This window comes from Haliaeetus leucocephalus, unplaced genomic scaffold, assembly GCF_000737465.1.
Source record: "Haliaeetus leucocephalus isolate CR32 unplaced genomic scaffold, Haliaeetus_leucocephalus-4.0 Scaffold495, whole genome shotgun sequence".
Taxonomy (NCBI): domain Eukaryota; kingdom Metazoa; phylum Chordata; class Aves; order Accipitriformes; family Accipitridae; genus Haliaeetus; species Haliaeetus leucocephalus.
Window position 1 is genome coordinate 5,014,669 of NW_010972931.1, and position 60,948 is coordinate 5,075,616.

Here is a 60,948-nt window from a genome sequence, read left to right on the forward strand (position 1 = left end):
GGAGCAGGATGGCTGAGATCCTCTTTCTTGGGCAGCTACATGTGTCCCTGGTCCATGGAGGCTCTGTGGTAAAACATGACTTACCTGGGGAGCACAAGGAGAAACCCCCAAGTGTCCTGCACTCCAGTCACACCTGCACGACAGGTTGTACTTCTGCCATGTCACTACTCATCTATGAAAAAATAACTGAGAGGATGTTTTGGGGGACAGCTAATGTTACAGTACTTTTCTGAAAGGCAATCTACCCACGGCAACATTGCATAGTTGAACACCAGGCTCCCATAAATAATTAGCAATGCAAATCTTCGCCTCGCCTTTTATCTTTGTCACTGTGACTGGAATGCACCCCACTACCATCTGTGATTATATTTCATGCGTCACTAAAACCACAAGGTATGCTTTTTACATGCCTGATGTCCACCCCTCCACCAGCACTGTCCATAAATCTCCTTTTTTTCCTAAGATGCTAGGACCCACTGGCAAAATCTGAAGACTTGCCAAGTATTTGCTTGAAATATTAATATATTGTTAAAAACAGGAGCTCTTCACGGAAGACATATCTGACATTTCCAAGGAGTGTCTGGTGAGCTAGAGTATCTGGAAAGTATCTGTTGTGAGCGTGATGGAAGAAGTGGTTCAGAATAATCTTTTGCAGCAGGAAGCAGTTTCAGCAAGGACCTTGCTTCACTAAAAAGAGAGATGCTGACAGAAGCTAACCTAAACCAGCTACAATATTTGTTATCGTTGTTAGCAGTTTTGATAATAATAGCCATAGCAACAACAACAATAATGACAGCAATAATTAATCAATGCAGGATGGGCTGCTCGCAGAAGGCTCATTGCCCCAGAGCCTTACCTGCTTGTTTACTGTGCTGTACAGTGCAGGATCCCTAAAAGTGACTTCATATTAAAGAAAAAAAAAACCCAGGTCTGCTTATTTTTAAGAACCACTGCAAAGTCTGTGTAGGCTATGAAAACATGTGCAGTCTAAGTAGTGAAATAAGAATTGAAAAAAATAAAACCCCTCAGATAATCCAAACCAAGAGCCTTTCCTTGAGTATACAGCAGTGATCCTAAACAAAGTCAGGGACACTGCTTAGGGCAAAGGCTTTTTGTGCCACGGCACTATGGAGAAACAGACCATTCCCTAAGGGATCATACACCTTTTCCACAGGTATCTCACTTGTCTGGGTACACCTACAGGCTGACAAAATGCTTTTATCCTGAAGATTGTTTAGGCACCCAAAAATTATTTGACATTAAGAAATATTTATCTCAGTGTGGTCCTATGCTGCCAGCTTGTTGGGAAATCATAGTACCCCAGCGAGTAGGTTGCAAAATCTTTGCTTAGGAAATTATTTTGTTTTTCACCTCTGCCACAATGATGCAGGTGTAGTTTACCCACCCACAAAGAAATCACAATTACTTTGTCTGAAATGGCCAGCATTAACACTGTAGTGAGGAAAAGACAATGAATCTTCTGCCGTATGATGCAGAGGTCACAACAGCCCAGACTCTGATAGCAGCGGAGAGAAGATGTAAGGTGACTGAGGACGAGTTCTAGATCAGACTCTCACGTTCTTGTGTGCTGTGGTGTGCGTGTATGAGCAGTTTTCATAATAACTGGTACGAAGAAGAGGAATTTTGACAGCATTCATGGGAAAAAAAAAATCCCTTCTTGCTTATCTTTGCATTTCTCCACCTGTGGTGCCACCACTGATCACCCTCTCTGAGCACCTACGGCACAGCTGGCCAGATGTGCTTCACTCCTTTGGCCTTTACCATGCCATAGGGGTTGGGAGAAGATCCTTAGAAGAGTTTTATTCCAAATCAGTCAGGTATGCTATGGAAATGCATGTAACAGGGTGTTCGCATTGCCTAACCTAACCCACCCAGGACACGTGCGCCCATACCTGAGCCACCAGACTTCAGGAGTTTTTATTGATGGATTGAGCTGAAGGCTTGCGCCAGGCATGAGAAAAAAAGGCTGAAACACTTCAGGAGGGCTGCTGAACATCACACAGGTGCTATAGGTGTTTAAGAACGAGCTAACATTTTGTCAAGACATCTGTCAGAAATGGTATGTCTGTGGCGGATCTTGCCCAGGGGCCGAGGATTCAGCCCTGCTTTTCTGTGGCTTTGTGGTATTCAGTGAGTCCCATGGTCAGGAGGAGGAAAGCTGGAGGAAGCCACAGAGACCCCAGATTTCTCAGGAAGTTGTAACAGCTTAGAAAAGAAAGTTCATGAAAAAAACAGCTTTGGGGAAACATGAAGAGTATCAGAAATTTAAATTTTGAAACTTGCCTGAGGCATCACTTCTGGAAAAATCAAGCTACTACAACAAGTAGTGGCTTGATGTGGGATTTTCCTTACAACTATGTGATGTTCATTTTCACTAGGAAATGGTGCTAAGTGAGGAGGGGAGTGTGTGTTTTTTGCTACAAACTTCAATGTCTTTGTGAAAGAACCTGATAAGAGGCTTTGGCAAACCTTGTCCTGAGCTGTGCCTGGCACAAACTGTACCGAAGAGAGCTTATGTAGCCACTGGTAAATCACCTCCACCTCAGCTATTTGCAAAGTAAGGTCTGGGAAGCAGAGCCGGTCGAACTCATAGTAGTTTAATGAATCAGAGGGTTTAAAACAGTTGTCGTCATCTGAGCCTCTACCGCTCTGTCTGTCTGCATGTGGGACAATTTTATGGCCAAATCCTCATCTGGCCTCTTTAATAGCCTTGGTACAAGGGCTTGCATCAGTAATCACTCAAGTCTGTAGAAGTTTATCTGCCTGCGGCACCAGCCAATGTCTCGTCTGTTAGGCTGGCAATAAAAATTTGCTACCTAAGATTGTTTCCATATCAGAGAATAAAATTTAAAGGCTGACAGTTTAAAACACAGATGGCCTGGGCCAAATGGATGGTTTGGTGACTCTTTACAGAAATCACATAGAGTTTTTCAGCCTGACCCGAAGCAGATGGTGCGTTATCCAGAGACCTATGGTGTTACCAGGTACAGTGTCATACAGTTGCAGAGTCACCTCCACAGGGCTCCATGTGAAATTATGCAGCCAAGGACCAGAAGGACCACTCCTGTGATGTGCAACCCCATTGCTAATGGAAACTTCATTGCTAGAAGGGAGCCAGGCCCGTCCTCCTTTCTGAGAAAAGGTTCAACTACCCTATCACCAGAGAGACCTGTTTGTGTGCTGGAGAAACAGGGAAAGGGAGAGGACTACTTACAGAGCACTAACATGCGACTCTTGTAGGACATGTCTGTTTTCACCCTGAGGGTAAGGCAGGACACTCACACTTTTTACCACCCTGGGTTTGGGGCTTGATCCAGAGACCTTGAAAACTTTCCATTAACTTCAGTGGAGTTTGGATCATGCCTGAAAGCTACCCAACAGCCTGGAAGGGGGAAAAGATAAACTGACTTTTTCCCCTGGAAAGATCCAGGAGAATAGTTCAGGCAGAGAGAAGTAGGATATTGTGGCATTTTGGGTTTTGTTGGGGGTTTTTTTGTTGTTGTTTGGTTGGGTTTTTCTTCCCCGCAGCAGCTCATACTCTAATGCCTGGATTATTTTTAATGTTACATTCTTCTTCTTGTTGTGATTTCTAAGGAGAACAGCCCGCAGGGCCTTTGGCCATGGGGGCCGGCAGGCAGCTGAAACAGAGCAGCAGGAATTCCTGCAGAGAAACGCGGTCCAGAGCTGACAAACCCATCGCGATCCTTGTGACTATCTCAGGGGCTCGTCAGCAAGCTCCGGGAAAGATAGGGGTTTGATGTGAGCCGTGTTCTTGTTTAGTCTGGGCCTGGTCCAAAGTCAGTCTTAATGCTCTGGTTTATGTTCTGGCTGAACTAAGCTTTGCATTTCCATTTTTGAGAGATCCCAGAGAGCAGACTCCTGGTGTGAAAGCCCTATCAGCCAGGCTGCTGATCTGAAACAAAAATCTCACATTTGTTTCCTTTCACATCATTTTGGTTTAGGAGCACAGACACATTTAACAGGAACACTCACCCTAAAAATAACGTCTTCAGAACAGTTGGAGAATCAAGATTTTTACTTTTTAATGATTACATTAAGCAGCCCTGCTTTACGATCTGGCCTTGGAACCGATATTGCACAACCAATCAGCCTTACAGACAAAAACAGTTTTCACACCTTGCTACTTTTAAGATCAAATGCCTTTTAATGGCTTTTCTACTAATTAGCTGCCATAACTTCCCAATCTCTTGGCAGAGGCTCTTTTTAATGTATGTCAATAAAACCACCAAGCATCACGGACTTTTATTCAAAGTATGTCGAGAAGGGATAAGCAAGCATAATGGCACTGCTTTCTCCCCACTAATGGCCACCTACAGCTGCATCCCTCCGAAAATCAAACCTGCCCAGGCAGGAGTTGCCAGGAGGGGCTGGGAATGGGGAGACCCCTCAGTAGGGCTGAAGTGGCCAGGAGGACGGAGCAGAAGGCTATTGCTACAGCCCTGTCACAGGTTTCTCTGCTGCTAAAGCAAAGTCCAAAGCCCAGAGGCATAGCCCTCCATCTGGGATACAGGGGATTGATAAACCCGGTGGCTGTTTCAGAGACGGAGAGAATTGTGCAGCTGCCATGATGGTCCCTTACAGTTCCCCTCTTTTCCCACGGGACAGCTCTTCAGTCTGAGCGATGTGCCAATAAACATAATGTCAGCAAAGAAAAAAGCCATCTGAGTATAAATAAAAGGGGCCAAAGCCTCCTTAGCTGTGGTCGGTCTCTAAGCATCTCCGTGATCTAGATGTTGCCAACAGTAAGTCCAGCTCTTGCGCCCTCCCTCTCACAAATGGCTTTGCTCAAGCAGTATCAAGGGCTGGCTGGGCTAATATTAATAGTTGATATTAAGGGAATACACACAATCACACTAGGGAGTAATAAGAGATCCGGAACATGCCCTTGGATGCCCATTTTAAAATAAACATTTACGTTCTCAGTTCTTCAGCAGTCCACAGTAGGACCAGCTTAATGCTATAATCTCAGGATTTGTCAGCTTGGATCGCACTGAACATTGGCCTTTCTAGTCTTACACTGCAAGCTGTCTCATTATTCCCAGCTAATGCAATTATTTGTGCTCATATTTTCCACACAGTCTCAATACAACACTCAGACATTTCAAACCCATAGTTTAATTAAATTATAGCAACCAGGGTTATTTCAGTTCCAGGAGTATCTGTGGCAGAGATGGTGAGGATAAATGTGGCACTTGTGCTTTCAGGGAAGGGGATAGACTCTGTTCTGTGTGAAGCTGAAGCTTTCAGAGGACTGACTTTCATTAGCATCTGAATCCTCTAGAAATTGAGCTCCTTTCGCCCATTTCAAGTTGGACGCTCCAAGATGGAAACCATCAAGATCACTTGCAGAAACTTTCTTACGCATGCAAGGAGAGCTGGAGATCCAGCTATTCCTCTGTGCTAAAGAAGCATTTTTACGTGGTTTAGACATCCTCTGTGCAGCCAGGCATGCCAAGACAGCATGGCTCCCTATGTGAAGCTCTGCTTGGCCTTTACTTTTACTAGCCACCCAAAGAGCAACGTTAAGTTTCTATGTGTTAAGTTATGTGACTAAAGGGCAAGCAGTTAAGACCAGCAAGGATCAATGACGGATGGAGGCAGCCTAGTGACCTGAGCAGTGAAAACCCACTGAACCAGCAACTCCCTACAACCATCAAAGGAGAAGGATTAGACCATTACTGGTGTGAAAGACCCCATGATGAGACAGCCACATGGGTCAGACAGCCATGCATGAGAAAGGGAGATACTGCCTACCAGGATGCAGGACTTGGCATGGTAGACATAGGATTGTATGAAATTTCTTACGGGACATTTTCAGGAGACTGTGGGAATGTGTGGGTCTGAGTAAGGGATGCTTATGGGAAGGACCAGAGGTGGAAAAATGGAGGCATCCAGATGAATTGGGGGGTAACAAACATGAGGAAATAGAGGGGAAAATGGGATAAAAGGGCCCAGTTGGGTATAGACTTGCTTGACTGAGTCCTGTGCTTCATCCCCACCATCTATCCTGTATTCTCACTATATCTTATTTCTAACTGGCTTCTGTGAGGGTGCACTCTCTGTCCTGAGTCATTTTGTGTGAGTGCTACCAGACTTCAGACCAGACTAGTAGGATTAGAGAGTACCAGCACCCAGAGGGGGATCACAGACCTCCGGGGCTCATAGGTCCAAGCGCCAGCAGCTGGAAGAGACCGGGAGCTAGGTGCCAACTAGAAGACACGGTGTCTATGACCAGCTCCTGAAGTGACCATACATTTGTGTGTATATCCCAGTAGTGGACTTCAATCCTGATCCCCCAGAAAGGGGGAACAGGATGGGGCTGTCTGTGCTGCTCACGTTTGTGTGAGCGCTGGTTGTGCCGATAAAGGCACCGATTCCTCTTTGTGCTGATCCGTGTGAACAGTGATGTGCATATTGTGTGTGTTTGCCTATCGGGAATACATGCTCAGCCTCGCTACAGGCTGGACCCCTGAACCTGGAGCATCCTCACCTTCATCCCGAAGCTCACCAGATTCAGCCACCCCTCACACCACCAACTTGCTGGAGACTCCATGTTGAGGCACTTTCCTAGATTTCCAGAGACAGACTCTGTCCCAAGAAGACTTCCTTTCCAAGCCTCATTATCAACTTTCAAAATGTCCCATGCAACTTGGGGAGAAACATCTGGCTGCCTCTGGCTTTGTATCTTTTCTCGGAGAATGGTCCAACACCCCCTTCACGTGAATCATCGCTTCTCTGGGAATGGAATGACGGTGGTTTGCCAGTTATCCTTAAATCACTCCTACCACCAGACAGGCTTGAAGATAAAGTAAGGAATGAATTTATTCAGGAATCCAAAGATCAGCACTACGATCTCCTTATTTAGAGGCAGCTGTGCAGAAATAAAAGAAAACTTACAGCTGCAGATAGATTATTCTAACTGTTCTCTGTTTTATCCAGTTAAAACGCTCTCAGCATGCTTATATACCTTTCAGCTGGAAACTTGTCTTTAAGCAAGACCTGGTCCACAGCATGTATTTCATCGAAGGGATGTTGATTCAGGGATATGTATGTCCTTGCACACCTCTTTTCTCCCCTGGGATGTTTCAGGTCCCCCTCACACCTCTGCCATTCATGCCATCACCTGGCCTGAGAAGTGTTGGTGCGTGCTGGATAGGTGGGATCTTCTGCCCAGACAGGGAAAAAATCTCACCATCCTGGTGCTTACCTTAATGCATGCTGACTGGGAAGGAAAGCTTCTCCTCAAAGGCAGAGCAGGATTCAAGCCTCCTTGCGTTAATTCTTTATACGCTCAAAACACCAGCTCATATATATGCATAAGCTAACAATCATAGTAGATATAAACATATAAACAGTGATAATGCATGTAGTTAATTGGATCTTGGCTGCATCGAGACAAGAATTAATGGTAACCAAATTATTTCAGGCTGACAATGACATGAACATGCTTGGTATGAACAATGTCCCTGCAATACCCCGTGAGGGTGTTTTCTTCCTTTGAAGGTATGGATGTACTGGACGAGAGAATTTTGGAAAATATTAAAACCAAAAGTCATTTATCATACTGCATATTCTATTAACACAGTTTTATTTTCCATCTGTTCTCCCAAATCCAGGATCCATGTTAGCCAATGCTTTGCACCAAGCAGTCCCTGTGTTTAGATCTCATATGTGACACTAGTACCCATCCTCGCTTACAAAGTTTCACAACTGGCCGCTGATGGCAAAAGTCTTTACTTCTTTTGTAAGGGCTGTAGACATACCTGTCCCTGTCACATTAACATCAGGAGGAATGATCTTGGGTTGTCTGACATTAACCTGATCTCACCCCTGTGAAGAATGATTTTGACCTACAGGTTATTTTGCTTTGCACAAGCACTGCTGGCCGGCCGGTGTTATGCAGGAGGGTTGTCCTTGATAAGATGCTGGCATTCAAATCTACCAAGCCACCAAGAAAAAGCCAAGCAATTTGAGCTGCTAGCACGATACCGTGTTTGAAAAGGAGCAGAAATGCTCTGTTACTGACAGTCACATTGAGAGATGACGCAAACCATTTTCCATCATAGCAGCATAGGTCACACATTTGAAAGGCTCCTCTGTTAAGTCCTTTAATGCAACTGCGTCAGAAAGGGGATTTGGGGAGATGTGTTCCTGGGATCCCCTGGGCCTCCTCTACCACACCTTCCTCCTCCTCCTGCCCCAAGCCAGCATGTGTAATGGAGGTGGTGAAACCCTCTTTTATAGACAGGGAAGCAAGTTTACATCACGTTTGGTGGAACTATGACTGCGGAGGGGCTCCTCCTGGGCTGGCAGCCTTGGAAAGAAGCTGCAGCAGGGGTTGGGGAGTGAGGGGTTTCTCCCCTGGGGGTAACGAGAGGTCTCATGGGAAGGGCCCATCACAGAGCTCAGCTTTGAGTCCTTAATCATTTCAGGTCAGGTCTGGATGCCATAAACCAGGGGAAAGAATAGAGCAGCTGAGCTCGTTAAGTGCCCAGGTGAGCTCCTACCAATGCTCTTCCATGGCGCTGCACAAGATGTCCTGGAAACATCTTGCAGCTTTGCAGACAAGCAGACACCTCTGTGCTGGTTTGGTACCTAGCTGTAGAGTAAATGGAGATTCACACCTCTTCTGCAGCACTCAGATTTTTCTTTTTTTTAAGGTATAACCTCCCCCAACCTATTAGATTCTATTAATGAAATGATTGTGTTTCTATACAGTTCAATATTTGTTTTTCTAAAAATTTGATCTCTAGAAGTCCAAGTTGTCTCTGGAGCCCTTCCTGTACACAAAGATAGATCAGGACCAAAGCAGGATCAGAGCCAGAGAGCCCACAGGTCCGGGTTCTGGTGTTGTTTTAGGATTTGTTGTGATGATGCACAGAATTGAATGCCCTAAAAGCATTTCAGCATGCAAGGCAGAGATAACAACTTCTCTTTCTTTCTACTTGTTGCTTTCCCTTTGTTCTAGACTCTTCAATGCCAGGAGGCATTTTTTTTTTATACTTTTTTAGCTTTGGCAACTATTGAACCTCTTCAGGTCCATGCTCAATTGCAAACCATGGGCGATGCCTGCGGCTCAGGCAGGGATGCAGGAAAATGCCTTCTTCTCTACAGGCTCTTGCAAAAGAGCTCATTCTTCCTAAAAGATAGAAAGAAGCACTGCTGCCTGCTGAGAGGGAGCCAAGCTTATTGCAATCACAGATCAAAGCGAGGTGTGAACCTCTCATCTCCATCTTGGCAGGGTGCCCTCCAGAACATTTAACGTTTGTGCCCAGAAATTCAATGGCAGATTTGTTTACAGAAGTGTTTTCCAAGAGATGCTTGGGCTTCGCTCAGCAGCTGCCCTTATCGCTGGTGCCGGGCATAACCTTTGCGTGTCTGGGTGATTTATCGATTTGAACTGCTTTCCACAAGACTCCAGTTTGCGAGGCAGGGCCGTAAAACAACAACTCGTCTCGGTTTGGCGTGCCCTGCCAAAACGGTGCCAGACGCGCACCCTCGTGCGGGGCTTGACAGGTGAGGAATAGCGCGAGAACATTTGTCAGCTGCAAGCGAAGAGGAATAACGCGCCGTAGGGAGATAAAGTTAAGCGGGGAGATGTGTGGGGGGGGATGCGGCGAAGGGGGAAAAGTGCAGATGTTTTGAGGAAACACCTGCTAAACCTTGAGGGGAAAGAAGTGGTGGCAAGGATGTTAAGGAGGCAGAGATTGAGAGGATTAGCTTGCGGGTTTTGTGGCTGGAGTGGAGAGGGGAGGTTGGCAGAACACGCTGCTGAGACCGCAGGTGCCCAGGGCAGAAAAGAAACAGGGGGGAGATGTGGTGTGCCAGCCGTAAAAGATGAGAGGAGAAGAGATGGTGCAAGATGGAAAGAAACGCAAAGAAAATTATGGTAATGCTAAGGTGGTCTAGTATTACATTGGATGATGGTTTTTCCAAGGCGTACAGGTGGCAATTAGGAAAAGATCAGCAAATTCTTTAGTCAGGACATGTGCAAAAACAGAATGCAGATTTCGCATGACGAAGACTCTAATCTCACTATCCTTCAGTTATATTGTATGTAAGCGTATCTTTTTAAAGCGTGAAAAAGGCACTGTGTATTTTTTCCCAACAATCTGAAAATCAGAGAGCTCTTTGTGTATTTTGATCAGTGTGTAACTAACAATTTAGCTAGTCTCAGCTGACAAGACACACATAGCAAAGACATGTTGCTTCCTTCTTCAGCATGCCTTGGTTTTGGTTTCAGCGCTCTGACAACTTAATGGCTAAACATGTCTGTCAAGACTTTCAAATTAATGCATGGCCATAGAATTGATTATTTGTTTTTTAACCGTTTCTGAAAAAATCTGAGCAGCTCTGATAACGACAGAAGTAGCACTGTCATTTAACTGAGGTACCATAAAGAGCTGTCCTCCTGGTAAATGTCATGTTCTCTGTCAAACTTGGCCATAAAATTAGGGTGCCCGTTTTAATACACATAGCTTTTTTCAGCCACCAGTAAAATCCCTGTGAGCTCTCACAAAAAGTCATCACTGAAACAGATAAAGTATTAATACAATCAGGTGAAGGCTTTTTATGTTATGGATGAGAAAAGAGGCAAATCAGTGACTCATCGAAGAGAGAAGACAAGCGTTTGAGGCTCATCATAGTCACGTACAGGATCTGGGTGAGGGGAACAAGTAGGTGTCAGGTTTGACATTAATTTTGGCACTTGCGTCCAGGCTAATCTAGGCTCTACGGTGAAATTTTTCACATTGTGCTAAATGGCCTAAAAGGTCCATGGTAGCCCCGGGCTGCACTTCTATCAGCAAGGCAACAAACCGCTAGCAAAGATTGAGTTACCAGTTACGCAGCTGATTATGTCTCCGGGGGAAGGATATACACCGTAACACCAACAGCTGCTCTTTATAAACATAACTTTTTAATATTGCTGGGCTTGCTTCAAGTTGCACACGATGGCCTTCAGCAGGCTAACCTGAGCCATCAGGCTTACACCCAGGCAATGCCAAAAAGGGGGGGCCACTGTCCTATTCCGCAGTGTGCAGAGATGATACCAGGCTTAAACATTTTATGCAAGATTTTAGATTTATCACCACTGCCAGCTGCATTATCCTAGTTTCTATTCCTGTGCTGTTTTGGGAAATGCCTTTGAAGGTAGTATAATATCATACTTGTTTTACAACTGAAGTCCTACTTAATATGTCCTAAGAACAGCCTATTGACTGTGATGTAGTGTGTGCAGACAGGACAATTTTGGGGTGCACCTCTTCTTGAGACCATGTGCCCCCCACCCAGCATGAACCCTGAGGCAGAAGATGTAGGGAAAGGGCTATCACAGCCACTCTTGGGGATTTTTGCTGGGAAATGTGCTCCTGCCAGCAGGATCCTTCTAATGGCTGTGGAGGTCTGGGAAATTCTTAGTCTGCTAAGGGTTGGGGTTTTTTTATGATCTCGGTGTATTTTTCAGATCTTGTTCTCAGCAATGATCTCTCTCATAGTTTCCCCTATAAGTGGGAAACCTGAGCCCCAGGGAGCTTAATTTGATTTTTTTAAAGTGCTTGGCACTTGCAGCTCCTCTGTCCTTCAGTGGGACTTGCATGCACTTGCCAGGTTTGATAATGTGGATGTCAGTGTCATGTCCAAGGTCACACAATGAATTAATGTCAGAGCTGGGATTATTATTGCTTATGGGTGGGCTGGTGATTACACCTATGCCTAAGGCAATCTACAGCTTCTGTTACAAAGGTCTGCTTTAGTCTCTTATGCATGCCAAAATAAAACTGCTTAGGCTGAAATTCCTTATCTATACAAGCACTTTTGTACCTGGGGGCAGGCGAAGCAGACTGGGCTCTTGCTTGCTTAATTTTGCTAGTGGCAATTCCCAACTCTTGCTGCTGAGGTCGCAGCACTGTACTTCTCTCAGATAACAGTTATCTCATGAGAAAATACCTCTTTTCTAAAAGGAGTCCTGAAAGTTTCTTTTGCACATGTACTCATACTCACTGGTGGGCTTAGGTACAGTGGGGTAAAGATATTAATTCAAACAGGCAGGTGAGTGTGCAAATGGGGCACCAAAATTCAGTGTTACTGGGACTGCTTCTCTCATCTGCTTTGAATTCAGGCAATCACTTGGATACCTTTGTCACTGCAACCCACAAATAGGTATATCTCAGCTTGTTGTTAAGTGAAGCCCGCTTAGCTTTATCAGGACTTAGTTTGGTGGATTACGAGGGTAGAATTAGTTTTGGACTGAAGAAGTCTTAGCATGATCCAAAAACAGCAGCTACAGCGAACTGAACGAGTATTTCAGCCAAAATGGGAAAGGGCAGAGGTGGGGCCACGAAACAGCTGCTAAGAGCAGTGGCCTTTTGTGAGCTGTAGCATTTGCTGGGCAGATAAATGAAGTGAAGAAGAAATGATTCCTGCTTTTCCAACTTTATTTGCACTCTGATAATATATCCAGAGGTCCCTCTGGTTAAGAGGCACCATCCAGTCCTCTCATTACTCAGGGCGTTTGTCAGGGCTGTGTCACTAGATTGGCAAGGTGAACCCTCAGATATAGGGCCATTAAGTATGGGCAGAAAGGCAGCAGTGCAGCCTGGGGACGGGATTCATCTCCCCCTGTGTGAGCGGGATGGAGAGGGGGAGAAAGGGGAAAGCTCCCTAGGTTTTCCATGCAAAGTTTGGGTTCAGAGGTTTTGGAGAGTTGGGTATCTGAATTTTTAGACTAAGGCTCATCTGCATCATTTACCCCAACGTGGTATTGTTTGTGCTGGAAAGAATGCTCCTGCCTGTGCTCTGAGCCTCTGCCAGCCCCCAGGCTTGGGGGGTGCAAGCTGCAGAGACTGGGGATGGGAGGGACCAAACACCCTGAGCATTTGGGTTCAGAAACAGCTGGAGAAATTCATGGAAAGAAAAGGAAAAGAAAACAAAAAAAAATCCATCAAGGTCATTAAATATAGTTTGCTTCTGTCTCAGAGAGTCCCCAAACCAAAACCTCTGCGAATTCAGGAAACTGTTCTGGGGAATATATATTCCCAAGCATGAACCACTGGCCATTGCTGGAGGCAAGAAAATGGGCTAGGCTAACCTACATCTGGCCCAACACAGGCATTTTTGTGGCACACTACACACAGCAAGGGCATCTCACGCTGAGTGAGGCGCATTTCTCATACCTTCAGTCACCAGAATTTGGCTGTCTGGTGTGAGTCATCTCCTCTCCTCCTCAGCAGCAGGAGATAGGCACCTCCACCCACCAAAGAAATCACGCAGATAACCGGCTTACACCAGATGCCAGCTTTGGATGGCAAAAAGTAGGTGAGGTGAACTGCTGATGACAGCGCCCATGGAAAACACAGAGGTCACAGGGCTGCGAGCGTTTCAGCCTGCTCCCAAGCCTGCGCGTATCTTTGCGGCGATGACATCTTCTCGGAACCTCGGCTCAAAACACAGGGCAGGAGGGGAAGGCGGGCAGAGATGAAGCCCTTGGAAATCACACGTGCTTTGCTGCTTCGTGTGAAGGCACCTCCACCTCGCTTGTGCTCCAGAGCCTGGTGGCAGAGAGGACAACCACCCGCTGAGAGGGACCTGGGGTTGGGATCCTCCGGGTTCTCCTCCATCCTCAGGAGCCTGGAGGTCACTGGCATCCCTGAGGCTGCTGGTGCCGGAGCCCAAAAGCTGCCTGCCACGAGGATTTTCACAGGCATGGGAAGGCCTGAAGGTGTGCAACACTCCTGACACCCCTTGTGCCTCCTGGCAAAAGGCTGCGTGCCCACAGGTTTGCATGGGAGTCAGTGTTTGTACATGCTTTTCCTCCAGGTGCGGGGTGGCTGGGTTTGGGGTTTTATGTGCAAATGTCTTATCTGGAGGGTACTGGTGTGACCTGTGGCTGCGAAGGGCTGGAAGAAGGAGACAGGCTGATGGGTTGCTAGCACAGCCAAATCCCCAGTTCATAACGGCAAAAGCTAATCCCGTCTTCCTCACTGCCAGGGCCTGAGTGTAAAGTGTTTGCAAAATATTGACTACCAGCAAAGTCTCCACAGGCTCCCTCTTCCCCTTTGGCTCTGCTGCTAAGTCTCTGGCAGTCAATATCACATGTACAGAACCTACCTCTAAATCCTCCAAATTAGATTAAAGGCTCAACAACATCATAACATGGTTTTAGTCCCTGTGCTACCTACCAGGAACACAAATGTCAGGACAGCAAGGTCAGATTCCCATGACTATCTGTCAGTAGAGCTCTTCCTTTAGAAAAGGTAGTACCAGTGCAAGCTGGAGAGATTTTTGTTTGTTAAAGCTATCCTGAAGATTTACATCCTTCTTGGATGCCCACAGTCTGGCATCTTCCGTGACTTGCAGAGAATGACGGGGTGGATCCTGATCAGTGATAAAACTCCTAACCTTAGTGTAACGAAGAGGTAACAGGACCTTGGTCTCATTTCCACAGGGTGCTGTGCTTAAAACTTGCAGCATTTCCTTTGCCGTTCCGAAAGCACAGAAAGCAGCCCTTCTAGCACATGCACCTCCCGTTGCCTTGGAGCAGAGAATTGGCTGAAATTCTTGCTTTGCCTCCTCCCTGTGCCTTAGCCATGGGAGCAGCGGGGCTGGCTCCGGTGCCGCAGACCCATGGCAAAAGGGCCTGCCATGCCCCCGCTGCTTTGGGCCAGAGCACTTCAGCCCCTCTTTTTAAAGGGCTAAATTCCAATGCTGCTATAAAGCTGAGAAGCCCGGAGATGTCTCTACTCCCAGAAAACACCCACAGGAATACTTCTCCTCCATCGTTAGCAGCTTGACTTGTCACTGATGCTTTAGCCTTCTGATGGCATCCTTTTTCAAGGAGCCCTCCTTTCCCCGGTGAGCATCATCAAAGAGTAAAGCAATATCCCAAATGAAACTGGGACAGTTTAGAGGGGCAGCGGGGGGGCAACCAGCTTTACAGGACGTTTGCTTTTTTTCAGTGAGAAAAGCAGTAATGTTTGCCTTAAGAGATCTGTAATCCACCTTCTCAAGTAGTTAAGTGTGCTGGGAGGCCACCTTTACCCCAAGCTGGTCCCCAGTTGCTCGATGTTTACACCAGATCCAAATGTGCTCTGTAATCGGGCTGACACCTGGGGATTAAACATGTCGTTCGTGCCCAGAACATCCTGGGCTGGGGCTGGGGACAACCATCTTTTATCCAGGTTGTTTCTACAACATCACCGGACCTTTGAATCATGCAAACAAAAAAAATGGCTAACATGAAAAGGCTGAGGCTTTCCAGAGCTGTCCAAACATAAGTCTTAACTACCACATTTTTGCTGCTTATATGGCTTTTCATAACTGTTTATTGTTCTGGGAAGTGAGAAAGAGCAGTTTACATGGTAGCTAAAGGAACATGTGGCAAAAGACCGCTAGCTCTAGGATGAACAATATTTTAATCAGAAATCTGTGGGATATTTCTCTTATCTCCCTAACTTAAGTCTCTAGGCCACGCTCCTCATCCACGGTGCTTGGAAGCTGGGCATTTCTGCGTGGACGAAAGGAGATGCGTGCAAGTCATTTGTTCCAAGAGACTTGACTCAGGCTGTCAAATCATGTTGCTTGGCAGGGGCCGAGGACGTGCTGTTATGAGCTTTTTTATGTTAGGATGAACCCTTCAGATGCCAACTTCTCATTGGCTTGGAGTTAAAACCGTAAAACCTGACTGGGCTCCATGTCAAACCATAAATCAGTTTGTCATGTCAGAAAACCTGGCACATGGTTTGTGTTAGTATCCAGTCTCCAGGGCTTGACCCATGTTTGTATCCAAACGAGCTGAGACAAGCTGGGAGGTGACGCTATCTCCTAAAGACTATTGCTCGACCGGCACTCTGAAGAGAAGAGAGAGATTAAGGGAATGGGGGGCTCTTCAGGACTGTGGAATTAATAAATAAACCCAGCAAAGAAATCAAATCCCTCAGCAAATATTCCTGCTTCGGTCAGGAGGAGGAACAACTGGCAATCTCAGTTCAACAGCACAGTACTTCTTCAGAGAAGTATGCCGCTGTGTAAGAGTCATTTGCCTGCACATGGAGGCTGCCCAATGCTATTTCTTCACCTCCCTGTCGTAAAGAGAGATTTTCCTTTTCCTCCCCTTAAAAAAAACCACCTTAAAATAGCTGAACTTCGTATCAAGGGCTGTGTCTCTGCCGCAGCTTTCTCTGCAGAAGCACATTGAAATGCAGAGCAGGACCCAGCACCGGCAAGGAGGTGGGCAGGTTGTAACCCCCCGCTCTGTGCCGAGCCTTGCTCGGGCACGTTTTCCTCCAGACCCAGCAAGATGCTGCCCACGGGAGCTGCTGGAAAAGCTTTTTTCCACCTCTAATCTTTTGCTCCTTCCGTGTACGAGCATCCTCTTCACCCGGCGTCACACCGGGTGGCGAGCAAGCTCCTGCCCACGCAGATTTATTTCGTGACCTCAGGCTAGTCTCTAAAGTCACTGGGGTTTTTGCTGTGGAATGGGAGGACGGGCACTACCGTTCCCCACATGAGGAGGTGCAGGGGTAAAACGAGGCAGGACCCGAGGCACGGGCTCCCCTGCAACAAGGCTGCCCACCTGGGATGGACAGACAGGCAGGCGAAGGGCAGCTGGAGTTCGTTTAGATCTGCAAAGCAGTCGGCATTTCCTAGGGCGTTTCTGTCAATCCCAGAGCCCCGACAGCTAATCTGGTTGAGAAATTAGAGTTGCTCCTAGCTCAGCCAAAATATCTAGCCCTGAAATATCGCCCGGCTCCTTGGGGTCCCTCGCAGGACCTCCCTACAGCAGGTGAGTGTATTTTAAGACCAGGCACTCCCAAACGGAGCAGAGCGAAGGGCCGGGGCCGCTCAGGAGCTCGGCAGCCCTTTCTTCATACCGCTTCAGCTACGAAACCTTAAAAGGCTGGTAGTCACGGAGGTGCTGCGGTCCTTATCTCCTGCGGATGGCTGGTACTTTGGAGAGACTATATTTATAGCTCATCCGAAGCACAAACGCCTAACTGCCTAATTACTAAACACATAGTTTGGGCAATTCGATAAAGCAGCGAGTCCCCGTCCTCTCTCGTTCGCAGGCTCACAAGCAGAGGCAGCACCGAGCTGCAGCAAGGTAAGGCAGTACCTTGGTTTGGTTTTCAGCGTCCTTTGGGCCTTTTTCTCCTTTTCGCTTTCCCTTTGCAATGATTTCTCAGGGCTCTGGGTAGATATCCTGAGGGGAGCGCTGCTTTCTTAGGGGAAGAGTGGATTTTGAGATGTTTGTTCCTTTCTTGCTGCCAGGGCACATACAGAGCGTGTCTCTTTGTATTTCCAGTCTGCTGTTGGGAACCAGGTGCTAACCAACAGCTGCTCTTTAGTTTCTGCACTAATAATACGCTGTCATGTTTTCATGTTCTCAAGGAACACAACCATGTCTAACTATAGACACTTTCCTGTTTGAATAGCAAACTGAATGACTTCAGCCAGAAAGCTTTTGATTAGTTTTTTTTTTCCCCTCTATCAGCATTTTCTTCTTTATGATGAATATTTGGGAAATGAATAGATAGTGGAAAAAAAAGAGGACAGAAGGAACATTTTACTTTTTTCCCCTCTTTCAGACCATTTCCTAATGGCCATGAAAGAAAGAAAGGCAAATTACAGGCGATGCTTACTGATTTCGTGTTTAAACAATCACTTGTTATGGATTACAGCAGCTGTGTGAAAAGGGAAAAGAAAGCAAAGCACCGAAACATAACTGGGTGTCAAAGCAGGAATTCGTCAGAACTAGCCTGTAAAATAGCATTAGCAATAACTGCCAAATGCCAATTATCAGGCTATTGTTACATTAAATTACTTTTAACCTCATCTCATGAGAGCATTAATTTTCAAATGAAGCCAATAAAAGAAGACCTCTTTGGAAAAATAAGATTGTTTGTGCATGTGTGTACGTTTGTTTGGATGCATTTACACAGGCATTTTTAATATAAACATTCTTGTAATGAAAGGCTTTTTAATGCAAGGATCACAAAGTATGACACAAAGGTAAGAAATATTAATTTACTTTTAGCCCGAGAACTAAAGCTATTACCTTTTTCACCAGAGTTTGTTTACTATTCCATTATTTAGGAAATTAAATGAAAAAAGGCTTTTTTTTTTTTTTTTTTTTTCAAAATGCTGAGCGACCCTTGCTCCACGGACTTTGACAGGATCACAAATCCTTGGCACCCCTGGGAAGCAGGACTCCTTAGACCTAACCCAAAGCCAAGGCTTGTAGGAAAGCTCAACTCACTTCAAAGTGGTTGGGATTGGGCTCAGTCCCTAAGTGAGGATTTCAAAGGCAAAAGGGTAGGTCTTTAGTTGGTCCAAAGCTGCTGGAGATCCACCGATTTTAGGTGAGAGGTGGGTGTTTACACCAGGTGCTGATCAGGCTGGTGGCCGTGGAGAAGTTGGGTCCGGTCCCCGGTCCATCTCTTGGGCTCTCTTCCACCTTACCTGTGAAGAACAGCACGTAACTTCAGCGGAAGAAAAAAAGGCACGTAAAATGCCAAATTGTCTGCACACACGCCTATCTTCTCTCAAGGCTTACTGTCCCTGCATGGATGCCTTGGAAGACTTAATGTCTCCAGACACCGCAGCTGGCATCTCAGCATGTCTCCCTGCCCTCCAGCAGTAACAGTCCCACCACCTGACCGTGGTCTGGTCTCTTCAGATCTGCACAGAGCTCCCATCTTCTGCTCCCCAGCACTGGGGAGATGAGTTTTGTAAGTTGGCTGGAGCCCAAAGGTAGCTCGTCCCACCAGAGAGGACAGCATTGACTCTTAGCAGGCCACCAGCGGGAGCTGGCTGCTGCCTTAGCCAGACCCACTGCTCCTTTTGGTCTGTTTTTTCCAAAATCTTGCTGTTAAGCTAAACTGATGCGCCTCCGCAGTAAATTGTGCAATAAAGGAATCATGTACAAAACAAATATTTTTTTATAGAATAGTCTCACTTCTCCCTTACTAGAAATTTTCTCATGTCCTCAAATTCTTTGTCTATCATCCAAGCCTCAGGCTAAAACAATAAAAATAACAAAATCGTTCTGGCTGGGCACTTAGTGTTAAAGTATTGCCACTGATGTATTGACAGTATCCCCCCTTAAAAACAAGAAGCAGAAGTAGCATTCCAATCATGCGCAGCAAAACATTAGGGTTTTTTTAAAAAAATATGTTGGCCAAAGATCTTTGGCTTAAAAAAATGCAGGAACATACATACTAATGCAGGGATTTTTCACTGGATTTGAATTTAAAAGTGAAATAAAACAAAAAGACCCAAAGCCTCTTCCCAAAATGAACCCATTCTAAAGGCAGTCTTTCCAACAATAATACTTTGTTCTTACCTAGCATTTGAAAATATGATTAATGGATGAATAACTTTACTTTCTCCCTTCCAAACAGCAAGCCATCAGAACAAGGCAGACCTTTGATTGCAGCTGGCAAGAGGCTGGGAGGGGGCAGACTCATTCAAACACTTCTTTAATACAGAAAATGAAAAAGGCCATTTTAAAAGGAAGAAAACCAGAGAAGGAAGGGAATGTGAATACTGACTTGGGGGTGAAATCCTGGCCCCACTGAAATCAATGGGATTTTCTTAGAAACATCCACTGATAATTAGCAAAGCTCAGATCTCCTCCTTTTCCTCCTAATTCTAATAGTGCCAAACTTGTGTAGTTTTGCACCACCGAAGCGCATTTTCACATTTTCCCTTACCAGTTTTCCCTTTTTTGTAGCTGTGTATTGTCTAACCAGAGCACAGGCACCCTGACACAGTTGTTTTTCAGCAAGATGAATTATTACTGGCTGCAGTATTTTATCTTTGGCTTTATATCACAGTGAGTACAGTTTCATGCTGATAAGTCTCAGGCTGTTTCAACAATGTTCATCATCTAACGTTGATTAGCTTTGAGAAGCATAGGTCATATTACACAGAGTCCTAGTTTTTCTGAAAGCAGTTGGAGCAATTCTGCCTGGTTTTGCTCAGCTCACTCTGACACAAACATGGAAGGAGCACTACCATACACCTTTTAAAGGAATCTATCAACTTCATAAAACTCAAAAAGTTTCTGCTGCAGGTTGATTTACTGGCTACCATTAACACATGCCACCAAGTAGTAAAACTGAAAGAGCTAGAAGAAAAAATATTTTCTCCCAATTTCACTTTATCTTTTCAGTAACATTTTGTGTGAAGCCAGTTGTGCAGGTTTTCTTTTATAATATTTTTTTTCCCTGCTATCTCTGTGAAACTTCCATATCGCAACAAACGAGAGGAAAACTCTCCTTTAAAAAAGGAAAATAAGCACACTATCGAACCACATTGTCGCGGGAGTAGAATGGGCACAGACATGGGGACAGAAATTGTTTCACACACTTCATAAACAAAGCCTGTCAAGCTTAACGGATTTTTACCAAAGTCTCACTAGAAATTTGCATGCTTTCTGTTGGAGGGTAGTAGGTAACATTGACTAGTGCTCCTTTTTGGTAGTCTGCAGCTAGGGAAGCAAAGCCTGCAAAGCCTAGAGATTACCATACGAAAACAGGAATACCTACAATCTGCAGATACTGCCACACAGAAGCCCATTATTCTGTCATTTATCCCATTTTTTCAAATGCTGAGTATCCTAATTTCCTATGCATGAAGTCCATTGACTGCAACGGTGCAGAAGGCAGCAGGACACTCAAGGGCTTAGGACACCGATTATAATACAAAGAGAAAGACGTGCCAACACTGTATAGCATGAGACTCCTGGTACAGAACAATAAAAGAGAGGAAGCTATCAGAATAAACTCTATTTGTTGTAGTTTTCAGCTTGTGGGTGTAAGCCCCAGCTCAGGAATTCACATGAGCACAGGTTAAACACATTGTGTGTTACATACTCTTATGGCCCGCATTTCACATCATCAAGTATTTCTTCTCTCGACATCCTTTTAGGGGAGAAAAGTAGCACTTTTTCCTAATTCAGAAAGAAGTAAGGGCCAGATCTGAGGGCAGACTCAAGTGCTGAAGTGCAGCAAGGATCAGCAGGCTGTAGGGCTCCAAGAAATAAGTCTTGGAGACAGACTCTCCCCTCTTTTCCTTTCATCTGCCTTAAAAATCCTCTAGCCAACATGTGGGATGTTATGTCCAGCTCTGCTCAATTAAGCAAGGGGGGACCATTCTCTGGAGATTCATGAGTTGAACCAAGGCTATCCTGGTGCTGTAGGAACTCTTGAAAGTCTCCTTCCAGGTGCAAAGTGGGACCCAGAGCACAGAAGGAGCATGTCAGATGAATGGAAAGTGCTGCTGGTGGAAACAAGAACCTGTGTAGAAAGTGGAAATATTTTGTTAGGAATTTTTCCTCGCTTGGTGAGACTGTAACAGAGAGCAATAGTCTGCAGAAATGACTTTGCCTCTCAAAACAAAAGGGTGTGAAAGAGTTTATTCAGGAGTGAAGGGTTATGAAAAAGCATAGAAACTTAGGAGGAGGGACGGAACGATGATGGTTTTCTAGACCATCCATTCTCATCTGCAGGGAGAAAATGACACAAACCTATTTGAAAATTTGTAATGGCTATAGTCTTTTCAGCCAACATTACCTGAAAAAGTTTCAATCCAATGCACCTTCTTGTGCAAAGTTGAAGATCTCTGAAAAATTGGAGACTGCAATGGAAATGTTAACAGTCTTTTATAGAAATCCTGAATGGAAAGAAGAGGTTTTGCATGAGATTGGTACTTTCTTGACCTGATGCTATGAGTTAGACATGTATTCCTAATTATTTTTACTTCTGAAAAACATCAGTGTGACTGTGGTAACAATGACAATCAACCAGCTAGGACTCTGGTTGTCTCTCATTTTAGACTGACCATTTAAAATAATAAGAAGAACAGAACTTTTCCTAATAGTGGAAGGTGCTTATGTAAGTTTGTTTGTTAGGCAATCAATGGGAAAATATTCAATCATTATAAATAACCTATTATAAAAGACAATTGGAATGTCTTATCAGGATGGAGAAGGTCATTCATTTGTAAACTGTTTCACCTTCCATCTCATCAAATTCAGCAAGAGTTTTACTCTGAGGCTTCCAAGACTGGCTGCAGAAACGTGTCTGAGCTTCATGGTAATAATATTCACATTTCTTTGTAGACCACAACCTTCAATAAAGCCATGGTGTTATTTGTAATGCCATCTTACTTAAGTCTTGCAGTTCAGTAACTTGCAGATTCATAACCTAAGGAGGATCTAGATTTATCAGTGCAATTAGTGTCTTAGGATACAGTTATTTGTTGCTGTGGAATACTGGTGGCTAAGCAGAGGGTATAATTACATGGCCTCGATTACAGGAACATAATATATGATGTGCACCGTAAAAAGACATATTGTTCTGCTTAAGATTTGTAGGCAGACACAAGTGAGAAAGACAGTGGTTGCAGATGTTGGCACCCCAGCACACACTTGAAAAACAACCAGCAAAACTGTCTGTTTCAAGGATCTTGCATCCACCCTCCACCAGGTCTGAAGACCAAGGAACCACAGAACTATAAGCAGCAAAGCATTCAAGAAAGGACTAGAGTGGGCCACAAAGGCTTTCTCCTGAGCCTGAGGAACAAATGGTGCATGAGATAGAGGACCAGACTACGTGAACCAAACCATAGAAATCTCAGAAACAAGTTTTCTAAGGACATCCTTGTGGAAAATAGGTAGATCTATTTACTGTCATGTTTCTCTGTTAGCTAGTTTTGTCTCAGAAACATTTTGATTTATAACAAAATACTGGTCCTCAGGCCAACTAGCATGGCACAGTGTCCATTCAGTTGTACTGTCTTATCAGGCAAAACAAGATGGACACATCCACCCTCCCGTTAGGAGCAGTCCTTTGGGCAGGCCAGCCCTTGGGCCATGCCAGAGACCCCTTGGGAGAGCAACGGGGGCTTTGGGCTCAACCAGACCAGGGGCTGCACTTACGGTTGAACAGTGTGGACCATCCTCTGCTGTGTTTGGGTCAACACAAGCTACTGCTATAGATGCAGGCGGGACAAGAGGAATGGGCAATGCGGTCACCCTGAGAAGATCTCCCTGTCATTGGCACAAGGAGATTGCAGTATGCGAAGACAGTTGTTCATCCATCCTTTTCTTCTCAGCAGCCCTTGCTTTGCTTCCAGTGGCAAAATGCACACGCAGGGGTGGTGTGGCCAGGCCACCCTCTCCCACCACCATGAGCAGGAGCACCCAGCTTGCGTGCTGGGGATCATTGGGGTCTATGCATGGTCTTCCCTTTGTCCTAGCCATTCCCCGCCCCGTTATCATTGCTTCCTATTGGAGTCTGCCACTCCACCCAGTTGCCTGCTTTTGGTAATGGTTTCCTCATTTGCTGAACGAGAGAGGCTGAGTTAGCAGACACCTAGCACGTGAAAGGCACGGGCACATCCAGCTCATCGTGCCTGGAACGGGTTAGGGTTCGGTTACACAGGAGGTTGTGCCAGCTGCTGGGACAGGATTTGTGACCAGATTCTCAGCTTGGATTCCTGCCCAAGTACCTAGAGCCATGCCTCCTTTCTGCATTTTCCCCCTGCCCTTACAAATGAAAATGTCAGATAGATACGCAGCTTACTAAAGGAAATAGCAAACAGCTCCGCATCCGAGGCATGCTCATGTAGAAAGCCGGCAGGCTCACGTAGAAGCAGCGTGAGCACGGCTGTAGAAGAACTGTGGGCACCCAAGCAGAGCAGCCTGCCTTCCTCCCAAGTCTTCCTCTGCTCTATCCTGCAAGTGAAGTTTCTGCTGCCTGCCAGTGCTGTGTCTGCTGCCAGACAATCACAGAATGGTTTGGGCTGGAAAGGACCTTAAAGATCATCGAGTTCCAGCCCCCCTGCCATGGGCAGGGACACCTTCCAGTAGACCAGGTTGCTCAAAGCCCCATCCAACCTGGCCTTGAACACTGCCAGGGATGGGGCATCCACAGCCTCTCTGGGCAACCTGTTCCAGTGCCTCACCATCCTCACAGTAAAGAATTTCTTCCTAATATCTAATCTAACTCTACCGTCTTTCAGTTTAAAGCCATTACCCCTTGTCCTATCACTACATGCCCTTGTAAAAAGTCCCTCTCCGGCTTTCTTTAAGTACTGGCAGGCTGCTATAAGGTCTCCCTGGAGCCTTCTCTTCTCCAGGTTGAACAACCCCAACTCGCTCAGCTTCAGGAGAGGTGCTCCAGCCCTCTGATCATCTTCATGGCCCTCCTCTGGACTCACTCCAACAGCATGCCAGCCTCTTCTCTGCATTTTTTTCTGGACAACCAAGTGCTAGGAACTCTTCCTTGCAAATGAGGGGTCTGGATTCCTGGAACTCCTACTGGATATAAGGAAGAGCCAGCATCACTGTGGACCGGGTGCTCTTTGGGGAGCAGCCAGCCAGGCGGGCAGTGCTCAGTTGTGTAAGAAGGCATTTGTATTGTAGCAACCCAGCAAGGACTTGCTAGACTTTATGGTTAGCCATTAGGGATAAATGAAAGGACTAGCTCTGCTTCATAATGTGATTTCTGACTCCTCTCTAATGATTCAGAAAAATTACTTATCTTCCAGCAGAAGACACATTATCTTCAAGACAAGCCATTGTTACAAGCCTCTATTTCGTTTTACTCACGACATTTGAATTTCATTCGCATTAAGACAGCAACTCCAGTAGACAGCCATGTGAATATAAACTTGGCAGGGACAAACACAATCCATATGTCTGTCAGGCTGACAATGGATGGTATATTTTTTCAGCTCTATGTGAAGTGTTAGACATGAAATTCACATCAGCAGCTAGAAGATTGCTTTAATCCTATTATTTAAAGGGCCTGAGCACTTACAGAGTTCAAAGTAAGCACAGACCTAAAAGGATCAATAGCAGGGACTCTACTTCAAAGTGCACAATGTAAGCTCATATTTTCAATCATAATATATGTCTGAGCCTACGTCTCAGACCCCCTCATTTTATATGTAGTATATACAAACAGTGGTTGAGCAGAAAAATAACTGTTGCCATACAGAAGGATCTTTCTGCAAAACAGGATGTCCCCAGTCATATTCAGGTTGGAGAGGGCGACTATTTCTACTTACATCAAAGTATTAGGAGCCTGAAGTAATCTGGGAAGTGATCTGCAGCTGTATGCTTCTTTTGAATTCAAGGCAAGTTGAATGGTTTGGGGAACGATAGGGCCAATACATAAACAGGGTACAAAAGGAGTCCTCAGGGAAGAGATGGCTGTAACAGAAAAAACTAAATCAGATTTTTTTACTCTTGTGTTCACTGTGAGGAACTTGGAGAGCTTCCCACAGCAGAACACTTCCTTATGGGGATTGTCAGAGGATCTATTTCAAGCTGAAATGTCTGTAGAAGAGGTATGGAACAAATAAACAAAATGAATAGGAAGAAAATGTTAGAACCAGATGGTGTTCACCCAAGAAACCTAAAGGATGAATTAACTGAAATAATAATAGTGCATGGCCTCTTATTTAAAACAGACTTAGAACTGAGCACCTGAAAGTAGCTAATACAATGCCAGCCTTTTTAAATGGTTCCAAGAGAAACTGGGGAAATAATTAGAGCCTGGTAAGTTTGATAAATTTAATAGAAATTACTATGTAGGGTAGAGAAGATGGATAAATATGATACATTGGGAGAAATTCAATACAGCTCTGCAAAGGGAAATCGTGCTCTACAAATCCATCAGGTTCCTGTAAGATGATAAGAAGCATGCAGATACAGATCTTTAGTTGGCAGCATCTGCTTATTTGTACTTTTCTATGTATTCACCAAGGGTCCTCACCAAACACCCTTAAAAACATGCAAGCAGCCCCAGGATAAGAGGGAAGATCTTTGCATGGATTGCATAAAATCGGTTGAGAGACAACAGGCAGTTCTTGCAGTAAAAGGAGATTAATAAGAGATTAATAGCGGAAATTCTACTAAGACTGAGAAGCAGGAGGATCTTAGGCAACAGGATGAGTAGACACTGGAACAGCATCTTAAACTGAATGTAGATAAGCATAAAGCAACGCATATGGGGAAAAATGTAACTTTAGCTGTAAAGTAATGGTTCTGAGCTGACCACCTGGGTGTGAAATTTGGGGGTTATACAGGTTTACAAAAAAACCCTCCTCAGTGCTCAAAAGCAGCCAAGAAGCATGTTGAATGTTAAAGTTCTGGCCACTTCATCTGACAAAGTAAGGTATCATATTGGAAAAAATTTGGAGAAGGATGATAAAAGACAGGACAGGGAGTAACTGTCATACGGAGTGACTAGGTAGGCTGGGTCAGTCCAGCCTAGGAGAAAGATAGCTGAGGGGAGATATGATAAAGATTGACAACGATATGAGCAGCTTGTAAAGTGTGAATGAAGATCAGTTGCTCATTATCTCTGCAAGTGTAAAATCTAGGAGGCATCAGATGAAGCTAGTGGGTAACATGTTCAAATGAACACAAGGAGAAGGTTCTTCAACAACATAGAGTAGAGCTACCTGTTGCAGGAAACTGTGAATTTCCTCTCATGGGATCAGGAGGAAACTGTGCAAGTTCATGGAAGTGATATTCAGTATGGGTGCTGCCTCCAGGCTGAGAAATACCAGGTTGAGCCAAAAGTTGTTGGAGGCTGGGAGACTATTACGAGGAGGTATCATTACAGGCCATTTTCATTTTCTTCCCAAGACACTTCTTAGACCCCAAGAACAGGATAACGAGTTGGAGGAACCCTTCTGCTCAATGATTTTCACATTGCTGTGGCATGATCTGAATACCTACAAATTACAGGTTCTGCCTGACATTAGTCATCATTTACAAGCACTCATGTTAGACAGAAAACTCTAGTCTGAGTGTCTTTTTTCTTTCTTTCTGCTATCTGTGTTGGACTGACAAAACTTACGCTCTTTTGACTTTGGAGGTTGTGGAGTCCTAATGTTAATCCTTAAGGGTATCTTAGACAGGAACAAGTTAGATGTTGTCACTCCTGCCTTGGAAATGAGTTAGGTAAGTTCTTGAGGTGTCCGCCAACTGCTCGATTTTAAAAACCTCTCTTTCCTCAGAAGCTCCCTGGGCCCCTGGCTGGCTGATAAGGGGAAATAGCAGTTACAAACGTTGCTGTTCACTATTTCTAGAGGGTCGTAAAACATGTCAGGGATGCAGGCAGAAAAAGCATTAAGGGGAGCAGAAGGAAATTATTCACACACAAGTAAGGTTTTGGAGAAGAAGCCATGAGCAGTGGAGGAGGGGAGGGGGAGGATTCTGGAAAGGGGACATTGCCTAAAACCACTGGAGCGTGCTGGGAACACTGCAGAGAATACTAGGTATGTGAGCTATTTTGTACAGAATTGCATGTGTCTCGTGCTATCAAAAACACAGAGCGATTAGTTTTTTTGGAACAATCACAGTGTGCTTGTTTTGTGTGTCTAAAACAGGGAACCATAAATCATGATTATACTAAAATGAATAAATCCTAAATTAAGGGGTAGTATTTGCCAATTCAGAAGACCAGCAATTACTACAAACTCTGTAGTAATTTGACATCCCAGGTTCCACCCGCAGGGGTAGGAAACCCAAAAGCCTCTTCCCATCTGTCATACTCAGGGCCCCATGCGGCAACCAAGCTGAATCCAGAGGAAAGGAAAGAAGCAAGAGCTCCTCTGCATAGGTCTCTGCACTATCCTCGTTTAGAGTCACTGTTTCTAAAAACCAATCACCTCTTGTCAGAGGTTGTCTCTGGATCCCAAAGCACTTCCAAAGACATGACACCAGGCTCCCTATCCCTGTTTACAGATGAACAAACTATGGAGCCGAGGGGGTTCGGGAATGCTTAGAGTCCAAAGAGGGGTGAGGATGGCACAGACAAAAAGGTTTCGCTTCGGTTTCCTTAAAAGTAGAGGCACCATCTGTTCTCTAGTGAGAGGAAAGAAAGAGAAAGAATGGTTGGGAAAGTAGGGAAGGAGAAGACTTTATTCAACAAGAAGAAGGGTTGCTTTCCACTCACTGCATTACAACTCTTCATGATTTCTTCTCCACTTGGTCAGCAGCCTGGTGAGGGCTCTCCAGGGTGGCTGGCCCACATGGCACAGACACCTGCTGCTTGGAGAGATGTTTGACCATCTTCCTTTATCCCGTGATTGCTTTTATGGCTTCTTTTAATCCATGAGGACCTGGGATGTCTCTTCTGACAATGCTGCTTGCCCAATGAAGGACCTGCCAGTCCTGTAATGTGGTCCCTCAGATTTCCAAGCTGTTGAAAATTCAACCATCACCAAGAAGGATTTTCCTTAGCAGAGACCAGTTCCTGGCTTGCTCCTTGAAGCTTTCTCTGGTGTGTTCTGTCCCTTCCTTCCTCCAGCACCACTACTCTTCTCCCCTTCGATCCCCTCGATTCGTGCCCCACCTTTCATTAGCATCAAGAGCTGTTTGTCTCCATAGCTGAGAGAGAGGAAAGCAGCAGCAGCGGGGACGTAGCTGTCCTTCTGCCTGGGTCATCCACTGCAAACCATCTCTGATCTCAACTTTCCATGGAGAAAGGGGCGTAGGTGCAATTACATAGACCGTGGCAGACCAAATGTTGACCGGTGTCTCACCACCACATTCCCTTTGAGACATCTTTTTCAGGAGATAGATTTCTCTGAATGAAACCGGGGCTAACTGGATAGAAGAGGAGGTCCTGACTAACTTGAAACACTGAACAAAATCTTTTGTTCAAACTGACCATAATGGTCTAAACTGCTTTCAGCTCCATCCCAGATCATGTAATCACAGAAACAGCCTTGAATTTGAGTCAGTATCATCTATCTTATCACATAGCAATATATTTATTATCCTTCTGAAGATGACTTTTCCTATACAAAACCACAAGTTCTTCAGTGCTACTAAGCCATGGCACCTTTCTCTAAATGCACTAGGGAAGAGGAAATTGTTTAAGACTGTATGTGAAAACTATTCAAACACATTAAGAAAGCAAACACAGAATTTTTTTTTTCCAGATGAGATTGGAGTTTCTAAAACACTAAGCTTTTCACATTGATTTAGGCTAAACACCCTCCCAAAAATAAAAGAAGACTTGCATCAACCCAAAGCAGACAGACTTTAATTTCATGTAAAGTTCCTTATCTGCCTTGGCTGCAGGGGTTTAATGGATTTTCCAAAAGTATCCATCATTTCTTCATCAGAGTCTATGAAACTCTGATACTTCTTACTTGCTGAGTGTTTCTACTCGAGGATCTAGTCACCTAAGGGAAGAAAGGAAGACCAGAATGTTGCATAAAGCCTTGTGACTGGGAGATGGAATGGGGAGAGAAAATACACACCAAAAATATCTGTTTACCCTTCGCATATTCCTCATAGGTTTGGGGAAAAAACTACATATCTGAGAACATCTTATAAGAATGAAATTTCAGAAAAAAATAATATTACCTGGCTGTTATTTTAGGTTTAATGAACTAAAATGCAATGTCTGCATGAGTCTATACTACTTCCTAAGCAGTAGTGCCAAAAATAGGAGTTCTTCTAAATGCACTCTCTCGTATTTAATGGAAGCTTGTATTATATAGGTTCCAGCATCAGAAAGGGATTTGCTGAAATCTGATGAAGTAACTTAACAGTTTCCAGGATAAAATAGTGGTGGAAGGAATCAGTCAGTAGCTTAGCCATTTTCAAACCTTAAAGTGTAGCTTTCCACCTCCCTTGCTCTTTTAGAAACATTACATTTCTCTGTGACTCAAACTGGGGGAAAAGGAAATATTCTACTTCCAGCTGTCTCTTTCCAATATTTTTCTTTGTTCATTCTTTTCAGCCAGAAAAGGAGATAAGTGCTGAAACGGTAGTTATTCCGGCATCAACCCTGTAGCTAAAGTGAGATTTCTGAAGGATTAGTAAAATCATTGAGAAGTCCTGCTATGAAAATGATACTTTTTCCATCTTGTTTCCCACGTGTGAGGTATGGCCTTCCCCACATTAGAATTAAACCTGTTAAAGCACACAGGCCACTGAAGAACAAGCAATATGTGCTACATAAATGCTACATAGATGAGAAATATATAAGCCATAGGGTATGTTTCTAAATCACAGGATGGCACTGAATGGTACTTGTACTTTCAACCTTAAATGTAGGCACACTATTAGAAACATTGCCCCCTGTTTTCATCGCATTGTCTCCTCTGAAGCCTTGAAGGTGGCTGATCTGTGCTGGGCTAATCAGAGAACAAATGAAGTTTAAAAAAATAAAAAAACAACAACAAAAACCAACAAAAACCCCCAAACGTGGGTCACTGAAACATTAAATCTGCCAGTGAAAAAAGCCCCTGCTCTTTCCTCCCCATCTCCCTTTCCTTAATTATCATTACGAAAAATTGGTTTTCTTCTCTTCGGTGGATTTGATGCTGGTGGGAAAGAGAGTGGGGGAGGGGGAGGGGTTGCCAATTACTGATGAATATGTACTTGTCAGATAAGAAGTTGAAGTGAGCAGGGGTAGACCCGCTGAAGGAGGGTAAGAGGTCAGATGTTGCCCCTGCCATGCCTAGTAGTGTTTGATGGAGTGCGTACACCACGTCATGGGATGAGGGATGGAGCTCCTCCATCCCTTTCACAGCTCCATGCAGTCTTGATGTGACTGCTGAGCATCAAGTCCCGGAGCAAGCACACAAATCATTGGGTTTAAAATTGGCAGAGGCTCTTCTGCCTTCAAGGAGTCAGAGATGTTAGATTAAATCAGACAAAAACGATCTTATCTTCCTAAACTCAACCCATGACCTGCAACAGTTAAACTAAACAATTTCAGCTGGAGCTGGTATGTATTTTAACTTGTCATTGTGGAAACCAGTTGTATTGTATTCCAGCAGGTCACATCAAAAAACGTCTGGCAGAGTTGCTGCAGTGGCTGACAATGGACAGATAAGGAAATGAAAATATAATGGAAATTGAAAAAATCGAATAACACATTTGGAATATTTAATTTGTTTTAGAAAGGTTTGGAAATAAACTGACTCAAATAGCCCAAATCTAATCACCTTCAAGGGCCATTTTTCTTCTTTACATGCACTTCTAAATCAGAGCTGAGCTAAGAATAGTAACTAAGATGGAAATTAATTATTATTGTCGTCACTGTGCAATAATTTAATCTAAAAGAAAGAAACATCATATTGTTATTATTATTATTATGACACACTAACTAGTCCTTTGTAAATTTGCTAACAACCTACACAAGAGTTTGCCTGTCCTCAGCTCTACATTTACAAACACTGAAACTAAAGAACAGAAAGATGCAATGTCTTGTCCAAGGGCATCCAGCAAGCCGGTGACGGGGCTGGAAGCCCAACCAGCAGCTCTCCCAAGACATAGGTGCAGCTCCATGGTAGCTCAAGGGCTCACCAAAAATTGCTCACTGTCAGGTTTAACTCATCTTCCAGTGCCAGTGCAAATGCAAGGGGGGAGGCATGGACACGTGGCTGGGGAGCGCAGCAGCTTTGATTTAAATAAGCTTTAATTGCCATGGAATCAAACTCCTTAATCCCATCCATCCATGGTCAGTCCTCCAGGGCACGATGCCTGTGTTTTGAAAACGCAACTGCGCAGGCTGCAGCGACAGACAGATCGACCCATGGGCATTGCTGGTCACCAAAATAACTCACCTCTGTAAAGGAGGTTTTGCTCCTTATAGAAGAACTAGGAATGGCCCTTTCCCACCATTTTATTCTGTCTGTGCTTTTGTAGGTTTTGAATAGAGCTGAGACTGACATTTCACCCCCATTCCAAATCTGACTACCATTTGGGCGCACAAGAGGACAGTAAGTACAGGTGAGGGTTTTGGCATAAGTTTGTTTTGCAGGAAAAACCCTCAGCCAACCCATACGCACGCCTGCGTCACCGCCTGGTGTCTAATGCAAAAGGACACTGGGCTACCTTGCGTCACCTGGATGCAAAACAACAGCAACGCTGTCTTGGGCTAATGGGTTTTACATTTTTATCCTACTGCTTTCTCTTAAGGTTGAAAGCATTCAAATTAAAGCACCTCCCTTTGCCAAGCACCAGTCGTTACTGAAGTATTGCCCTGAATTGCCTCCCCATCCTACCCCTCAAATGGCAGAGAGCAGACGTCTCCCACGCGCTTCTGATCCAAATTCTTCCCTCTGGGAGGTTTCCCAGGACCCTCACGGTTTTGATTAAAAGAATGTGTTTCTGCTAGGATCGTTGACAGATGAAATTGGATTTTTTAGCAGAAAAATTAGTTCCTGGTTATAGGAGGTTTTATGGTTCCCCCTCTTCTTAACACGTGCCCACTGGCAGGGCTTTCCACTGGGTCTGAGCATGTGCTGAGACAATCTGTTCCTTTGGCTTTCTCTTACACGACGGGGGTTTTTTGTTTGTTTCATTAATTATTTGCCCTGCTTTTCTTCTTTTTCCTCCTCACTACGGGGGAACTTGGAAAGAAAGAAGGGTGGAGAGCAACAAGAATGGGCTCTGAACACTTGTAAAGAAACGCCTGCACACTTGCTCCTCAGAAAAATGTGCACCTCTCCACGAAGGAGAGGAGAGACAGCTTGTTTCACTCTGCTCTGGGCAAGGCACTAAGTCTCAGCAGGCAAAACCAGCCAAAGCGAGTAAAGCCTGAAACCAAATTTAACCAAACGCTTTATTCTCTCAGCCAGGTGAGCAGCCTTACAAACGTTTGGGCTGGAGTCGCTGTAAAACCTTTCCTTCTGTAAAGCACGATCCCTCGGACTTAGCAAAGCGACGTTATTAATAAGCGTCAGGGGTTTAGAGAAACAAAGGCTGGAGGAGGGGAGGGGGAGCCTTGTTTTAGGAAGGGGGCCAAGAAAGACAAGATGTTTAGGAGGGGGAAGTATCGACACCCTCGGAATAGAAAAAGTGTCGAATGCCAGCTGCAGAGCGCCTAAAAGAATGAGTGTCTCCGATGCTTTTGTCTCCTTATATGGTAAAATGATAGAGAGGGGTTTCACTAGGCTGGGGAAGGCAGCAGCCTCTTTCCACACAACGCTGTCTGCAGAGCTGGAATGGGAAGAGCCGCTCTTCGCAGGCAGTAGAAAGCCCCGGCGAGCCGTACGGCTCTCCTCTGCAGGCAGGCCGGTGTGCTCTTTGCACATTCGTTAATGGATGTGAGCCCTGTCCCTGGTCCGGGAGGTGACATTAACTGCCCGCCACGGCTCTGTAAGTAAATATCCCTTTTTTTCCCCCTCCCTCCCCACTACCCACGGAATATATCTTTGGAGGCGTCGCTTTAAACAAAGGGTGCGGAGCGGAGGAGAGGGTTCTTTAATGCCCCGGTGGGTTGTGGGGTAAGGATGCGAGGAGAGAGATTGCCGGTCCCCCTTTCTCCTGAGCGCACAGCGAGGGGTGTGAAGAGGAGAAAAAGACAAATTTCTTATCGGAGCAATGACCGCTGCATGTCTGTCCGTAAAGCGACACATCAGCGAGCTGATGAGGGGCTGGGTCATTTCATGTGTAACTATTTTTAATGACTGTATTGTGCTGCGTGGGTAATCCACCGGGGAGGTGATAGAAAGTAGAAGCTGGGGTCTTAGATTCCTTACACCTCCGGGCACACTCCTGCTGCCGAGCTCAACAAAGGAGCGTTTTTGCACTGTAGCAAGAGCAGATGCACATGAAACAAAGGTAGCTTTTCCTCTTTGTGGGAAAACACTGTGGACAGATTGTGTGGGGGAAAAAACGGGGAGCCATCAGCATCACGTTTCTTCTTTTTACGTGGAGAAAATAAATTAGAATGCAAATCCCAATTAATAGCTCTGAATTCCTTCTTTTCGTGCTTCTCTCTGCCAGCATGTGTGTGCAGCCACAATAACCCAGGTCCTTCATGTACGCTGTCTAACATGGATTTCTCTGTGTACATAATAAAGGAAATACTAACTTTCATTGTCTGCATTAATGCCTGTTCTAAACTTTCTACTTCCCTAAAGGGATACGGCTTTTGTTTAGTTCCCCAGACACCTGCATATTTCAGCTTTGCTGTGTACAGAGACACACACATAGTCACAAGAAAGCAAACCTTATAAAATCTATATACCAGCAGCGCACAGTCAGTCTGTCATTGTTACCCCCTTGACTCCTATCTAGACCCATATTAACTAAGATTGCTGATTGCTGATTGACAATGAGATTGCCACAGTCAGTAGCTATAACGTTTATTGTTGGCTATACATATTTGTACTCTGTCTTAAATAGGAATTGCCCTAGAAGGGACCAACAGAAGGCTGTATGTTATTAGATACTCACATGCATCTGAATGTGAAGGAATGCTATAACTAAGGTTGCCATTTGGTTTCTGCTATGAACCCTATTTTCATCAGTTCATAAATTTATGGGACTCCCTGCTTTCTGGCTAAAATCTTCTGTGCCTTTTATCAGGCAGATGGTAAACTTTGAAAATGACTGCTTCAGGAGTTTGGATTGGGAAGGCAGAAAAATAGTATCTTTTTTTTTTAAGTTTATAAAAATCTCTGTCTGTTTTCTGCCCCTGTACATATAACTGGGAAAGGATGCACTCTAAAGGCTGCTCTGTCGAAAGAGCCTATGTATATTTTTGACCACATTTGGAGAAAATTAAAAAAAAAAAGGATATGAGGTACTATATTTATTGAAAACTCAGTTCCTAACACTGCCATAGTGGCACTACTGTATCCAAAAATCTGACCAGAGCACCACTAATACTACCTTTTACCCTAGCCATAACACAGATAATGATCTTTGGCTTCTGAGGCAAGATGTAGTTGAGGTGAGCGGGGCAGCTGAAAGGACACAAACCGCTATTGCCCAGAAATCGTATTTGTGAGAGTAACCTGGGGTTCCCACCTGACATCTCCACCTGACTAGCAGGCCTGGGGCTGTGGCATGGACCAGTTCTTGAGGTCTTTTGAGAAAGTTTAGAAGATCCCAAGGTGGCAGAAGTGCTGGGGTAGAATATACTTATTTTTGGTTCTCACCATTCTGCCAAATGTGCTCCTATGGAATCAGCAGTGCTACACATGCAGGCACCAAGTAGTCACTTCCAGGTGGTTGGGATTTATAGCAAAATATTACGACTTTTTGTGAGATCACTGTTATCACATAGCAGTGGCTATACCGTGTCAGATATTGTTTGTATATGTAAAGTTCCTGCCACGAAGAGCATGTAATGGTGATTCCCAACTAAAGTACTCGGGTACAGATAAGGCCCTCTTTCCTACCTACGACTTTACGGTTTCTTAAGGGAGTCTAGGGAAGCCCTTTCCCTGAAATCACATCTCTCCTGTCCATACAGACATGAGCGCTCCCAGCTGGCACACTTTGCATTAGGAAAAAAATCAGACGACTCCTTTGACCACACACAACACAGTGCTCCGGGATCCCATCCTGCTTTAATCATCAGGAGCCAAAAACCCCCAAAAAGTTGATGACAAAGTACAGCTCCTGTAACTGTAAGGGCTGGCGACAGTTTCTGTTGCATTGCGCTCCAAATTCAAGCTTTCATCCCAAAAGAAAGGGATGAGGAGGGCTGTAAAGACCTATATTCACATGAGTTACTCCTGGCTCAGTTCTCCAGGGCGTTGAGCCCTGAGCCCCAGAGCCAAGCAAAGTCTTACCTGCTGTTGTCCTCACCTCCTTGCCTTGCCTCACAGAGGCCAAGACATTCAGAATTAAGGGACGATTGGACAAATGTTAAGACCATCAATCAGAAAGAACAGTTTCTTCTGCGTGAAAATCAGGCTAAAAACTGAAGTAAAGCCTGTTGCCGCTGGCCAGCACGCTGCCACTCTTCCAAGGACCTCGCAGACTCGTTACATGCAGGTCTGAGGCTCATTCATGTTTCTCTGACAGCTAAATCGGTCCTGAGCATCTTCAGAGAAACTCTGGATGGTATAGTGTTGCAGGCAGTCACCTTCCCTCACTTGAGTACTGCTTCAGAGATTGGGGATCTCGTCATTTGCATTTTTAGGCTGATTAATTCTAATTGTGTAATTTTAATGTTTCATTTACATATGCACAGTTATTTGTGATGCAGATTCACCCCAAGTGAGGGTGTGAAATGGCAGGGTACTGACAGGTTTCATGGAAATAAATCTCGGGTACATTGACAGCCGCTGAAGCATTAACATTTCAACAATACTAATTAGCTAGAGAGAGAGAGACAGTTTGATTAAAAACCACTAGAGGCTTCTTTTAAGGGTGAACATCAAAATACTCATGCCAGGTGAAAAAGTTACAGTCCTAATTTTGTTCCTTTTCACATACCCTTCTATATTATATAGGATAATATTAACTAGGATGCTAAATGGCTACTGTACATACAGTAATATGCTGTAAGAGGAATGTAGGTGGGTGTAACACTGGCATAAGAATATTCATGTCTCCTTTTCACAGCCAATTTTCAGTTTTAAAGTTGCAAATATATCAACCACAGCAGAGAATGGCCTAAGGTTGCACTTTTGGTGGTGGGACATAGTTCTAGACCCTTGGCAAACACAGGCGCAAGGGCTCAAAACCCACCGCTCTTTGCTTCATCTTGCATAATAAAAGTAGCGAGTTGCATAAAACCATAAGATACCTGTAAGCATTTACCTAGCTCTATTTTGTCATTGCTCTGAAGCACTCTTGAGATTTAGACCAAAAGTATCTTCAGAGACCAGGATCCCACCCCTGATGAATTCCCCCCCTCCACACTACGCCGTGCATCTCTCCATGGTGGACCCAACATCTTCCTTCTTCAGTTAGAAAGGATCTCGCCCACAAAAGGATTGCCTGTATCCGTGTCCCCAGGCTCTCTGTGTCTTCCAGTGCTTGCTCCTGTATCTCTCATGCACCACGGGTACTTTGACTCGACATTTATCGCCGATCTCTTTGCTCTCTGTGTCCAGTCTCCAGCCCCAAACCCCAGCAAACAAATTGGACCAAACTGGTTTCACCCAGGTGTAATCAATCTATTTTGATAAGATGTGCCCAGCTGAACGGGTACCTCTAAGGTTTATGTAGCCGCCTTTGCCATGTTTTGGAAAGCCAATGGCACAGCAGCTGAGCAAGAAGTATGGATGCCTTACAGCCCTGGGGCAATCACTGCTACAGTATTTTTATACAGTAGCTGAAAGACGTATATTAACTGATCCTCCAAATCACCACGCATGCCAATTATCTTAGACAGAAAGGGGCTTTGTGGTCTTGCCTCTGTAAACAGAACCAGACAGAGAGACCCAGAGATGTTCTGCTAGGGGCCAGGACAAATAACAAAGCGTTCTTCCTCCATAGGTTCCTCCCAGTTTTGCTTTTGTTCTTTCTAGAAAGAAGGAAACGTAGACCGTTTGGGACATGGTTCTGATTTTGTGCCCTGGATCATATTATGCAGGACTTCAAAAATATAGGAGAATTCAGAAATGTCACTGCATGGTAGCACGTGGCATTTTCTGGGTATTTTTATCTTTAGGTCTAATTTCTCTGGGATTAGCAGGGTTCCTGTCAATAAGAAAAAGCAATTCTTTTCTGGAAAAACAAACCTCCATTGGAGTTCAGTCTCTGCAGTCATTTAGCTTATACATTGTTTCTGTGGGGTAGGGCCAGAGATAACAATCGGTTTGGTTAACCTTATACTATTTTTCTCCTCTATCATTTTCTGTTATCTGCTTAAATGCTCTTATTAGAAATACAAATTTCTATGCTTAAGTAATTTCAAGTATTTGATCTTTCTCTTTGAGTAAGCCTTTGCTTATTCTGCAACAGAAAGAAGGAAGACAGCAGTTTCAAAAGGTTTTAAAATAGAAAACAAGAGCAAGCCTTTCCGCTTGAACTGTGCTCTTCCTTGCTATGGTACATTTAGGACTGTGTTATTTCAACAGGCTCCTTTTGTAATTGAAATGTATGCAGGAATGTTGGTAAGACCAAACATCCTCCAGTCATTTCAATACCAATCTCAGATAATCATAGTGTAAATTGTGTGGGGTACACTTTCAAAGTGTCAGTGCTCAGGTCTTCTGTGGCCTCTGTAGTTACTACCACTGGTGCTTGCTCTACCACTACTGGAGTGGCTCTAAACTGGAGCAGAGCTTTATTGTCTGCCAAACACAACAAACCACACAGAAACCACAACTAGAGTGTTCCTTCTCCACTGCTGTAACTGGGATTACTTTAGCCAGGCACACGAGGAACCTTACCACATGAGAAACATTTTCTGGTTCCTTCTTTTGTGGGTTTTTTTTTTTATTATTAATGTTATGTTAAAGAAGACAATCTTAAATAGCAGGCTATCCACTTTCCAATTCATGATAGGCTGACTGTGCAATCCAGACAGGAACCAGGTATGCTTTGGTTATCTGCACATGTTAATGCAGTCTGTCTGCTCAGAAAATTGCTCTGAAGTACTTAAAAAGAGACATCGGAATGTTATACCATAGGCAAAATAAGTCAGCCATGGGCAAAGAAGCTGAATTGCTGGAAAAACCTGTGATTCTGAAGAATGTTTTAAGGTAACTTTTAAAAGTCCATTAAAAACCAAGCTTTTTAAAATAGCTTTTAATATTTAGTATGTATATAGAAAGGCCTGAGTGGGATATTTAGTGAGATGTTTCTTTATTTCGCTTTGATTTTTATTGTTTTTTATTATTACTATTATGTTCAGATATCAAACCAAGTTTTCCTGACTTTTGCCAGGGAGCTTCTAGGAGCTCTATGAATATCTACTCTGAGTTTAAAACCTTCAGAAGCAGCAATGAACATCTCTGTGATTAGGTACTTCTAATATGCTAACCTTGATGTGGATCTTGGTAAAGCAGCCTGGGCTTGTTGACAGGGCTGTTCTGGGAGAGCAATGACATACCATAAGGGCCTTGATTTCTTGAAGACAGGGTGCCAAATTCTTTTGAAGAGCTTACTACAGGATTGCTCTTCCATAGCAGCAGAAGAGGAAAAGGCTTCCGCTTTCTTCTCAACTTAAAAGAGAAAGAGTAGAGTCACATCTGTCTCAGCATCCTTGTCTCATTTACAAGCTTAGCATGAACCCCAGATCATGGCATACAGGGTTACCCAATGACTTGTTCCCTATAGTAATCATGCCTCCCCTTTTTAAGGACCTACACAAAGACGTTGGTATGAACAGTCATAGCAATAAGCTTCAGTGTCTCATACTTGCAAAAGTATTCTCCTTTTCCTCTCTTTACTCAAGAAACGCACCTTCACGCAGCGGTACCCCAGTAGCCACTGGCAGGGGCGGAGAACCTATGGAAGGGAAGAGTGGCTGGCTGGCCTTCCTGCAGGATGAGCTGTGCATCACTTGTCTCTCAGCACCTGGTTAGCTTTTGCGTTGGCCATCGTTAGCGTAAGGAAGTAAATGTCCCTCTGTGGCCCATGGAGGGAGACTTGGCTGTTCTGCATCATCTGGCTTGGCTCCCCACGGCCAGGAACCGGCTGTTGGAGGGTCAGGGATCCAAGAAACTCGAAGAGGCAACGTCTTCCCTATGGCCAGCAAGACCTCCAAGCACTCAACGTTCCCTTTGCTCTCCCTCCGCTCTGTCATAATGGTGTCTGAGGGCACTCATCCCATGAAGCAGAGCATAAGCTACACCTGGCCAGCCAAAGAAAGAGGGCTACCATCCCTTAATGTGGTTGAGTAAATCTAAACGCACAGGACTGCTCTGGGTGTGCATGGTGTGCATCTACACCAGCTCACTTCCACACGCTGAAGTTCAGGTGGATTCTGACTCTATGTAACTTCCCCCTGCCTCCGTCTTGTCAGTGCTACTGGCAAATGGTCATTTCTTCTTTTCCTAAAGTAAATTAAAAAGAAATAAAATTAGCTTTCTTCCCCTCTCTCTTTGCATGGCATTATGGCCTGGTTTGGAAAAATGATTAGCTCTTAGAAGAGTGGCTTGCAGTTGCTGCAATGAGATGATAGATAATGAATGTGGCAATAGCTGCTAAGTTACAGGAAAATAATCACCTCTTGCCAGAAAGACCAACATAGTTTGAACTACTAATTCATAGTTGCAAAGAATATCATAAATCTTTGCATTTAACCTTTGGAACATTAACCTAAATTGTTTCCAAATGCTCTAGATCTGCATGGCTTGTGTCACTGGAGTTGCCAGGCACAAATCTTCCTTTCTCAGGGGGAGGAAAATAAACAGATAGAAAATTCTCCATGTGCACAGTTCTTCTGGAAAAAAAAAAAGTCAGGTGGGAGAAACGTGTGTACATCTTGGAGGAAGATGGGTGTCTCCAAAGACCTTTTATTTCCTACACAGGTTGCTAACAGGACATCCTGCTCCAGGGGCACGGGGAGAGCCCCAGCCCTATTGACCCAACTGAGGTCAACAGCAAATCCCTCTTCAGCATCTACAGGGGCTTAATTCTGTGTCTCCAGATTCTGTTACAAGAGATCAGAGCTTCACTGAATAAACTACACAGCTCCTACATTTTTCAGACACTTTCCCTTGACTTCTTTCTCTCTCTTGTGCCTGTGCGTCTGTACCTCTTAGTGTTCAACACCCCTAAGAGGGGCTGAAACAAGAGATGCACAGAACATCTCTTTTTAGGCTTGCAGACATAGTTGGAAAAGCGGGCAAGGTCTGGAGCACCTAGTCCCCCTTTCCAGTAGTCAATAGTGTTATGGAATGGGGGAACACTGGGTGATTTCTTAACGACATTATGAGCCCTAATTTTTATGAGCCAATATGATAACTTTAACAATGACTGCTAGTAAAATGGGACTATTTGAGCAAACAGGGGAAGAAGAGGAAAGAAGCATAGTTTTTAAGTCAGCCTACTAACTTTTTGGTAATTTTCATGCCAATTCTTACTTCCTGGAAGACACAACGTGGGTAGCGCTAACATTTGGCATAAGCTGTAACTTCTTTTCTGGGCTTGCAATGGAAAGTTCTTTTCCTTTTGGAGATGTACTTGTTATGCCTAATGTTGTAGGAGGGAGACTGTATGGCAGAAAAATCAATTTCTCCTTCATGATAATGTTGAGAGCAGTCTGAAAAAGCATAAGTATAAAATGACTACTGCGATAAAATCCAAAGACCTTGTTGTACCACAAAGAGGTGTAATAAAGATGAGCCTCTGGCCCACAAAGCTTTACGGTCGACAAGTATCAAACACAAGAGGAAGAAATAGATCAATGGCAAGGAGGTTGAATTGCAATTTGTGTCCATCCACACCTGTGAAGTCTTTTGGGTTTTTTTCTTAAAGCCCAAAGCAGCGCATAAAGCCTGCACTAAGCTAAGCACGATTCTTTTTTATGTGACAGGAACCAACGGGCTGGCGATGTAAAGGACCATGTGTACAAAGTAACAGGCAAAAACATTACTTAGCATGAGTTCACATTTCTTGTTTGTAAGACAACAGTGAAATGATTTGTTTGACATTCCTGCTAATTTTTTCAGTAGATATAAGCCCCGTGATTACATTTATTTCTCTCCAGAGAAGAAACAACCCTGTCAAATATCCTCAAAATATCATATAGTAGATCCTGAGATCCAATCCAAGGCCCAGATCTAAACAGCCTGGAATTTGGGATGCTTCACCCTGATTTCCAGCTTTCTGAATGAAACCATATGAACCTGAATTCTTAACTTTAAGAGATATCGGACCTGAACTTGGTCCCAGATCCAATAAAAGATTCACGCAACTAAAACCAAAATGCAGATCTTGGAGACTTTCCTTTCTTGTCTTGTGACTTCCCAGATCTCCGGAGTTGTGCCTTGAACCCCATCCACAGCTGCCCCTGCAGTGTCTTCATAGAGCAGAGTTGAGCCCTAAATCTGTTTGGGACATAAAAATCAGTCCTGCCTCTCCCTCCTCGGGGTGAAGGGGACAATCCACTATGACAATCTCAGAGCACATTTAACAAAACCAGATCCCTTTCAGGATAGGGAGCCGAGTGCCACATTTTCTAAAATAGTGGCAGTGACTATTAAATAATTATTAAATAAATTATTAAATAATTAAATAAATTATTAAACAAATCTATTAAATAATGCTTGCCTCTGCTTCTGTGAAAAGCACAGAAAATAATACAGCACTCAAGAAGAAACCTTCTGTGACCAAGAGACAGGAACATCCACCTCTAAGGGAATAGTCGTTCTTCCAGTCCCAAATAACTTCTATATTTTACAATAAGCAGCTTTGGATGAAGGACAGAAATGGTATAAACCTGTAGAGGAATCACACTCTGTGTTTTTTTGCTTTTACACATCTTGACTGCAGAGAAATTTTTCACTTCTTGGTATCACACATCTACTTTTAATTCAGGGTTAGAAAGAACTAATTCTGAAGAAAGGTGAAAAATGCAAGTTCATAAATGGTTCCTGCTCACACTTTAACTTAGTCATAATGCACATTAACTGTGCAACCAAATCATATAATTTGGAAAAAATATCTAATAAAGTCTGGTAAAAAGTACAGATTTCTGTCCTAAATACAAAGCTATCACTCCCTCTCACTCGGTCATGCATACACACACCAGTTTATACTGGTCTGACTCCATTCATTTTACTGAAACTAATCCTAGAAGGAAATTAAGTCCTGTCTAGTTCTAGCATGGGAAAGTACAAATGCGTTATGTAGGCTGGGGGTGTAAACAGCTCAAAACAGAGGGGAAAATAAATCCACCATCACCTTTTAAATGTTGTGGTAAAGACTGAACCTCTGCTTCAAGAGGAGAATAACTGGCTGGAAGCAGTTATTAAGGAAAGGCCACTCTGTACCAGCCCTGTTCTCCTGCCTTACACTTCCATTGCTAGCCACTGCTGCTGCAGATGGGCTAGAGGGAAACTTTGGGTCATCACTGCTCTTCTCTCTCCAGCATAAGTCTTCCTACTTTCCGTCTTTTCGTTGTCAGTCCCTATGATCCTCTCTACTCCTTAAGGACCAAAAGCACCTAACATACTCCTAGCAGCCCTTTGGGATAAGAAAGTTAATCAGTTCCTAGAGCATCTGTAGGGTCAAAGCAGCGGGACTGCTACTCCTTCTGGGTTGTCAGTAGCACAGATGACCAGCTGTCAGGATTTTTCTTCCAAGAACATTCTGGGGTTTGGTAGTTTGTCTCTCTTTCTTCTTTAGTAGTTACTTGGAGTTCAAAAGACTTCCTAGTAGCTGAGCCATCACTTACGTACTCGCCTCTTAGTCTGTGCTATTCACCACACAATTCAGCAGTTGACCAAGCATTAAAAACAACAGCAACAAAAAAAGCTTTCTAGCTATCAAAACAAACTTTGTCCATTCACATTCAAACTGCCCTAAAACCTTAATCAAACCCCAACTATGGGGTATAAAAGATAATAATAAAACCTGAAACCCTGGAGGAGAACTCAGGATTTCAGAATACCCAAAGGGTAGCTCCCACCGCCAGAAGGAGAGGACAAACTCTGGAATCGAGCAACCTCTGCCAAGAACACTAAGCAAGTAACAACTTTTTGTTTAAAACCAAGAGCTGCAGTTGGCAAAAGGACTGCAGCTGCTATAAATGTCACTTGTGTGTGAAAGACGGAGGTAGCCACTTAAGCCATTAGTACCCAAAACATTTAAGGCTTTATAGATTAAATGTGGCTTAAAGAGGAGATGAGGCCTGGCAGGCAGTGAAGATCATGCAGTCCAGGTGGAATGTGCTTTCTGCCTGGGAAATTCCCCTTCCTAAGCAGGCAGCTATGCTCTGCTCCAGCTGTAACCTCCAAATAGATTTCAGGTGCAACACACACTACAAGCCTCAGGTTAAGAAAGAAGCAGATGACTCTAATGAAACCCAAAATAAATTGTCCCAGGTAATAATGAACATTCATGAAAGTAATCAAAGGCATTTGTCTCATCGTTGCTTGTGTGTGCATCCAGAAAATGCTGGAGACATAACAAGACCTGAGGAGCAAACAGCAGTTGCCCCTAATGCAGACAAGCTGATATATCATTTGCAGTTTCTTCTACTTGCTTTTTGCCTTCTGTAACCATTGTTTGAAGTTTGCCTGAACCAGGGCAGCCATTTGCGTCCCAGTATGCTACAGCTGTTGGATAACTCCTTCAACTGCAGGAGAGAAGAATCACATATACAATCACTGACCCCACATCTCCTGCTGTTAACAGTGCCCACAGGCCCATGCATGAGCAGAGATGGAGGGTTGGTGTCTCACTGCAGGGCCATGATTGCCAGACATTGGCTCACTGAGAATGTGGAGAAGGAAGGAGCAGAAGCACATAACAGTGATGCCCGATAGCCTGCCATGACTAAAGTCAATGCAATCCTTCATCTTTCTTTAAGGAGGAGATATTGCTCCTTCTGAAGATCAGCTGGTTCATCCTCTTAATGTACTCGGCTCCCTCCACCCCTACAGCGACAGCTTCTTGCTTTGGACCTATTGGTCAAATCCCATTCGCAAATCCCATGTGAATTCTTCAAACTCAGGATTTACTCCTCTCTCTCACCTCTAACACTAGCTCTGGTCGAAGACGGGTCAGTGGATGGCTAAAGTAGATGGGCCGTTGCCATTACCCAGCACTGCAAAATTTATAGTCCAGTTTCTTCCTGCTGTGTTCATTTATCTGACTGGAAGTTGAATTAAAATTGAGGTACAACGTGATAAACCTTTCTTGGGGGATTGGGTCAAGTACAGCTCAGTCTGACGTGTGCCTATTTCTGTCTTCATGACAGGATAGCTGGACTCCAGACACCAACATGACTGAACGCTTTGACTGCCACTACTGCAAAGAGTCCCTCTTTGGTAAGAAGTACATCCTGAGGGAGGACAGCCCCTACTGCGTGAAATGCTATGAAAACCTTTATTCCAACACCTGCGAGGAATGCAAGAAACCTATTGGCGCTGACTGCAAGGTATGCCAGATTTGTGTCGTGACAGAAATCTTGACGGTAGCCTGGATCCGTAGGTGTGAGACATGGTGCTACCACCTGGAAGGATCCTGCTTAACAGCTACCTAAGGGGTTCTTTTGGTGGGAGAACATGCTTTCTAGACCCCTGTACCTGCTTTGCCCACTTGGCAAACCCTTCTTTACCAGGTGTGTTAACAGAACTGGAAGAACACCCCTTTCTTCCCCTAAGGCACAGGATGATCCCATGTTAGAAAGTATCGCTAACCCATTAGGAGAGTTCAACTGTCCTTGGAGCCAGCTGGGATCTGGAAAGGTGGCAGAAGCTGATTTTGCCTACTTTGGGGTCAGAGGGAGGTAAGCCACTGCTTGGCCTTGCAGTGACCACAACTCAGTTGTCGTCAAGAGACAAGACATGCTCAAGAGAAGCTGCCAACTCACTGACCACAAAAATCTGGCTAACGTTGACCCAAGTAATAAGTCAGTTAGAACACAGAATAATTAGCCTTTTAAGTACAGAATGATGATAGTGGAGTCTAACTAAAGGTTGCAGAGGAAAGAGCAGAGCCCTTGCTTGCTTAAGCTGTGCACTGCTGCATCACATGGAAACACCTACCTGATACAAATAAGGTGTGACCGCCTGCATTTCTTTTAAATTAACCCAAAGAACTGGAGTTCATGCTAGTTTTACTCTGGCTGAATGAAGACAGATGATATCTGAGCCATCCAGTGAAGTGTCTGTTGGACTGCTACAGACAGACTTCATCCAATATACATCCTCCTTGCACAAAATTGACCTGTTCAAAGTTGGCCAAGACATTCAAAGACGGAGCGAGTTTGCACTAGAACAGCAATTTGCATTGCACAGCCACAGAATTCTTGACTGGTATGAGGAGGTCTCCTGTTTTATTTCCTACATTGCTGATCCATACTTCTAGAAGCACCAGTTAGTCTCTATTACTCATGCTACCGGTCTACCACCAGTTCAGAGATACAAAAATACATGCTTAGTCAGATTGAGAAAAATAAATGTCTCACATCTTCCAAACTGATCTATCCCACCCTATTGGCAAATCAGTAGGAAAACCCCTTTCAGAAGCCTTAAAAAGGTGAGAATGTTTCACCATCATGACAGGGAACTGGCAATAATCTGTAAGAGGGTGTAAAAGTGCCAGCTTTCCTACAGCTCATAAATATTCAGATTAGAGAAGAGATACAGCTGGCCTGACCTGAAAAAGCAAAATATTTCTGCCCCATTCCAGAATGTGCTTTTGTTTTAAGGTCTCTTTCTAATCCCCTGAGAAGATATTTCCATGTGTTGATATTCAAGAATTTAAAAACTTGGACCGGCTTCAACAAATCTCGGACAAAGTATTCAGGAATTAATCAGGCTGAACTTTTCAACCCAGATTTATGGATTTAGGGAGCGTGGGTGTTATCCGATATACTGCTCTTCTGTACTTTTAAGCAAGACACACCCTGATAGCAGATAGAAAAAAAAGCCCCTAATTGTCTGCAATATAAGAATATTTTATAGATGTAGAGAACCAGAACTATATGTGGAAAACACAACTGTAAGATAGTAAATAAAGATTTCTTAAAGAGATATAAAGCGTACCAGAAACAAATGTGTCCTTTTTAGTTTCTGTGGCTGCTTTTTGTGCCTGTGCATGCTTTATGCTGCAGCTTTTGAACCTGTTGACCAATTTTAACCAAATTCAGACAGATGGATAAAAGTTGCAAACTTAAATTCCTACGAGTTTTCTGAAAAAAAACATGTGGTTGGGTAGAAAAAGAGATCCTATTAATGTTCCTACTGAGAGGAAAACTAGAGTAGTTTTTCAACAACAGTAATAGATGCTAGAGAATACATTTGAGAGCGCCCTTATAAGTGCCTCAGCCACAAGATAAGTTTCAGTCAAAGCTTGTGCACTGTATTACCGAGCATAATTCAGCCACGAAACACAAAAAAATCATGCTTCTGCTCCTCATTAAATTGTATATATACATAGGTATATAAACACATAATATACCCATATATACATACAGACATATATGTATGTATTTTTATATATGTATCTTTTTGCACATTGCATTTGCATTTTCCCTTCAGCAAAGAAGATAAACTGTACTGTGTTTGGGAATAAAACCAGTGTGTTTACTGCATGTACAAAATGGACTCCATATTTATTTGTATGTTCTGACATAGCTTTTATACAGCTGTAAAATTTGGAACTAAAACCTAATGCTGGAGTGACGGCGTTAGCAGAAAGGGTCACATGCAGGCTTCTGCATCTGGCACCCATCCTCACACCAATATTACAGCCTGAGAAGTTCCATGTAGCTCTCACCTCAAATTCTCCCTTGCAAGTCCCTTCTTGGCCACTGCTGTTTCTCTACACTGAGAAAAGCCAACCTAAGAACCCAGCTGCCGTTGAGATGCTCTTAATTTCCCTCCTACCAGCCCTCCCAATTAAAAGCAACCCCTCTATATAGCTGAAAGGGTTACACCAAAGTAAGAGAGGTGTTGACAAGAGGACAGCCAGCTCGCCGTCCCTGACGCTACCGTAGTGTATCAGCGTTGGTACGTGGAATCAACTCACCCGCGTTGAACTTCAGCCTGCTCGGACACTGGTAACACTCCAGCTTTGACAGCGCTGGGCTCTCGGAGGGTCAAACCGACGCCGGGTATTCACCTTGTGTTTTAGCTACGGCACAGAGAGCCCACAAGACAACGAAGAGAAGCTTTCTTTGAATTCAAATCACGGCAGAATTTGCTTCACTGTCTTTCTATGGTAATTTATGGGTAACTGTGAATGTAACTGAGTAATAACTAATTTGTTTTTTATTTTAAATGGTTTTTTTTCCCACCAAAAAAACCCTGAATGACAACATGTGTCTGAATGACACCTTTGGACTTAGGCCATTTCACTAACTGTAAACAATTCTCGCTGATGTTTATGAAACTTTCACAGCCAGAGTAAAAGATTTGTATACTGAGTGGTAGGAGGCACTGGCAGGCAGCAGAAAAACACAATGCCATTTCTCTTGCAGCTATTACGCATTATCCATATATCAACAGGTTCTAGCAGAAATTTACTCTTTCTAAAAAGAATTGGCATTTTGTCACCTACATCCCTGGTGAAAGCTCACCACACCTACAGTTTCACCCTTCTTTCTGGAAATCCATCCATTATGTTCTCATTTGCTTAACTGCTGAAGTGTGACTTTTGGTTGATGTTGGCTTTTTTTAATAGTTTCCTTGCAGGCCCTATGGCACAGAAACCATCACAAATGCAGGAAATACGTACAGTAATCCAGTGTTTAATGCAGTCCACAAGTTGGCCTTGGCAGGCAGGAGGGGGTGAAAATTCTCTGCAAAATGGGAGAATGAAATTAAAAGTGGATTGTGAGATAAAGCTACACAGGCCACAAAGGAATCAAAAGGGTCAGTCTTACACACAAAATAAACAGAAAATAAAGCCTCTAGTAATGTGGATCAGGAAAGGGAGAAAATATTGTTTTTCTAATTTTTAATGTTTAAACCCTGTCCTGAGTTGCAACACTTTTTCAGCGCATTACTGAATATCAGACTAGTTGTTGTGAAGTGGAATGGTAAAAGAGGCAGATCCCTTCATCTCTTCTCATATCCCTAAGGGGCTGGGTTCAGCACAATATCGCTTGTTTTTACCTTTTCTAAAGATGCTTTTGACAAGTATGTGCCAGTCTAACATGCTTAAGTGTTTTGCTACAGGGTGCATGTGGCTAAAATCTGTACAGCATTTTGTTGGCGTACCCCATTTCCTCTGCTCAACCTTTTGAAAAGACCACTGGGGCAAAACAAAAAAGTTTGCAGTCTTCATTCATGAACAAACATATACGGTTACTCTTCTGGTAATAAGCTTTCTAATCTCCTTCTTCCTGTTGAAAGCCAGTTCAGGAGAAAAGGTAATGCATAATGGCTTAGACCTATAAAGCCAGAGTATAAGACAATATAGTTGCAGGATATGAGGAGTTTATGCTTAACCCAGTTACCTGGTAACTCTAGTCTTGGGGCTCTTCTAGTTTAAAAAAAAACGAACAAACTTTTCTAGTTTAAAAAAAAAGTCACCTGCAGTCCCATCCTAGAGGCCAAATAAACCATGCTGGATCAAAACTACACAGAACTATGGAGGAGCTATAAAACGTGATCTTGCCAACGTTGAAAACAGTTATCTAGACAAAGTTTTCTTTGGGGGTGACATCATGAAAATCAGTGAAAATAAAATTGCTTGAAAAGCACATAATGGCTTTTCAAAACCAAAAGTTTCAAACCTATTTTGCAGGGGATGACTCTCAAAAGTTTTGGATAGAAATAGGATCTGCATTAGCTTTTGCTTGCAACATATTCTTACAGTCGTCTGAGCATGTACGAAGGACCTCCGCTTGGCCGACTCTCTGCAGTCTCTTTGAGAAAGATCCATCATTCATTTGGTTGACCCAAGGAACGCTGAAATTTTCAGCTGAGAGTGATTCTCAGATCAGGCTGAGAACAGCACCCATTCAAATTTGAGTAGTTTCAGAGATTGCTAATTCGGTTGTTTTTTTATCTTCCAGTGAAACCAGATAAGGGTAGGATTATTTTCCGTGTTCAGAATAAGTGTAACTGAATGAAGTGTTAATATTTCTCCCTGCAAATTCTGCTGCAGGATTTATTGCAGCTCTGCAGAGACAGGCATTGCCCTCCCCCCCTTCCCTTTTCACTCGTAGCACATCTGGAACTGGTCTGGTGGTCTCTGCACTTCAGCTGCAAAACACTCGTACAGGACAGAACATATCTATGAGCATGTGTGCACGCATCTCTATATATGTAAAAAACATTCCACCTCTCAAATATCAATCTATTGTAATTCTTCAGTCTTATCTGTGCTTTATCTAACAAGTCTCTTATCTGTGCTTATGTCTATTTTATCTAACAAGAGCACGTGGCTCACAGTTTTCATGGGCAGATGCACAGATCAATGGCAAAAAGTCACACTCTATATTTCTTTTAGGCAACATAGGCTGCATTAAAAGCTCCAGTTAAAATATGTAGCACCGGGAACTCATTTCCCTCGAGCTGCATAAAGCAGCTGAGAAGTCACGCTCATCAATATTTTAAGGATACACTCCAGTTCTGAGTCCACAATATTATTTTCTTTATTAGTTCTTCCTGGAAATCCATGCAATCAACAGGAATTAGTTGTACATCTCTTGTACATCTGCTGGAACAGATTTATTTAGGTTAAAATCAGCTAGCATAACCTGGAGGTCGCATGCCTAGAGTAAACCTAGTGCTTTTTCAGCTTAACTGTGGACCAGCCTGACAGTCGGACAAGCTTGAAGTTAGTTTTGCATGTGCAACTTCTCCAGTGTAGAATCCATTCCAGATCAATATATCCACAGGTTACGTACAAGCCAAAGGCTCCAGCTGGATATGCAACACACTGGAGTAGACCAAACCTCATTTTCAGAGACTTTATTACACTGACCTAAGAACAGCCATGATGCAGAAACAGTTTCATCAGTACCTTGGAGTTCCTTGCTTCAGATGTGGCAGATTCAGAGAGAGAAAGCAATATCCATTTTATCGGTCTAATATTCTGCTGCAGGCGTGCCAAAGCCAGACATCTCAGACTCCCTCTGTGTTCGATGACAGTATCTGTTATAATCATCCAGGGTAGCTAAAGATTGTGCAAGTCAGTCTGTATCTTGGGTACTTTGGGTTGTAGTTGCGCTTCATCGCTTTGCCATGATGAAATATCTGCTATTTTCACCTACCCAGCTACCGTCTATAGAAGCTGCCATCATAACTGACTCAAAGATCAAACCTTTCATCATTGACACCTAATCCTTGTCTTCAGTACTCCTCTTCTAAAAGGCACACACCTTCTCCAGGGTATAATTTTATTGATAAAATAAGGCAGAACAAAAGCAGATACCAGCACATTAATTTTGGAGATAAAAAATAGCTTGCAGAATAGGGTAAAAAGACGAGAAAGGCAGCAAGTGGGGAAAAAAATTGTACAACCTGTTACAACAGAAAGAAAACCAGATTGGTTCTCATTCTACTTTCTAGTAGGCAAATTTCACATTTTGGAAAACTGTTGGCTGTACGTTGTATTTTTTCTGTTGAAAATATTATTCCCCTCTGAGATCAGATTTAGGTTAGTCAACTTCATTTAAAGAGAAAAAAAATGTAATTTCCACAGAAGACTTTTTTTCATTTTGTTATTAGAAAAGATTAAAATTTTAGTCAGAAATTTGTGTTGTTTCAAAAGGAGTTAGCTGAAATGAATAGATGAGCTGAATAAACAGCTGTCTGAGAGCTGTGAAGTAGAGGTCTTAGATATTCTATCACAGAGTGCAATCTCAGAAATGAAAGATACATTGGGTACCAATTGTTACTCACAATGATCTAAGAAATTTAGGTAAGTAGCACAGATATCCAAGCAAAAATTCTTCATTGCATGGTCAAACTCTGACTGAAGTTACTATAGTTTACAAGTTACCCCATATCAGCTGAGCTAGGTGAAACTATTTCAGTGTTCCTGTTAGCTATTTATGAGAACAAGGCTCCTGCAGCCATGACGTGTGGTTATTTTAGATTAACCTAAATCCACGGTAGCTTTTGTTAGCTCTGGGCTAAGATTGCACATTTGGAGTTACCTGTGACTGTACTGACTGACGCAGAGCAGCTTAGGCCAGATTCTGTTTGAACGCTTTGTGATGCTTCTATTTACCCAACTAAAAAATCTGAGCTACAACTCATTCTTTTCCTTCAGTTAACCAGATTAATTCAGTGCTTGTAATTAACACATAGTGGATCCTGAGGTACAACCTGAGAAGTTATTTCTGTGGAATTTTTATACTCCCCACTCATGACAATACTAGCCCCTCACACTCCCACCTCAAACCAAAGCCTACACATTTTGGGATAGACACCCTTTCTTGTAATGATCTAAGCTCCATTTTGTTTGAAGTCCAAAGCCACTGTTCAAGTGTGACATGACTAGGCCACCTTAATTTAAATTTTAAAAGGCACAATCCATCCCTTTAGGTCACAATTTTTAGGAGGACTGTTAGGTTTTTTTTAAATAATAAAAGTACCACTGTGGAGAGTATTTTAAATACTTAGGTGCCCACGTTGATCCCTTGGCCAGAGTGTCCTGGATCACTGGCTGCAGGTAAGATGTCATCTCTCATCTTTCAGTCTGATCCACATTTGAAACATAGGTAAATCAAAATACAAGAGTCGGTAAAAATTAGTTGCAGTGAAAAAAAAAAAAGGAACAGAGATCTGACCAACTCCACCCTTGGTGTAAATCTGTTGAACTGAATAAATAGCAGAAAGCAATTGGGAAAAGGATTTCTGTCCAGCAATGAATGGCTATGAAATGACCTAGAAATCAGCAATAGCTAAGACAAATAGGGGAAGTCTATTACACCTATAAGGTTAACAAGTTTTAATCTGACTCAAAAATGGGGCTTTATTCCCAAAGGAAATACCTAAATGAAACCAGTTGTTCCTCTGCACATACAAAAAATGAAGGTTACCTCAAATTGAAAAAAGGTCAATAGTTGTCGTGAGCTGTTCTTGGTTATCATAGCAAAATCAGTTCACCTTCATCAGAACATTTTGTTTTCTTGAGCTGTGCGATTAGCCTTAGCTCCTGGCTGTGGTTCAGATTTGGACATGTTTGCGTTCTCTGAGCTTCCAGTTGAGCAAACTATTCATTCCGCTTACTCTGTGGTTTTGGATTTCTACAGGATCTGTCTTACAAGGACCGCCACTGGCACGAAACCTGCTTCCACTGCTTCCAGTGCAAGAATTCATTGGTGGACAAACCTTTTGCTGCAAAAGAGGAACATCTACTTTGTACTGATTGCTACTCCAACGAATACTCTTCCAAATGTAATGAGTGCAAGAAGACTATTATGCCAGGTTAGGATGCTCACTGTTTGGACTAAGAAAATATTAGGCTAAATATCAATCCCAAACTCAGCAACATTTGTGACAAATGTTTCTCCTTGACTATCTCTGCTAAGTCATGGTGAACTTTGTAAAATACAGTTGATGGTGCATTCCAAGTCATTTCCATGACCAGAACTCCTTATTTTCGTAATGGATCATGACAGAACTGTGATTCACATGAAGTAGATTACTCTTGAAAATTAGTATTTATCTCATTTAGCATTTTTATTAATGGCATTTGTAAATTTCTACAGCAGTATTCATTTAAAGGCTTTTGATAGCTAGACAACTAAAACTGATCTTTCTGTCCAATCCCAACTTTGTACTCTGTCTTGATTGGCTTCCACTGCTTGAAGATCAGAAGCAGCTTGCAAATTTAATAGCTTACTTAATTTATAAATTAGCTTTTTATGTAATTACTCTAAATTTAGCTTCTCCCATAAAAATGAAAAATTGGTCAAACTGCCACTAAGGTCTTTCTTGAGCACAAAGATATGAAGAAACAGGAAAGAGCTATTTTCTTTTTCAACATGAAACATGAGGTTATAGTAATAGATTGCTAAAACCTCATCTGCTCATGTCAATACTATAGCATTCTGTGATGATTTGAGGGCTTAAAGTGGAAGGAATATCAGTCCAGAAATAAAATATTAAAAGGCAATTTGAAGAATCCATGTACATGCTCCATAATGATTACTAGTTACTTTTCCAGTAAAATTTTTCCTTGGCTGGTTCTGACATTGGTCATCTTAGACAAAAGCTGAAAATCATAATGTTGTGCACCTAAGGTGTAAAAATGAGGCTTGATGATGAAATAGGATGTATAAATAGAAACAACAATGTTATTTAAAAGCAGATGGCCCTATCCATTCATGATCTCCTTCTATTATTCCATGCACACCTGTTTTTGCCAATACAGCACTAATAACTGACATGTTTGGGAATAGTCAGTGCTAGTTTTAAAGCTGGAACTACACATATGTATATATTTTTAAGATTGTTCATCAAATTTACCCCCACGATCAGTGAACTTACTTTACCAAATGGATCCCTTTTTGCCTATTATGCCAGCTATAGATTGATAGGTAGTAATGGAGGCTGGATTCAGCAATGCAGAGTATCCCTTCTCTTATAATCCGAAACAGAAGAAATCAATCTTTATGAAGCTTTACACCCACCCGCTGGTCTTTAGCTGCTTACTCAAGATAGCTGTGTCTTGAGTCACCACGTTTGGAGAGCAGTACACCCAGCATGTATCTTCTACTTACACAGCACACCATGTTAGTGCAGGAGCTACGCCAGAGCACTGTGATCACCAACTGAAGCATAATTCATTTTGAAAGAACCAGCAAGTGGTTGGATACCCTTTATGGAGACTGTTAATGCTACACTTGCCCTTTGCTTTGCTCCACTAAATGTACAATGTAGATTTAATAAAGCATTATCATGACATGCCCATTAAATACCAAACTAATTACAAGCTTGATCTTTCAGTCCTTCTGCAAACTAAACTCCCACTGACTTCAGTCCAGCAGCTAACAGGGCTCCCCCTGCCTTGAGTTTGTGACAACACAATTCCATAGAGAGAACAGCTAAAAATGTGAAAATAAAGTTCTAAACTATTAAAAAAAAAAAAAAAATCCACATCTCCTTTTTCCAGAAGATCATTCCTTCAAGGACTGATTTATTTGCTCCTTGGTATGATGTAGAAAGTTACCAGCACAGAGAGGGAATAATTCTTAAAAGGTGTCCATTAATAAAATGGATCAGAAATATTCAAGCATATAAGCATCAGGCAGAAAGGTAATTAACAGCTCGCTCACTACACTCCCGCAAGTCAATTCTTTAAAAAAAAATAAAAAATCCTGAAGTATGCCTCTGGGCAGAATTTAATGAGACAAAAAAAGAAAAAGAAAAATATGCAAGTAGTAAACAAAGAGGAATTAACACTTGAGAAGGGAAAAATGATAAAACTTCACCCTGCAGTAATGGGGGTGGAGAAAGTTGGCATCAAAGGAGTTAGTGTGGTTGTTCATCATTAGCCAAGACAATCAGCTTCTCAGTCTTCCGAGCACTTGACATCACGTTTGTTGCTACACGCTTCCAGAGTAATGCAGAACTGTAGGAGGCTCATTTGTTTGTTTTCTCTCTGGACAGTATCAAATACACTGACTCAAACTGGTGCATGGAAATTATATAGTGTGCAAAGAAATTTGTCCATATAATAGGGCATCTCCAATTTCCTGGGAGGGCTCAGAGTCCACCTGCCATACAGTGGACTGAATTTGCAAAGTACAGTATCTGTACCCTAAAACTTGATTCCAGACAAGTACATTCAGCTCCTAACTACCATCCCACTTTTCTGCTTTTCAGTAAAGGATTGTTTTCTTCCTTTCACGTTGCAACTATGGTTTAAATATAAGTGAAGATGAAGAGAAAACTTCCTTTCCTACTGAAAGTTTCAAGAGACAGAAAAACATTTAGGATAGGTGTTGCAGAACTGGAAACCATTGCAAATTTATAGTGGACTTCAATGAGGACAGGAACAAGGCCCCAGAGCAGATACGAAATAATCCTTTGTCTCAGAGAGTGACTGTACTTTATTGGGAAAGGGAGGCAAGCAGCTTGCCCGGAATTAACCTTGCAGCTTTCTGAAAAAGAAACAAAAGTGACTTGGAATGAATGAAGTCAAACTTAAGGGAGGAATGGCCTTACCTTCACTCAGCACTAACAGCAGCTTTTATTGGTGTCTCGCCAATTCCCCAGAACCTTCCTGTGCATTAGAATTCATTATTAACTCTACTAATACCACAAAAAGGTGTCCTAAGCCTTCATTATTAGCAATAAATGTTTCTCTTCTTTATAGGAGGAGAATCACCACTCACTCTCCAAAAACTTAAAATGGTACCCAATACCATGCAAAGCTGGTAGGAACATGAAATAGCCTCTAGCTCAGAGCTTATTGACTGACAGCCAGCTGTCAGGCAAACAGGAGCTACAAATTGCATCCGTCTCAGCCAGAAGTTGTTCAGTTGATGCTCTCGTCTCATTACAGGTACTCGGAAGATGGAATACAAGGGCAACAGCTGGCACGAGACCTGCTTTATCTGCTACCGCTGCCAACAGCCTATTGGGACAAAGAGTTTCATCCCCAAGGACAATCAAAACTTTTGCGTACCCTGCTATGAAAAGCAGTTTGCCATGCAGTGCGTCCAGTGCAAGAAGGTAGTGCTCTTATTTTACTTACCTAAAACCTAAGGGATTGAAGCCCATCCCATTTTATGTCCAAGTAGGTAGAACATCTCATTTTTCTATGTCTGTTAAAAGATTCACAATCAACTGATTTTAAGAGATGATATAATTTCAGTTCCCATCCTGCACCAGGCACAGCATTTACTACAGTGAGAAGTCTCTTACTCAGGGTTAAAGATCCCTTTGTATTGAAAGCACACAGAGAACATGTTTTAAAACAAAACAAAAACTCTGCAGTGGAATAACCTCATTCCAATATAACCCATTGTATATTATATACCTAAACATTTCAACTGGAAAGAAGATGAGCTAACACTCATCATTTTTTAATATTCTAATGAAGTTCAAGACAGAGAGATAAGCTTTATACAGAGCAAATGCTGTTCCTGAAATAAGCAGTAGTAAACTCAGTATGCTCAGGAGTTCAATTTTCTAGGCTAAGGACCTTTTATTTGTGAATTTCTTAAATTCTATACTCTGACATTGGTAAGAATTTTAGAATTCTTTCCTAAAAAGAATCGTCTCACCACTTACGGAGCTAATGAATCCCAGTTTCCTATGGATGTATGCATAGGCAAAGACAATCAAAACTATGGCTATATCCCCAGTAAATTCCCTTTCTCACTGCCACTCTTCCTTGTCTCCCTTTACCCTCTGCATACTTCCAGCCACCACCTGTGCCCAGATTTTCTTCCATGTGTGCTGCCTGCTCTTTTGCCCTTCACGTCAAGCAAAGCTGCAGTCTGGTCAGACATACTAGCTGGCCAGAAATGACTGCATCTTTGCTGCTGCACAGGCAAAACAAAACAGGTAAAGGCTAAATTTTTCTTTCAGCCTTTGGCCTGAAGTCTATCTAATTACCTTTACCATCTCCTATCCATCAATTTTCTGAAGCTTCTAGGAGTTTTGTACCTTAAAAACTCTGTCTAGTGTCCAATTTCATCAACATTTAAGAACAGGCTCAGAAATACTTGGGAAAGAGGCAAAGACAGACAAACACACATATTAGGTAGCATGATCATATACAAACCTGATTCCCAGGGAATCTCCCTTTAGGGAAGACAGGAGGAAAAATTAAACCATCCAATTTTACAGCCTTCATAGGAATACTCAAAGGATCAAAATAAGTTCAGTTTGTCTAACATCAGGGGAGCTGTTTTTGTAGGCAACAACTTGTTATAAGAGAAAAACCCCAGACAAAGTCAGAGAAGCAGAAAGCTTCAGCTAAAATTTGAAATAAAACAGTCTTTGCCTAGGAAAGTAACAGGGAAGTTCAAACACAGAAGGTGGTTCCTTCACCACAAAGAATGGGACAGGTGAAGGAACAGAGATGAGATGAATCCTAGCACATGCATATGAAAAGTGACAAAGACTAGCTTTAAAAACAAAGAGGACAATTAAGAGTGAGATTATACAACATATGGAGAATAAAGTACTTTTAGTACGGGGCTTCTTTGTGTAAATTAGGAAATTATAATAAATCACTTGCATGATTTTCTCAAGGTCAACTCCAGCCAAAATGATGATTTTGCTGCTGTTAAGCCTACTTTCCCTCCTCTCACCCACAAAAACCTCATCACCCTTCCTCTCTACCAAATCAAGATACAAACCTGCCACCTTCAAGAAAACACTTTCTGTCTTACTTTCCATGAAACAGGCTATCACTACAGGAGGCGTTACTTACCGGGAGCAGCCATGGCACAAGGAGTGCTTCGTTTGTACTGGATGCAAGAAGCAGTTGTCTGGACAGCGCTTTACCTCCAGGGATGAGTTCGCATATTGCCTGAGCTGCTTCTGCAACCTCTACGCCAAAAAGTGTGCTGGATGCACAAACCCAATCAGTGGTAAGTCTCTCATGGCCAGTGCCTTTAAATTTGGGTGGGTTTTTTTCAATTAATTACTTTTAATATTAAAAATGGTTCAATAATTCATTCTGAATAACTTAAGAGACTCAAGACACTATACAGTTCAAGATGTGTGAAATACTTATGATGCCTTTCAAGTGCCTAACAAAAAGAAATGGAAGAGGTCCTCAAACTGAAGTTTCTTCCTTTTCATCTGATTTTCACAGAACACGGTGGACACACAGCAACAGAGCTACACATGTAGTGGGATATGCATGTTCTCTACATCATTCCACTTGCATTCATTAGAGGGATCACTGACATCAGCAACAGCAGTCCCTTCACCAGCAGAAAGTGTTTAACTGGCTTATACCTCATGCTGTAGCACAGCGCATTTCTTCCCTCACTTTTCAGGACAACAGCTGAGAAATCACAAGGCTTTTAGATACTGCATTCCAGTTTAAAAGTACTTAAAGGAGCAACTGCTTAGAGCTTTACTATGAAACACTTAGCATAAAAATATAACTTCCTCTATGAAGTAATCAGCATTTAACAGCATGATCCATACAGTCCAAGACTGCAAATTTGAATTTGTCTCTTGTTATTGCTCTGCCCTTATGCCTGTCCCTCACCAACACATGCTCGATTGCATAGCTCCTAGAAGTCAGTGCATAACACCAGAGGTACTGTTTTCTGTTCATGTGAAAGAGGCATTTCTCTTTTGAATATTGCAGTCCTTTCTATCATATGCTGGGTTTTTTTCTCAAACTGTTGCTACTAAAGGCAAAAAAAAACAAAACCCCCTCTCATCAGATAAGAGATATGCCCAACTAAATCTTTTCACTGAATTCCAGCTAGTCATTCCAATGCATCATATTCAAACTGCTTGTCATTTCTGAGGTTAAGCAAGCAGTAATTACTATTAAGAGACATTTGTCCCTTTTCTCTTTTTTTCCTGCAAAACTTCAATACCCCTTATGATAACCTCCATAGCCTCAAACTCTTGAATGCTTTTTGCAGTTTGCTAACCTGCTTCTTCTCTTGAGGCACTCTTCCTTCAAAGCTATGAATCAAGTCATGACACAACCTGTCAGACTTCTTTTTTAATGATCTAAATGCATTTTAACAAAACAAATTAACTTACTCAGATGCCATACAACATTCTGTAAAAAAAAAAAATATCAGACTTCTGTTCAGGGGCAGTTGTTTTCCTTTTCTTCTGCTGTACATCCTAGTGCCATCCCTTGAAAGTTCATTTCTGCCATTATCACCAGTGATAAGTCTAGTTCACTAACTTAACTGAAAGCAACAGAACTATCTGATGATGAAAATATTACCTACTACAGAATAAGGGTGGCAAAATTAGCACAGCAACAAATAGATTTGTCACAATGTCATTTTTTTCACACCGCTGTATGTCAAATCTCCATAGCAATCCATGAAGGGAATGTGAAATAGCATCACTTGATAGCTGATGTGCTATTCTTTTCTTGTAACCAGAATGCTTTTGGTTTTCAAACAGGACTTGGAGGAACCAAGTACATCTCCTTTGAAGAACGGCAGTGGCATAATGATTGCTTTAACTGCAAGAAGTGCTCTCTCTCATTAGTGGGTCGCGGCTTCCTCACGGAAAGGGATGACATCCTTTGCCCTGAATGTGGGAAGGATATTTAAAGCTCAAAATAAGAGGCGGGGAGAGGGGAGAAAAGCTGTGCTTGCAATATATAGTCTGAAACACACAGATGTTCAGAACTAGCTTTGCCACTCTGTGTTTCGCTGTACTATTAACATTACTTAACCTTTTTCTTCAAACTCTCCCAACCTGGAGGGAAAACAACTTCAAAATCTCTAGTAGCAGTGTTGGTGTTTAAGATTTCTACAGCTAACCAAAACTAATGCAAAACCTGGGATGTAAAACCATTTGGGTGTTATTGACATAACAATCTTTTTTTGGGGTTTTTTTTTTCCTTCCACTAAATATTCCAGTTACAAGCAAGTGATATAGTTCAAGGACTACAATGGCCACGCACAATACATTCATAGATGGACATTCAGGGTGAAAACCTCAGCCCGCTGAAATCAGTGGCAAACACCACTGAATTTCAATAAGGCTGTAGTCTCACCTGTGTCCTTGAGCTATGTGACTAGTGTGTGCTGCCAAGTGTGTAGAAAGACTGCGAACGTAGCAGGTGTTTCAATGTACAAGGATTTGTGTCATGCTGTAAAGAGATAATGATAAAACAGTTGAAGTGGGAGTGCTTCGTAACAGGTACATATTTTATTGCATGACTAGCTGATCATTGTGTGAAGTACAAGTTCTGATTGACAGTGTCAGTATTACAGTTAGTCGACATTACACTGCACATTGTATTTTTCAAAATAAAATCATTTAAAACAAAATTGTGATTGTGGTTTACTTGTATTTACATATTAGATATGAGTAAATAAAATGCTTTCACAGTCTGCAGAAACACAACACAAGAGCCATACAAAGAAAACCCTGTTTGCACCCAGTCATTTGAAACCATGGAGTTTAGACACTCCTCAGATGGGCCCTGCTGATGCTACATAGACTTCTGCTAACTAAAATCAGTGGGAAAATTTATCAGCAAAACTGAACATCTGTGTGAAAACACTGAATTGACTGCAGCTGATAAAAATGTGTTCATAGGCTCTAAACTCAAAACCAAAATATTGTTGTTCTCAGGAAGCAAGGAGGTCAAGACAACTCAAAAGACATTTGTCTTTGAAAAAGTCAGAAGTCTAACTTCTATACTAGGGCAAACTTTAATTTTGTTCTGTATTGCAACACGTAATACCCTTTGCTCTAGCATCATTTCTGCTACATGTTTGCTGCAAAGTCAACTGTCAGCAACAGCTTCCTAGCAGGACAATAAAATCAAGAGGAAACAATCCAAAGGAAGATAATTCTTTTCCCAAAGCAAACTTCAAGAAATACGGCCATGTTATGCAATATACAATCCTGGTACACGTTCCAGATGGAATTCATTTGTAACCAGCAAAACGA

General features: G+C 43.0%; 1 protein-coding gene across 2 annotated transcripts; it reads left to right on the forward strand.

The window, feature by feature from the left end:
* The first annotated feature begins 17,077 nt into the window (after positions 1–17,077).
* Positions 17,078–60,317, forward strand: FHL2 (four and a half LIM domains 2). 2 transcript variants are annotated; one of them, XM_010575698.1, is made up of 6 exons: positions 17,078–17,140; positions 44,658–44,837; positions 52,620–52,794; positions 55,880–56,049; positions 57,734–57,920; positions 59,443–60,317. In XM_010575698.1, exons 2-6 carry the CDS (start codon positions 44,682–44,684, stop codon positions 59,592–59,594), a joined length of 840 nt encoding a protein of 279 aa, XP_010574000.1. In that variant the 5' UTR covers positions 17,078–17,140; positions 44,658–44,681; the 3' UTR covers positions 59,595–60,317. The 2 variants fall into 2 exon arrangements, with proteins under 2 accessions (XP_010574000.1, XP_010574001.1); XM_010575699.1 differs by lacking the exon at positions 17,078–17,140 and adding an exon at positions 33,012–33,190 and having other exon boundaries at positions 59,443–59,921.
* The last annotated feature ends 631 nt before the right edge of the window (positions 60,318–60,948 follow it).

Excerpts from the sequence above, each read along its gene's own strand:
- FHL2 (XM_010575698.1), top strand. The coding sequence starts at position 44,682 with ATGACTGAACGCTTTGACTGCCACTACTGCAAAGAGTCCCTCTTTGGT. Across the intron at positions 56,050-57,733 it reads AGTGCGTCCAGTGCAAGAAG|GCTATCACTACAGGAGGCGT; the intron begins GTAGTGCTCTTA and ends TCCATGAAACAG. Across the intron at positions 57,921-59,442 it reads ATGCACAAACCCAATCAGTG|GACTTGGAGGAACCAAGTAC; the intron begins GTAAGTCTCTCA and ends GTTTTCAAACAG.